The sequence below is a fragment of the Podarcis erhardii genome, assembly GCF_964252035.2.
Source record: "Podarcis erhardii genome assembly, chromosome: W".
In the NCBI taxonomy this organism is placed as follows: Eukaryota; Metazoa; Chordata; class Lepidosauria; order Squamata; family Lacertidae; genus Podarcis; species Podarcis erhardii.
The window spans coordinates 26,303,723-26,375,509 of record NC_138506.1 but is presented as its reverse complement, the minus strand read 5'-3'; the positions used below and the strand labels follow the sequence as shown (position 1 = coordinate 26,375,509).

The 71,787-nt window shown below is 49.7% G+C and overlaps 1 long non-coding RNA gene across 1 annotated transcript; it reads left to right on the top strand.

The window, feature by feature from the left end:
* Positions 1-49,968: 49,968 nt before the first annotated feature.
* Positions 49,969-52,959, top strand: LOC309333297. The gene is made up of 4 exons (XR_014152455.1): positions 49,969-50,021; positions 51,138-51,222; positions 51,919-52,046; positions 52,862-52,959. It is a non-coding gene; the product is annotated as an uncharacterized lncRNA (long non-coding RNA).
* Positions 52,960-71,787: the final 18,828 nt, after the last annotated feature.

The window sequence follows — 71,787 nt, the reverse complement described above, 5'->3', positions numbered from 1 at the left end:
AACCCCAGGAAGATATCAGATGTCGAGGGATATTGGGAACGCAACCGGGAAAGGGGGGAGGGAAATCTGGAATCCAAAGGGTGCAAAATTATTTTTTATCTTGTTTATTTTTATCTGCATTATTCTTGAAGGGGGGGAACTCGTGGAAGGGAATTAGGTCGATCTTAGGGGATGGGAATTTTCGAAAAATTGGGTTATTGATGATAAGTGTAATTTGGGGATAAGAATTTGTTGAATTGATTTGTTAAACTGGAAGACAAGAGGGGGAGGGGAGGGGAAGTCCTGGTTATTGGAAAAAGATTATAAATTGGATTTAATTTGTTTTAAATTGGAAAACTTTAATAAAAATTATTTTTTTAAAAAAAAAAAAGTATCAATGCGTGCTGCGAGCAAAGCGTCATCCAGAGAAGAAAACAAACAGTTGTTATATGTATAACACTCCCCTGTTGTTTCAGTTCCACCCTTGGAACTACCCGCCATTGGTTTCACCAATGTACCTCTCTGGTTGTGTGACTTCCAAGGAATGAGTGCATCTGCATTACCTTGGTTAACAACTTTCTTTTGTGCCTTTGTCTCTGACTCAGACACAGCTTCAATTTGACCTTGGTCGTTTACAACAGCAACACATGCAATAGCTTGGTTGGCAAACTCTTTTGAATACCTCTTGGGTGGTACACCCTTCGTTGCTCTCTCAGACCTACGTAAGAGGTGCTGCTCTTCTCTGCTTTCTGGTTCAGCCTCTGAACTCTCTGGAGAACCAGTACTAAGCTTAATCAGTGGTTCATCCTCCTCTTCTGAGGGTCTAGTCATCATGTGAGATTTCCTCTCAATGACTGTGACAACGGAGCTGTCTGAGCTATCGCTGTCATCATCAGTACTACTGAACTCAATAAAATCAACATCACCATCATCATCATCAGAATCATCATCATCACCTGTGGGAAATGTGTGAACAATCACTCTCTCCTGTTCAGGAGCACTCTCTAGGAATTTTGTGAGAATCACCTGACCAGATTCAGACAAAATTACTCTGTAGAGACCCTTTTCATAACCCACAAAAATGCCTCTGGCATTCTTTACTCCACCCGGAGCTTCTGTCCTCACATGAGACCCAAAAACCTTGAAATGGGCAACAGAAGGTTTTCTATGGAACAGTTTCTCAAAAGGAGAACTTCCCAACTCTTTTGAAAACTTTCTCAACCACGTATAACAAAATGACGTTAGCGACTCAGCCCAGTACTCATGTGGCAGATGTGAACTAAGCAATTGCGCTTCCATTCCCTTTTGCAATTCTTTGTTCACCCTAACACAGACACATCTCTTCCAAGCTTCTTCGGAAGCTGCAATTTTGTGTCTTATCCCTTTCTTCTTCAGGAACCTCTGGAAATCCTGTAAGAGAAAAATTGGCTTCTCATCTGTGCAAAGACAATCTATGTCAGCATCATGCATATTTTTAACCTTGTCACAAAACTCTTTAAACCTTTCTAAGGCTTCTTTCGGTCTCTCCAAAAGATAAATCCAGACAAAACCTGTGAAAGAATCAACACATATTAGGTAATACTTTGCATTGCCTCTAGATGGTGCTAAAGGACCAATCACATCAGCATACACCCGCTGAAATGCCCTGTCGACCCTCGAGGTGACCTGGCTGGCGTTCTTCTTGGCTACACCTGCAAAAGAGATCATGTTAGAATCACAAGAATTACATTCCATGTAATCACTTTGATCAAAAGTCAACAAATACAGTCCATCTTTCTCCTTGGCAGAAAGATACAACTCTCCATCTTTGTAGATCTCGCAGTGTTGATCATCATAGGACAGTTTTAGTCCCTTCTTGGCAATCTGCGAAACGCTGAGCAGATTGTACTTCAACTCTGGAACCAAATAAACATTGTTTATAGTCAAGTTCAGACTTTTAAGATACACAGTCCCAATTCCGGTGGCTTCCAGCTCTTGACCGTTGGCTTGTTGTACAACGAAGCTTTGCTTCTTAAACGACGAAAATAGCTGTCTGCGATGGGTCATGTGAACCGTCGCTCCCTTGTCCAAAACGAAAGAATTCCCCACTTCTGGTGTGGCTTTTAGGGACATCAAAGCCTTTGCGGGCTTCGTCTGTGACTTGGCATGACCTTTGCCTGACGCCTCAGACTTCGTGGAGCTTGCCTTGGCTCCTTTGTTCTGACGTGGCTTCTTGCAGTTCCGCTGAAGATGCCCAGTTTGTCCACAATTGTAGCATTGGACAACGTTCAAAGCTACGGCGTCTTCTCCAGTAGCAACAGCAGTGGGGGTGTTAGAACTCCGTTCTTGACTCCCCCTGTCCTTGACCTCTAGGGCGGCAAGTCTGTCCTGTTCGTTCAGAACCACGGCAAAGACCCTGTCCGACGTTAGATCAGCTGCTGGGAGAGACCCCAGCTGACTGGCAACCGTTTTGTAAGTCCGATTCAGACTGTTGATCACCATGAAGCAAAACACTTCCTCATCCAGACGGAAATTGCGTTCCACCATCTGTTGACGCAGAAATTTCATTTCCGTCAGGTGCGCTTGAACATCTCCATCAGGCGCAAGCCTCAGGTTGGTCAGCTTCTCAAAATACAGCAACGCTGAAGAACCTGCATCTCTCTGATGTGTCCTTCTCAGCGTGTCCCAAACATCTTTCGCGTGCTGTAAATCGTGTATATGGATAAGCTGAGAGTCTGACACGCACAGAATTATAGCAGTTCTGGCCTTCACATCCTGTGACTCCCAAGCACGTGTTGGTGCTGCAGGGATGGGGTTCTCAATCACCTCAAACAGTCTCTGATTCTGCAGCAAGGCCTTCATCTTAATAGACCAAGATGCATAATTGTCACTGGTCAGGAGGGATGGAGAAGGCAGGCCTCCCCCCTTCTTGACATCCATTTTGAGTCCTTGCATTAACTCTCAAACACAAGCCTCTAAAATCCAATAGCTGGCTTGTTTACACTCTTTGCACCTGGCAGCTATAACACTGGCCGCTTGCAAAGTCCCTTTCAAGAGTTCCTTTGGGCCTAAGTCAAAACAAAAACTTTGTTTGTGCCTCTCTGAGGCATAGCCTGACTGTACAGCCCTTATCTTGAAACTGGCCTGCGTTGCTAAGCAACAGCATTCCTTTCCTTGGACAGGAAAAACCACAAGAATGTCTGGAATGCAGAGCTCTTCTCTCTCGGAGCTGTTTTTCCCAAACGTTGCTCCCATGAAGCAGAGAATGAATCAATCTGCATTCACACTTTTAAGCCCGAAAATCTCATACCTGGGCTCCGTAGCTTGGCTTTCAGCTTCTTCTGGTCAGCTTCTGGCTGCAGAGAAATAGCCTCTCACTTCAGGCTTCCATGGAGCGATGAATACAGTAGCTCTGCCACTCTTTCTGCAGACTTCCATGGATCGTAGAAACCATCAGCTCTGGTACCACTGTTAGAATTCAGGCTCGGTCAGAGGTATGTGCCTATCTCTCCAGGCACCGGCTGAATTCTTTCGACCTCCCTCTGGCGACTCCCGGCAGGAAAAACACACGAGGTCCGTTCCGGCGATTTTCCTCAGGCTGTGAGAAAAACACACCAACTGCTTCTCCTCCTCCCTGCTCTCCAGCATATCCCCAGGGAGGGGAATCAGACTCAGACAGAAATGTATCTACATTGCTTTTATTCCTGTCTTTAGCAGGCATACAGTAAAAGATGTCTGCTGTCCATAGGCGCCGACTCCATGGGGCCTGAGGGGGCCCGAGCCCCCTCAAAAATTCGTTTGGGGGGGCTCAGCCCCCCCAATAATTTAAAAAAATTATTACCTTAAATTTCGCTCTATAACACGCAGATTTTTTCTCCTAAAAAGTAAGGGGAAATGTCTGTGCGTGTTATTGAGCGAATGTGTGGTCCCTGGAGCTGACTCCGGAGCGCAGGGGCAAAAATAGGCAAAAATCAGGCAAAAATAAGATCGGGCAGTCGGGCGGAGGGAAGGCGGAAGCTGCTGCTTTCCTGCATTCTGCCTCAGGGTCTTACTGCCCACCCGCTTCTGTTGCTGCGTTTGCTCAAACTCAACAAAGAGCAGGGAATCCCCTGCCCTCCTGGCAAGCAGAGGGTTAAGGAAAGGATCGAGTCCTTCCTTCTAATTCTTTCCTAGTCACACTGCGTGCAGACTCCAGCCCACCACCTCCTCCTCTCCGTGCTCTAGGGACTCGCAGGTGGGAGAGAGAGAGAGAGGGCTGGCTTGGGGGGACCGGGACTTTTGCCTTCCTTTCCTCCCCCCCACCCCGTTAAACTCCTTCCCTGCATTCTTAGCCAGCTGCTTCTCCGCACACCCCTCTTGTGCTTCTTGTCCCTTCTGTGTTTTTCCTTCCCTCCCCATTTAAAACGTGGTGACAAAGCACGGATCCACATGGATCCTCAGGATTTTTGCACTGGGTCACCCCAAATTCACCATCAGATCACATTACATGTCCATGGCTACAGTCTGTACCAAAAAAATCACGCACCCACTGTTGCCTGGAGCTGCAATGGTGCAAAAACGTGGTTACAAAGCATGGATCCACAGGATCTTTGCACTGGGTCACCCCAAATTCACCATCAGATCACATAGCATGTCCATGGCTACAGCCTGCACCAAAAAAATCACGCACCCACTGTGGCCTGGGGCCACAATGGTGCAAAAACGTGGTTACAAAGCACGGATCCACATGGATCCTCAGGATTTTTGCATTGGGTCACCCCAAATTCACCATCAGATCACATAGCATGTCCATGGCTACATCTTGCACCAAAAAAATCACGCACCCACTGTGGCCTGGGGCCACAATGGTGCAAAAACGTGGTTACAAAGCATGGATCCACATGGATCCTCAGGATTTTTGCATTGGGCTACTCCAAACTCACTGTCAGATATTAAAAATCTTTATAAAATAGAGAATTAAATACATACAGAATGTTAAATTTTCAGTTTCGAAATATTAGTACTAGTTTAGTACTGTATTTCTATATTACTATAGTACTGTAATTGTTATTTTCAAATACTTAAATATTTTTAGGATGTAAGACCCAATTAAAGCCCGTTATTTACATACAGTATTACAGTATTTACATACAGTATTAGGCATACTGTATTAACTTTATTAACTGTATTAAAGCATTAACTTTGAGATATTATTTTTATTTAATGAACCCTCAGCCTTATTCAAAGTAAGCTTAAATTAGCTATTTCACTTATTAATCAAAGTGCTATTACTGTGCGACAGCAATATTTTATGTTTTATTCTTTTAATGATAGTTTAGGATTTATTTAAATATCATTTCAATCTTTTCAGAGCTATATATTCACTGCTCTGTAATAGTCTATAAGCATAATTGTTACTGTAAATTAAATTAGCTTTTTACGAAAATACCGTGCGTGTTTATGTTTTGTTTCTTTTTTCAAAGCCAAAAAGTGTTTCAGGCTTGTCGAGTTTCCCGGAGTGTGGAGTTATAGAGAGTCGAGTTTTCGGGGTTCTAATGTTGATCATATGACTCTAAAATACTTTTAAAAAACTTTAAAACTCACTAATTTTCATCTAAAATTTAGAAAACTTCCCGGGGCAGGACCCCGGTATGGGCCCCCCCAATATTTTTAATAAGTCGGCGCCCCTGCTGCTCTCTTCAACAAACAGAGAGAAACTTCAAACTCCACCCATGTACATCCTGTACAGGTCATATGACACACACTGAGCTCACATCCTGTGCTCAATAAGGAGAATGGACTGCCCCTTTCTTGCCATGGCAACAGTCACAGACTTCCTGTTTGGCTTTCCAGCCACAAGCAGCTGACTGAGCTGCTAGAGCCTTTGCTTGCTGCAGCATTGCTGCTTTAGAATAACAACGAATACAGAGTTATGCCGTTTGGCTTGCAAAATGGCTCCCACTGTTTCCAAGCCTTCATGCATCACGTGTTGGCGGGGCTCCTCTACAAGAAGTGCGTCTGCTTCCTGGACGACATTCTGATCTTCTCGGAATCGCAGGAGGCTCACGAGAGAGATGTCAAGGAAGTCCTGCAGAGGCTACGGGAGCACAGACTTTACGCCAAACTGGAGAAGTGCCAGTTCGACATGAAGGAGGTGGATTTCCTGGGCTACAAGCTGTCCGACAAGGGACTCGCCATGGACAGCGCCAAGGTCCGCTCGGTGCTGGACTGGAAGAGCCCGCGCAATCGGAAGGAGGTCCAGAAGTTTGTCGGCTTCGCCAACTTTTATCGCAAGTTCATCAAGGGTTTCGCGATGCAAATGGCGGCCATCACAGACACCCTCAGCTCCAAGAAGAAGAAGTTCATCTGGACGGAGCAGGCGGAGAAGTCCTTTCAGGAGCTCAAGCGACTCTTCGCATCCGAAGAACAACTGCTACATGTGAACCCCAGCAAACCCATGAGGGTTGAAATGGACGCCTCCGACAGAGCCGTGGGGGCAGTCCTGTTGCAGCAAGACCCGCAAGGGGACTGGAGGCCGTGCGCTTTCTACTCCAGGAAACTCAGCAAGTCGGAGCAGAACTACACCATCTGGGACAGGGAACTGCTGGCCATTCATGCAGCCTTCAAGGTGTGGCGGCACTTCCTCATAGGAGCCAAACACACAGTGCAAGTTCGCACGGACCACAAGAACCTGGAGTACTGGCGTACGACGTGGTTCCTGAACCAGAGACACATCCGCTGGGCGGAGTTCTTTGCAGATTTCGACTTCAGGATAGAATACATCCCGGGAGACAGCAACATCATGGCGGATGCGCTGTCCAGGAAGCCGCAGTATCTCGAGGCAGAGGCACCGGCGGCAGCCAAGCACATTTTCACACCGAAAGCGTGGGCATGCGCCGCAGCCACGGTGGACCTGGACGCAGTACGTCGCGCGCTGCAGACAGACTCCTTCGCACGATCCAAGATGGAGGAGGTGCGAAGCGGCACAGCGAAGGACGCCGAGTTTCAGATACGCGACGGACTGCTCATCCGCAAAGGGGCCCTCTACGTGCCGGGAGACGACCTCCGCGCGAAGGTACTGCAGCAATTACACGACGCACCCAGCGCTGGGCACTTCGGCAAAGAGAAGACGGTGGAATTAGTAGCCAGAGACTTTTGGTGGCCCAAGATGAGGGGAGAAGTCGCGGATTACGTCACGAGGTGCGACACATGCCAAAGAGCCAAACCAGTACACAGGCCGCCGGGGGGATTGCTGGAACCGCTACAGACGCCCCTTGAGCCGTGGGAGAAAGTGGCCCTGGACTTCGTCACAGATCTGCCCAGCTCGCGAGGCAAGACAGCGGTACTCGTGGTAGTGGACTTGTTTTTTTTTTTTTATAAATATTTATTGAGATTTTTAAATATAAATGCACACATAATAAACAATCTTACTTCTATCACAACAATTTCATCACTTCTTTGGACTTCCTCACGTCCCCCGCTCCCATTTACATCGTTAAAATTTTTTTCCAACCAAATTATCAACTTGTTTACAATCTCATGTCCACTCATTCAAATATAATCTAGCACTTCTTCCAAAAAATTTTATATTTTCTTTAGTCTCACTTATCATCAAATTTAAATCTAGTTTAGTGGTGGCCAGTTTTTTATAATCTAGCATCCTTCTTAACATTCAACCAAATTACAATGTTTTTGTAGATACATCTTGAATTTCTCCCAGTCTTCCTCCATCTTCTCTTCTCCCAGATCACGGATTCTGCCGGTCATCTCGGCCAGTTGCATATAGTCCATCAGCTGCATCTGCCACTCTTCCAGTGTGGGTAGATCTTGAGTTTTCCAGTTTTTTGCGATGAGAATCCTTGCTGCCGTTGTTGCATACATAAAAAATGTTCGATCCTTCTTTAACACCTTCTGGCCGACAATACTCAGAAGGAAGGCCTCTGGTTTCTTTGTGAAGGTATACTTAAATACCTTTTTCAGCTCATTATATATCATATCCCAGAAGGCCTTCACCTTAGGGCATGTCCACCAGAGGTGAAAGAATGTTCCTTCATTTTCTTTGCATTTCCAACATTTATTATCAGACGAATGGTATATTTTGGCAAGTTTAACTGGGGTCATGTACCATCTATATATCATTTTCATTACATTTTCCTTCAGAGCATTACATGCGGTGAAGTTCAGCCCAGTGGTCCACAACCTTTCCCAGTCCTCAAACATAATGTTATGCCCAATGTCCTGTGCCCATTTTATCATAGCCGATTTAACCATTTCGTCTTGTGTATTCCATTTTAGCAGCAAGTTATACATTCTAGATAGTACCTTGGTCTTTGGTTCTAACAATTCTGTTTCTAACTTCGATTTCTCCACCTGGAACCCTAACTTTTTGTCATTTTTAAAAACTTCTCGCGAGGCAAGACAGCGGTACTCGTGGTAGTGGACTTGTTCACCAAGATGGCCCACTTCATTCCTTGCGCGAAGGTGGCCACAGCGGAACAGACAGCCAAGATGTTCATAGACCACGTGTTCAAGGTGCACGGCCTACCACGGTCTATCCTGTCCGACCGGGGGCGCCAGTTCATCTCGAGTTTCTGGCAGAAGCTGATGGGCATCCTGAACGTCAAGGTCAACCTAGCGTCGGCGAGACACCCGCAGACCAACGGACAAGCGGAGAGGGTCAACGCCATCATGCAGCAGTACCTGAGATGCTACGCGAACCAGCAGCCCTCGACCTGGGTGGACTACCTACCGCTGGCCGAGTTTGCCTACAACAACACGAAGCACGTGTCCACGGGGGTGACACCGTTTTTCGCCAACAATGGGCGGCATCCCAGAACCTTCCCGGGGTTAGAGAAAGTGGGGGAGGGGGAGCCGCAGGGAGCTGAGGACTGGGCGGCGGAGTTACAGGAGGTCCACGAACAACTCCGAAGGCAGTTGGAGCTAGCTAAACACGCTTACAAAATGCAGGCAGACCGACACAGGAGAGTTGGTGAGGACATACGGGTGGGGGACTGGGTCTGGTTAGCAGCCCAGGCAGTGCCGGCCAGATCGTTAGCTAAGAAGAAGCAGCTAGGGCCTTACCAAGTCGAGGCACAGATCAACCCAGTGGCCTTCCGGTTGACACTCCCGGAAGGATCCAGAATGCACCCGGTCTTTCATAGATTGGTGCTCACGCCTTATAAGGCACCTCACAGGTTCCAAGCACCAGGGACAGCTCCCAGTCCGCTCAGAGGCGCACCCACAAAGGGGGGGCCGCCGAGGGAGGAGCCGCTCAACGAGGTCACGGAGATCTTGGACTCGAGATGGGGGAAGAGGGGATTGAATATCTACTAGCCAGGGAAGGTACCCCGGCCAGCGCCAACAACTGGGTACCGTACTATGCGGTGGAGGAGCACTACCTCAAAGACGAGTTCCACGCACTGTACCCACACAGGCCCATGCCGGCGGATTATTTCGACGAATATCTTTTCACACCCACACTCTCAACCAGCACATTCCAGGGTTTCTCTTCAGCTGAAGAGGCGTCACAGGAGACCAGCTCCCCAGAGGGATCCCTCTCAGGGTTTGGTACAGGCGGATCTTATTGGTGGGAGGATCAACCTGAGGTGGGCTGGCGCAGAGAACTGCCGAGGGGACCATGGCACGCAGTGTCACCCCAGACAACAGAGGAAGGGGGGGCACCGGGCGAGTTGGGGGTAGATCCAGGTTTCGAACACACCTCCCAAGAGATGGAAGCAGAGGAGATCGCCGTCGACGGGACCATGGAGGACTTCCCGGACTTATCCGGCTGGCTGCACGCCACGGGGGAAGAACTGTACCCTGCACTCACCCCCACAACACTGGAGCACCCAGAACCCACACTGGAAGAAGGGGAGGGGGAAAGGGGGGGCTTCGAGGGGGGGATGGATGTCAGGGGCTCAGGAGCTGAGGCACAGGGAAGATGGGAGATGGAGAGCGAGGGGGAGGAATCCGAAGGGAGCGTAGGAGGGGACAGTGGTCCGAGGGATTCCTGTTGGTTTCTGCTCTCTTCACTGTGCAGCGGAATGCTTGTCACAAGACAATGTTTACATTCCACAGTCTGTGCTGTTGGGTTTTCCCACGGGAAAGGAGACTGGATGTGACGTACACTGGTTTCCTGTTTTTCACTGTTCTTTGCAGTTCAGTGTGTTTTGTTCTCTCCGTGCTTTAGAGGAGAGAGGATGTTTTCTCTGCTCCGGCAGAGGCAAGATGTTTTTCTGTAATCTACCAGCTTTGAAAGGTAAATAAAGCAACTTAGAGTATGTGCACATATTCCTCATTATTCCGCTGTGCACGGGACACTGCTATATCAACAACATGAGCCTCTCCAGCGAATCGGAAGATTCACAGAGGGGAGCGCCAGTGGCCAGGGGCAGGGGGGTCCCAAGGGGAACGCCCCAGGAGCAAGGGGGCAGCAGGGACTCCCAGAGTAGTAGTTGGAGATCAGGACCAGCTTCCCCACCAGAGCAGAGTGGGGGGGGGGGAAGAGTCCCAGGCATCGGGGCCAGTGCTTTCCCCACCAGGGAGAGGAGACGAGGCAGAGTCTACCACGCCTCCCTCGGAGAGTCGGACAACGGAAGGGAGGTCAGATCCGGCCAGTGTCACGGAAGAGGGAAGCAGTGATAGAAGTAGTGTAACGGTTAGGAGAAAGGTCACTGGGTTGGCGCGAGAAGCAAGTTCAAATGTACAGGAGCGCGGGACAGCAGAGAGTGAGGATTGGGAACCGGGTCCTAAAGCACGCCGGAGGCAGGGGGAGGAGCTAAGCGACTCAGCGTCGGAAGAGTCCAGAAAGGGCAATGCCCCAGAGGGCAGGAGGACCCAGAGGAGAAGAGAGCAGCGCAGGAGGTGGAGCAGGGCTAGGATCTTAAACTGGTGTGGAAGGGGCGGAGACTCAGACGGGACTTCGCCGATCTAGAGTTTAGACGTAGGGCTGCACGCTCTGGCTTTGAAATGGAAATTAAACTTCAATAAAGACTTTTGTACATAACATCAGCCTGGCGTTGGTCCTCTGTGAGCTGGGACCTAAAGGCAGCTCTGACAGCATCCAAAGTGCCTTTGAACATTGAAAATGTGCGTATGAATATAAATCCTCCGTCCAGTCACGCTTCCTCTGGGCAGCTCTGCTTGGAAGCGCTGACCTGGCAGGATAGCAGCAGAGTAAATGCAGCGGTCCTGAGTCCATGTGAGAAAGGGATAAATTAAGTCCAAAGACAGATCGGTTCTTATCTCTAGAAGCGTTTATTTACAAGCCATAAATCAGTCTCTTTCCATCGGAAACCTCCGCCATTCCAAAGGCACTCTCGCGCACACAGCTTGCAGCCTCGGAGCTGTGTCTCTCAGTGAGAAGCGAAAGCAACTCTCACAGACAAAGCCTGTGACGTACGGCCCTGCTTCAGGCTCCTCCCAGATACAGGACACCACGGAGTTTTAACCCTGTCTGTTCCAAACTCCACAGAAAAGCCCCTAGTCAATGCTTTGAACTACTGTCGCTTTAAAAAGGAAACTCTGATTAGTAAGAGTTTGGGGATTTAAAAATGGGTTTGTCCTGGGGGCGCTGAAGCTGTGTTCTGGCTTGAAAAGCCAGTGAGACCACTGGGCCATCCAGTTCTGTATGGTCTGCCACAGCCAGCAGCTGCTCTCCAGGATTTCAGAGCTCTCTTTCCCATGAGGATGAGAGTGTTGGAGATACGTGCAAATGTGTATGTGAATCCGGTCTTGGGTGTTTGATTTTCGTTGTTGTGTATACTGTGTATATACGGACAATGACAATAAATTTATCTAATCTAATCTAATAAGAATGGGTTGGAACTGCCGCTTTTTGCATCATGTGCCTCTCCCAGTGGGCCACCCCGAGCCATTTCCTGTATAGCGTTCTACATCCCATGTAGTCCTGCTTCTTCCAGCTCAATTCAGTTCATTCTGCAACTGTGCAAGTTAGGCCGCATCTGCTTTATGCATTCAAAGCACCATCATGCCCCTTGGCATTCTAACAGTTGCATCTTTGTATTCAGCACCTTGGACAGCAGTCTCTCAAGGCTCAGCCACAGTTACCTGGTGCCCCATGCTTCCTAGGCCCAGGTCCGTGCTTTAAAGGCACTGTGTCCGAGTGTTTTGTTGTCCCAGGGCTGTCTAATTGTGACTCATTTTCAGCATCCCTTTCCAGGGCAGCTTTATTTATTTCATGTCTTTAAGGAGTCCTCTGTGCGTGGCAAAGGCTTGTTGCTGGGACAATAGGAGGCTGCCTTATACTGAGTCCCACTATGGCTCTATCTAGCTCAGTCTTGTCCACAATGGATGGCAAAAACTCTCCAGGGTTTCAGACAGAGGACATTCTAGCTGGAGATACAACAGATTGAACCTGAGAGCTTCTGCATGTAAGCAGCTGCTTTACCACTAAGCTATGGCCCTTCTCCCATTGCTTCTGCCCTGAATGAACTGCAAGCCTGTCCTACAGTCCTCCCAAAACTCTCTTTGGTGGCTACACTCTGCAGGAGGTCATTGGTTGCAGAAGTTGAGCTGTCTGCACAAGTGACTGAATCCGTGAGAAGGCTGATCTGGAATGAAATGCTGACTTTCAAGCATCTCTTGAAGACCTTTTCTATGCCAACAGGTCTGTGCTACCATTTAAACATTTCTTGAGCACCCAGACATTTGAGTTCTTTGGACTGATTTTAATGTCCACCCTCCACCCGCTTTTGTACATTGCTGTATTTTATGACATGCCCTAGCTTCTGAGAAGCCTTTCGCTCAAACCAGTTAGACATGACATGAATTAGTCATTTTATCCACCCGGCATGTATGGAACAGACCCTGACGAATCAAATGACAAGGCATAATTAATCCCCCAGCTGAACTGAACAGGGAGCAGCAGCTGGGGTAGAACATGCAAACAAGAAATTATTAGTTCAAGGTACAGAAGCCCCAGAATACCCCAGCCACATGGAGGTCTTGCTCAGCTGGAGATGTCTTATTTCCTTTGAAGATATAAGCTGATGAGAATTTTAGGCTGCCAGGGGTGGGGCAAAATCTGAGGATGGGAAAAAGGATATCACTGGCAGTCACATGGGAGGCTGCTGAAAATGCACATGGAGAAACAATGGGTCCTTGAACTGAGGGGACTGTCTGACCTGCAGGAGGAAGCCAGTGTTGGTACTAAAGGGTTAAGAGGTAACAAGTCGCTCTAATCACTGAGCAGCTGGAAGTCATTAAGCATCCAGGAATGTGAGTTGGTTTGTATAAATAGTCAGTTCACCCGTGTTTCTCTCTCTTCCTCCCTTGACCTGACTCGCAGACTCAGTTTGTGGCCATGGGCGTGTTTGCTGATATGAGTTAAGTTTAGACTAAAGTTTTCTTTATGCCGGAGATAAAAGCATGTGTGCTTTATCGTCAGGGTTGGGTTTTTTTTGCTTTTGTGAATAAAGTTTTTCCCTGAGTTCCAAAGTGCTTGCTCCAGGATTTTTCATTTATAAAAGGTACTGACTCTCCTGCCTCCTTCAGCCGCTGCACGAAATTCTCTGCTGAGATAAGATTTATGGCGTTGGAAGCACACTGGACGTTTACTTAATAAGAAACTAATCAAAGTTTAATGGACAGCCAGTTGTTGAAAGGGAACATGGATCTGAGAAGGAGCTTCGAGGGAGATTTCAACATCCAGCTGGAGCCATCAATGGCAGTTCGTCACTAGTTTGGAGTTGGGGACTCTTTTTCAGTCTTAAGGGCCATATTCTCCTCTGGGAAGCCTTCCAGGGGCCAAGTGCCTGTGGTGGGAGGGGCCACAGGTGAAAGTGGGTGGAGTGATGAATGTAAACTTTGTTTTCCTAAGGGAGGCTGGTTTCTACACACATTCAACTCTCCACTCTCTGTCCTTCATGACTCAAGGGTGCGAGGGGAGGGCTAGTACCTCTGGTGGGGGCACGTTGTGCTCCTTCTGGGGTAGTTTGTCCACCTTTGGTCACTACAGCTCTCACCTGCGGCTCTTAGAAACTGTCAGCCTGCAGCAGCAGCCACACCCCAGGAATGGCTTCAACTGGCGGGCTAACCAGGTGAGGGATGTTGATGGGTCTCAAACCCTCAGTGAGTTAGGGGCTTCCCCTGCACGCAAAGCTAGTGTTGGGTACTGGCTAGAGGAGGAAGAATGGTGGGAGGCTACAGCCAGGGACCCCCCCCCCCCGGGGAGCATCAAAGTGGGAAGGCCCCAAGCCAGGAGACTGCTGGTGGGATGCAGGAGACAGGTCAGAAGAAGAAGAAGAAGGGGGAGCAGATGGCTTGGAGGCTAAACAAGCAACAGGTTTAAGGGAGACTGAGGCAGCTGAGGAGGAGGAGGAGGAGGAGGAGGAGGAGGCGGAGGCTGAGGCTGCAAGAGATCCCCAGGCACCTGCCATGTCCACTGTTCCCTTCTCCCCTCCTCCTCTGTCCCCAGGAACAAGGGAGGCATTACATGGAGCAGAACAAAAGGCACAGAGAGCCCCTCCACGACTGTTGGGAAGTCAGCCGACTGGGGAGGAGCCTTAGGCTAGGGATGCCATATTTCTAAAAGTAGAAACCAAGACACCCCGAAAGCTGTGGAGCTATTTTTAGGAAGACCCCCAAATTGTTGAGCTTCTTAAAGGAAGACCCAGAAGCTGTTGATCTCTGATAGCCCTACCTTAGGAGGAGGCTAAGATCCTCCGTTCTGGCAACTGGGGCTAGTCCTGCCTGTCACGTTCTGTTCACAATATGATCCCAGAAGGCAGACAGGCTTACAAAGGTAACATACATTCAGAATCTATCTTATAGGAAGATAGTCCTTTCCTCCTCTCTTGGCTGAGAGCCAAGAGGGCATCCTGCTTCTTCGAAAGATGAAGATGAGAGAGGCAAGAGGCAAGAGAGAGAGATGGCTGCCTGCCCTGTGCTTTTATCATTTACCTGCACAGGTGAGGCCACACCCACCTCTGGTCACATGCGGAGGAAGTCCGTCCCCAGGAAGTTTACCTGCTTGCTGGACAGACATCCCTCCCCATGTTCTAACATGTACACTCTAGGAATGTTGTCATTGACTGCTCCTGTGTTTACATCCCACATACCCCTTCTCAGGCAATACAACATACACAAAACATAAACAACTTTATTCAACCACCCAGCGTCCCAGCTTGACACGTAGATTCTGGAAACTCTCTCTTGGTAGGGGTCTCGTCAGGATGTCAGCAGTCATCTCTTGGGTGCTGCAGTAGGATAGTTCCACAAGTCCATCCTGGATCATCTGGCGTATGTAGTGGTATCTAACTCAAATGTGTTTTGTTCTGGCTAGGAACTTCTCACTCTGCGTCAGCTTCAGGCAACTTTGATTGTCCTCTAGCAAGCTGACAGGCCCTTTTCTCACCAACCCAAAGTCCTTTATGAGTTGATCAAGCCAGGCGATCTCTCTGCAGGCTTCTGTTGCTGCAACGTATTCTGATTCTGTGGAAGATAATGCTACACAGCTCTGTTTATAGCTGCCCCATGCGACAGGTCCATCCCCAAACATAAAAACATGACCACTTGTTGATTTATAATCAGCATTATCCCCAGCCCAATCTGTTGGTTTGCATGCCCCCTCCACAGAGGCTGGCCCCTCTCACTGTCCTCGGAGCTTGCTTACCGGTAACCTCCTCTGGCTGACTTCTCGGACAGACCAGGGAGATATTGATAGGCGACATTTTCCCAAGAGTGGGTAAAAATGCACAGCCCCTCCTCCTGCTTCTTCCCTAGTAGGGAAAAGGAGACAGACAGAAACGTCTATTTACATTCCTTTATTTCTGTCTACAGCACTAGAGAAAAACACGACCTTTCAGTTCAGTTCTTCTAGCAAGTCTGACAAACTTCCTGTACATGCGCACACGGAAGGTTTCAAATTACACTCTTCACAGAGACTTTTCCAGCCTGTGAACTTCCTGGGAAATTCTTCTTTCCCACAGATAGGTGCATCATGTGATGTCAACAATCTGGCTGTCTGCAGCTGTGATGTTTCCATATACTGACACAATCTGCATAAGTATACCCAACCAACTTAGGGTCTCTGACTGCTGGTAACCTTAATTTACAATTCATGGTACCCTTCAAATATCGCACCACCCTCTTTACACCTGCCCAGTCATGCTCAGTGGGAGAATTCACTTTTCTGCTAAGAATCCCCACAGCATTAGCTAAGTCAGGTCTACATGTGGTAACTAAATACAAAAGTTTACCAATCGCCAACCTGTAGTCATTGTTGTCTGGCAACTGCTTCGAATCCTGCTGATTCTTCAGGAAGTCAGTAGCCATCGGTGTAGCAACTGGATGTGCGTCTTGCATCTGCAAGTGCTCAATTAGCTCGTGGATCTTCTGTCTTTGGCTGAGAAGAAATGAGCCGTCCTCTTCTCTTTCCACCTGGATCCCGAGGTAGTACTGGACATCTCCTAGCTCCTTGACCTCCACCTCTTTGCTAAGGTGTTTTACTATCTGTGTATAGTCTTTCTCACTTGCTGTGGCAATAATCAGGTCATCAACAAATGCTAAGATATATGAGAATTGTCCATTATTTGACTTACTGTACAAGCACTTGTCAGCCTCACCTTGCTTGTACCCACGTTGCGTCAGCATTTTATGCAACTTCTGGTTCCAGGCTCTAGCAGCCTGTTTAAGTCCATAAAGTCCTTTCTGCAGTTTGCACACTAAATGTGCCTCATGTGGTTTCACAAAACCTTTGGGCTGTTTCATATAAATTTCCTCAGAAATCTGCCCATGTAGAAAAGCGGTAGCAATGTCTATGTGTTTCACTCTCATTTTCTTGGAGGCTGCAGTGCTTAAAAGCATTCTTACGCTGCTGTACCTCACGGTTGGTGCAAAAACTTCACCATAGTCTTCACCAAAACGCTGTGAAAATCCCTGTGCTACAAGTCTAGCTTTGTAGCGCTGCACTTCTGATCTTCTCGGAATCGCAGGAGGCTCACGAGAGAGATGTCGAGGAAGTCCTGCAGAGGCTACGGGAGCACAGACTTTACGCCAAACTGGAGAAGTGCCAGTTTGACATGAAGGAGGTGGATTTCCTGGGCTACAAGCTGTCCGACAGGGGTCTCGCCATGGACAGCGCCAAGGTCCGCTCGGTGCTGGACTGGAAGAGCCCGCGCAATCGGAAGGAGGTCCAGAAGTTTGTCGGCTTCGCCAACTTTTATCGCAAGTTTATCAAGGGTTTCGCGATGCAAACGGCGGCCATCACAGACACCCTCAGCTCCAAGAAGAAGAAGTTCATCTGGACAGAGCAGGCGGAGTAGTCCTTTCAGGAGCTCAAGCGACTCTTCGCATCCGAAGAACAACTGCTACATGTGAACCCCAGCAAACCCATGAGGGTTGAAACGGACGCCTCCGACAGAGCCGTGGGGGCAGTCCTGTTGCAGCAAGATCCGCAAGGGGACTGGAGGCCATGCGCTTTCTACTCCAGGAAACTCAGCAAGTCGGAGCAGAACTACACCATCTGGGACAGGGAACTGCTGGCCATTCATGCAGCCTTCAAGGCGTGGCGGCACTTCCTCATAGGAGCCAAACACACAGTGCAAGTTCGCACGGACCACAAGAACCTGGAGTACTGGCGTACGACGCGGTTCCTGAACCAGAGACACATCCGATGGGCGGAGTTCTTTGCAGATTTCGACTTCAGAATAGAATACATCCCAGGAGACAGCAACATCATGGCGGATGCGCTATCCAGGAAGCCGCAGTATCTCGAGGCAGAGGCACCGGCGGCGGCCAAGCACATTTTCGCACCGAAAGCGTGGGCATGCCCCGCAGCCACGGTGGACCTGGACGCAGTACGTCGCGCGCTGCAGACAGACTCCTTCGCACGATCCAAGATGGAGGCGGTGCGAAGCGGCACAGCGAAGGACGCCGAGTTTCAGATACGCGACGGACTGCTCATCCGCAAAGGGGCCCTCTACGTGCCGGGAGACGACCTCCGCGCGAAGGTACTGCAGCAGTTACACGACGCACCCAGCGCTGGGCACTTCGGCAAAGAGAAGACGGTGGAATTAGTAGCCAGAGACTTTTGGTGGCCCAAGATGAGGGGAGAAGTCGAGGATTACGTCAAGAGGTGCGACACGTGCCAAAGAGCCAAACCAGTACACAGGCCGCCGGGGGGATTGCTGGAACCGCTACAGACGCCCCTTGAGCCGTGGGTGAAAGTGGCCCTGGACTTCGTCACAGATCTGCCCAGCTCGCAAGGCAAGACAGCGGTACTCGTGGTAGTGGACTTGTTCACCAAGATGGCCCACTTCATTCCTTGCGCGAAGGTGGCCACAGCGGAACAGACAGCCAAGATGTTCATAGACCACGTGTTCAAGGTGCACGGCCTACCACGGTCTATCCTGTCCGACCGGGGGCGCCAGTTCATCTCGAGTTTCTGGCAGAAGCTGATGGGCATCCTGAACGTCAAGGTCAACCTAGCGTCGGCGAGACACCCGCAGACCAACGGACAAGCGGAGAGGGTCAACGCCATCATGCAGCAGTACCTGAGATGCTACGCGAACCAGCAGCCCTCGACCTGGGTGGACTATCTACCGCTGGCCGAGTTTGCCTACAACAACACGAAGCACGTGTCCACGGGGGTGACACCGTTTTTCGCCAACAATGGGCGGCATCCCAGAACCTTCCCGGGGTTAGAGAAAGTGGGGGAGGGGGAGCCGCAGGGAGCTGAGGACTGGGCGGCGGAGTTACAGGAGGTCCACGAACAGCTCCGAAGGCAGTTGGAGCTAGCTAAACACGCTTACAAAATGCAGGCAGACCGACACAGGAGAGTTGGTGAGGACATACGGGTGGGGGACTGGGTCTGGTTAGCAGCCCAGGCAGTGCCGGCCAGATCGTTAGCTAAGAAGAAGCTCAGACACAGGCAGCTAGGGCCTTACCAAGTCGAGGCACAGATCAACCCAGTGGCCTTCCGGTTGACACTCCCGGAAGGATCCAGAATGCACCCGGTCTTTCATAGATCGGTGCTCACGCCTTATAAGGCACCTCACAGGTTCCAAGCACCAGGGACAGCTCCTAGCCCGCTCAGAGGCGCACCCACAAAGGGGGGGGGCGCCGAGGGAGGAGCCGCTCAACGAGGTCACGGAGATCTTGGACTCAAGATGGGGGGAAGAGGGGGTTGAATATCTACTAGCCAGGGAAGGTACCCCGGCCAGCGCCAACAACTGGGTACCGTACTATGCGGTTGAGGAGCACTACCTCAAAGACGAGTTCCACGCACTGTACCCACACAGGCCCATGCCAGCGGATTATTTCGACGAATATCTTTTCACACCCACACTCTCAACCAGCACATTCCAGGGTTTCTCTTCAGCTGAAGAGGCGTCACAGGAGACCAGCTCCCCAGAGGGATCCCTCTCAGGGTTTGGTACAGGCGGATCTTATTGGTGGGAGGATCAACCTGAGGTGGGCTGGCGCAGAGAACTGCCGAGGGGACCATGGCACGCAGTGTCACCCCAGACAACAGAGGAAGGGGGGGCACTGGGCGAGTTGGGGGTAGATCCAGGTTTCGAACACACCTCCCAAGAGATGGAAGCAGAGGAGATCGCCGTCGACGGGACCATGGAGGACTTCCCGGACTTATCCGGCTGGCTGCACGCCACGGGGGAAGAACTGTACCCTGCACTCACCCCCACAACACTGGAGCACCCAGAACCCACACCGGAAGAAGGGGAGGGGGAAAGGGGGGGCTTCGAGGGGGGGATGGATGTCAGGGGCTCAGGAGCTGAGGCACAGGGAAGATGGGAGATGGAGAGCGAGGGGGAGGAATCCGAAGGGAGCGTAGGAGGGGACAGTGGTCCGAGGGATTCCATGAGCCTCTCCAGCGAATCGGAAGATTCACAGAAGGGAGTTCCAGTGGCCAGGGGCAGGGGGGTCCCAAGGGGAACGCCCCAGGAGCAAGGGGGCAGCAGGGACTCCCAGAGCAGTAGTTGGAAATCAGGACCAGCTTCCCCACCAGAGCAGAGTGGGGGGGGGGAAGAGTCCCAGGCATCGGGGCCAGTGCTTTCCCCACCAGGGAGAGGAGACGAGGCAGAGTCTACCACGCCTCCCTCGGAGAGTCGGACAACGGAAGGGAGGTCAGATCCGGCCAGTGTCACGGAAGAGGGAAGCAGTGATAGAAGTAGTGTAACGGTTAGGAGAAAGGTCACTGGGTTGGCGCGAGAAGCAAGTTCAAATGTACAGGAGCGCGGGACAGCAGAGAGTGAGGATTGGGAACCGGGTCCTAAAGCACGCCGGAGGCAGGGGGAGGAGCTAAGCGACTCAGCGTCGGAAGAGTCCAGAAAGGGCAATGCCCCAGAGGGCAGGAGGACCCAGAGGAGAAGAGAGCAGCGCAGGAGGTGGAGCAGGGCTAGGATCTTAAACTGGTGTGGAAGGGGCGGAGACTCAGACGGGACTTCGCCGATCTAGAGTTTAGACGTAGGGCTGCACGCTCTGGCTTTGAAATGGAAATTAAACTTCAATAAAGACTTTTGTACATAACATCAGCCTGGCGTTGGTCCTCTGTGAGCTGGGACCTAGAGGCAGCTCTGACAGAAGGCATGTCCCCATCTGAGTCCTCCTCTTCGTCTCTGGTGCCGCCAGGGGTCTGGTCCTCTGCGTCTTCTGGTGCGTCGCCTGTAGGGGGCGCTGTAACACTCGAAGGCAGATTATTACTTTGTGGGGTCTCAAAAGGGAAATATACAAACTCTTGAGTCCTTTCTGACTCATCGGAAGAATCCACAACAGTGTTCTTAGTGTCTACTTTTCCACATTCATCAACATAAACCGCATGGTGTGCATCTGTCTTACCTGTTTGTAAGTCCATAATTCTGTATCCTTTGCCTCCAGAGGCGTATCCCACCAGGATACCTGCTTTTGCCCTGGAGTCAAGCTTGTGTCTGTGTTCCTTGGGCACGTGGAAGTAACACGGACTTCCAAACACACGTATGTGCGACAGATTGGGAGCTTTCCCATGCCAAAGTTCAAATGGTGTGCGCTCTGCACCTTTTGTTGGCAGTCTATTCTGCAAATAGACCGACGTGTATACTCCTTCGGCCCACAGCTTCTGTGGCAAACATGCATCCTTTAGCATGCACCTTGTCATGTCCATAATGGACCTAAACTTTCTCTCAGCTATGGCATTCTGCTGTGGTGTGTAAGGAATTGTGGTTACGTGTGCAATTCCTTCCTTGGCCAGACTGCTCCAGTGTTTTACATCCCACAGATGGTACCTGCAGGAAGCTGTCATCTGCAGAGCAGGGCCATCCATTGGGTATCTAAGGGGTGATATGATTTTTCAGGTGCCTTAGCCTCAACCAATACCTCAAACTATCAATCAACCTCCTCAGTCTCCTTTATGCTTCTGATGAAATAGGCTATGCCTGCATAAGTTTTTGTTATGTTGTCCTAAAATGCCACTACTCTTTTGTCTCTTCCTTCTGAAGGATCCCGGTGAACAAGCAAAAAGCCTTTGAAACACACACACACTCACGAGGACAAGACAAGACAGGGCTGTGCACCACAAACCATCCCCAAATAAGCCTCCATTCCCCATCAATCAATATTGGGCTAAAAGCTATAGAACACAAAGCTAAATGCACCTAAAAACTGGTTTGAAACATTCTTGGTCTTGCCTAGTCCCTCAGCCTTGTGAGTTTGGGAGCTAGTCTGCAAGGGTGAAAATCTAATGGAGGATTCCATTGTTGAATTAACCAAGCAAGGGTCATAGTTGCCACCTATGTACCTTGTGGTTGCTCTGTGCCAGAGGGCAAATGAGGGTGGGCCTCCTCCCTCGCCTGGCTGGGAATGAGAAAGGAAAAGGTCAGAGTTGTGTGAGAGAGCTGGGCTGGAAGTTGGCAGAAGTCACAGAGAGAGAGCCATGCCTGCTTTCTTTTTGATTCAAAGGCTGTAACTGGAAGAAGCAAGACCTTCTGGGGCGTTAATGCTGTGAGCCTCTCCATCTTCGGCTCAGGTTGTATATGTGTGTGAATAAACCATATATCATAAAGACACCACAGTCTCTGCTGAGCCTCATTCCAAGGAAACTTGCTCTAACAACCTCACTAATGCAGCCCCTTCAGTCCTTTATTCTAGTTCCCCTTTCCATGCCGTACCATACAAGGCTTTGCCAGTATTTTCAGGGTCATCTTCCACCACAATTTAGGGTTGCCATATGTCTGGGGAAACCCGGACATGTCCTCTTTTGGGGGACCAACATGCCTATCTGGGCGATTTTTGACATTTTAAAGGAAATGTCCAGGTTGAGGGGGAGTTGTTGGGGTCTCGGGCTCAGGTGGCTCGGGAGTGGGCTGCTCTGCCCGTCATGGCCCCTGCCAGCCCGAGCCAGCACACCTCTTTTCCCAGCTCGGGTTGGCAGTGCCTCAGGCTGTCCTCTTTTTTTGCTCCTGTACCTTCGTTTTCAAACAGCTTAGTTCTTGAACGTTTTGGCTCCCGGAGCTGATTCCATTCAACTTCCAAGGTACGGCTGTAATCAAAATAAAAACAACAACCACCCAGTAACCCACAATTGGATGGCCCCACTGGGTTCTGGAATTATGGAGGGATGAAAAACTGATCGCATTCCACTTTCTCTACACTATGCGTGTACCCCTGACCGTGTCCTCCCTTATTCATTTCCCCCCTAAACTAGAAAGCCCCAAATGTTTTAGCTTCTCATCTGGGAGTTGCTCCAGCCCCTTGATAATTTTGGTTGCCCTCTGCTGAACATTCCTGCCCCCCCCCCCAAGCTCTGCCTTCAACTGCAAACGTGGCAGACAATGCCTTCCCCAAAAAGTTCAGTTTTACTTTTAAGGACAGGAAATTCTCCTGCAGGCCATCTGTGCTAAAGAGAGGGTGCAGATATAAGTCTCCTTCTTTTGGACCACCCAATTTGCATAAAAATAAGACAAGATTAAAAGTGTTGAGTATTCCCCGAGCTGTGGCTCCTACTTCCTGAGCATTTTGAGATGAAAAGGGCCTGTATGGATTTGGCAAAGTCAGCATTCAGAGTTCGAGAATCACACTTGGCTCATGACCAAGGGTGTCAAAAAATAGCAAAAGCCAAACTTTTGGCTCAGAGTTGATCTGTGTCCCTCCAGATTTTGCTGGTCTCCAATGCCCATCACCATCATGACCAATGGTCTGGGGTTATAGGATCTGGAGTCCAGAAACACCTGGAGGGCCTGAGCTTGAAATTAGGAGTGTCAGTTTTTCACTCTGGGCCTGTGACCTTCTGAACAAAGGGACAGTCTCTGCAAGAGTGCTCCAATGCTGAAACGAAAAATATGGCATGTCAAACAATAGCTTGGGATCACACATCCGCTCTGGAAGTCCCAAGGCCAGATGTGTGTGAGCTGTTTGGGCTTACTCACTGATCAGAGAAAGGAGTTCTGGGCACATCGTTTTTTAAAAAAGCATTCCCTTCTTTTCCTTTTTTAATTTAAGCAAGTGGGTTCTGAAAGAAAACATTGCAACTTGGCGAGTACTTATGCCCAAGGCAAGCCTAAGACATTTTGCTGCCTGAGGGAAAGGACAAAATGCACTGAGGTCAGCTGGGTTGTTAAAAAAGTAGCGGGCAAGGCACGTGACAGCTCTCTTCTCCCACAGAAGCCGCCTAGTCAGGAGGAGGAGCTGAGGGGAATACTTTGCTGATAAATCTCATGGTAGTAATGTGCCTAGATAATTAACATTTTCTGTACAAGTATGAAATTGGTATTGTTTAAACAGCTGAACAAATATATATATTTCCTAATAACATCAACTCTGATTTGGACCTATTTATAGTATATCCTGAGATTTTACCAAGACATCTATATTTTGCATTATTCTCCAGACATGCCTGGAGTTGTTCAGTGACCATCCGTTCAATCACCTTGCCCAGGAATGGAAAGTTTGAGACTGGACAATAATTGGACATAATGGCCAGGTCCAAATATGTCTTTTTAATAAGCAGTTGAACAATCACTTCTTCAGCTGGTAGGTTTCACTCGTTTAAGTCTGTCCACATCCTCAGAGGCAACAGGTTGTAATGGATCGCATCCAACTTGACTAGACCCAGTGGCGTAGTGGGCTGCAGGGGCACAGGGGCAGTCGCCCCAGGCACAAAATAGTTAGTGCTGCCTCAATACAGCTGCACGCTTCCATCACTGGGGTCCGATGACAACGGCTTGTCCATGCGATCAGGTAAGTGACCTCTCCAGACAATGGGATGGCTCTTCTTTTCTTATCTCTGTGGCTGTGATCCCCTGGGTGATGTGGATGCCATTAGGCAGTCGAATGCGCATGCACACTCTGTCTGTTTCCCTCCCTCCTACCCCCTCCTCCACGTGGGAATTGGCAAGCCATCCTATGTCTCTGCCTAGGCAGAGCTCTGGCACCCTCCTACCTTGGTGGAGTCTACCTCGTTTTATCTGCAAAAAAACTCATGACAGGAGTCATGACAGGAGATCTTGGACTCTGTATCAGACCCTGATGGCAAAGGTGGTTCTGTTAGACTATGAACCACCTGAAAGAGTCTCCTGGTACTGTTTTCACCAACAGATCACAGCGCCAGGTTTAGACCAGAGCGCCACCCGCGTCCCTCCTGCACATCCATACCCTGGGGCAAGTCTGGGGATGGGCTCTTGGTTTCTTTGGCCAACTAACTGCTCAGTAAGTGTCACCTTTGGGCACTTCCCTGGGTGTACACGTGTCCTCACGCTTGAGGGATTATGGCGGGAGATAGAGGGGGAAAGAGTCCTTTCCTTAAGGGCAAGAATGGCGTTGGAATGGAGGAAATTGATGCAGGGGGTTGATTTTCTGAAGTGAGGGGCTTTTCCTAAGCCGGCAGTCTATAAGGGAAGTGGCTTGACAGATTTCTTGCAACAAAGGATCACTTTTGGCAATAGAAACCCGTTAATGGGCTTTTGATGGACTGAGTCCATTGTTCTCTCAGCAGGCGGCCACTCAGGAGCTCAGTCAAGCTGGCGAAGCTCCGCTGCTCCGCAGAACGGAAACAGGCAGCGGCACAAGACAGATTCTGTCCACTAGAGGCCGCTATCCGCTATTGGCTAGCTGTCCAAATCCGATGCTTTTGATTGGGCTATACGCAGCAGTATGTAAATACAGAGTTCATGCCCAAGTCCCCGTTCATATTGATACGGTTTCATACCAGAAAGAGGGAAGCAGGGTCTTTTATTCATAAAAAAAGATGTGGTGCTTGGTGCGACAGCGGAAGGAAAGGGCTTTCTCGAGCTCATTGTCTCGCGCCCTAGCTATGTGGAGGGGTTTCTGGGGAAGGCGAGATCCCTAGCGAATTCCCCCCTCGGAAATACCGTATAGCATATTCTTAAAAAAGGGAAAAAAGGAAAAAGGAGGGGGGGAGGAGAAAAGACTGAAAGGGAAGAAAGGTTTCCTCTGTTGCCCTCCACTCTTCCAAATTAATTCCGAGCTGAGGTGCAGAGCTCTTTCCTCCCTTGTGACCTGCCCACCCTCCTCCTCCTCCTCCTCCTCCTCCTCCTCCCTTCCACATAACTGGCTGTGTCACCTTGCCTGCCAATCATACCTCCCTTTGAACTGAAGCAGATTTCCATCCCTGTTTGTGCCAGTTCTGGAGTCTCAAAGCCGAGGACCTAAATCAGCCCAAGGAAAAGGACACCCTTCCTACCCACGCAAAAATGCAACTTTCATTGGTCTGTTTGCTACTGGACGTGGTCGCCAAGCTTGGCAAAAGGGGTTTGTTTTTTCTTTTCTTTTAAGAAGCGAAGCAATAGCTCATTTGCTTGCGAGTGTGGGAGTCTGCAATTCTTGGTGTTCCAGGGCTTTTTGCAAGTTGGAGTTGCCTCCAGTCCAGCCCGGATGTAAGAACAGTCCTTCTGGATTAGACCAGTGGATGATCTAGTCCAGCACCTTGTTCCCCATAGTTGCCCAGCAGAGGCTCACAGCAAGCCCATCAGCAGGACCTGAGTGCAATGGCCCTCTCCCACTCATATTCCCAAGCAGGGCCGGACCTCTGATGAGCCAGAGTGAGGCAGCTGCCTCAGGCGGCCGATGCTGAGGTGAGGGGATTGAGCTGGGAGTGCCCTGTGGCCTGGCCTGTACCCCTACGTTAGCTGACTGCTCTCAAGTGCAGGGAAAGCTCCTGTCCTTTCCAAAGTACTTGGAAGAAGATTCAACAGTCAATCCAATTGGCTTCGGTACAGGAAAGATTTTGGGGTGTGTTACTGTTTTGGATGTTTCAATTTGCTGGCAGCGCCCAGAATGGCTGGGGCAACCCAGTCCGATGGACAACATAGAAATCTCAAGGTTGAATTTGTCTGATTTCCTTTCAGAGCCATTCAAGTTGGTACTTTTCAGCACCTAGGGGTGTAGTGGCATCTGGACCATGGACCTCTCAGCTGGTGACTTGTGGGAGTCAGTCTGCAGCTCACCACCCCTCAACCAGTGGGATGTCGAGTCTTCAGAGATGTCCTGCTCTCAGCAGAGCAGCTTCTTCCAGAGCAGTGGCGGAGCAAGGTGGGTTTCATCCTGCGGGGGGGGGGGGCATTCACTGTACACTTGGGAAGCTGGGGGTCGTGGGTGGGCGCTCCCGGCTGGAGGAGGCAGGCAGGGGAGAGGACGGGAAGGAGGCAGGTGAGCAAAGAACGGAGGGGGGCAGGAAGGGGAGAGGAAGGAAGCGGGATCGGTGGGGGAGCCTTTCATTCTGCCTGGAAGACCAGCGCCTACAGCTGGACTATCAAGTGGATTGAAAGGGTCACTTTGGGGGCAGCGCTGCAAATGCAGAAGGGATCTTGGCCGGTTTCTAAACAGGGAAAGTGAGTTTCCCTCTAACAAACACTTTCTGCCTCCCCTCTGCAAAGCTCCACGTGTTTCCGCCCCACCCTGTCCTCAGCCAACCCCCCACTTCGAAGCCACTCTTGGGCTATTGACTTCTGTGTGCTTGTGTATCTGTGTCTCCCGTGTGGGGTTCCTCTCTGCGTAAAGTCTTCAAGCTGTGCCTGTGTGCGCCTGACAAATCGGCCCCATTGCCTTTCCCTCGTCAAAATTTATCTTTCCCCCCACCTCCAGTCTCCGTTGTTGTGTGTCCTGGCTGAGAGGAAAAACAGAAGACGGGGGGCCATCGGTCAGGGATAGTCTACTTGAGATTCCTGCATTGCCCCAGGGGGTTGGCTTGATGACCCTCAGGGGTCCCTTCCAGCTCCACTCTTCTCTGGTGCAGGCTTGTGCAGAGTTTTAGGTACAAGTTGGGTGCAAGGGGTGCAGCCCATCTTATGCACCGCCGGCTCGGGAAGAAGTCCCACTGATCATGATGAGACTCGCAGGCGAGTAGATTGCTGCTGTGCAGGCCTGCTGTTGAAATCAATGTTTTCCTTTTCAGAGCATGGTGAAATCCCCATGACTAAAACCTCCCCTTCCGTAGTTTCTGTCAGGAGTTCAGCCTGCAAGAAGATGGGGACTATAACATAGGACTTCCTAACTTGTGAGTTCTGATGAGCCGCCGCTGCTTCCCCAGTTTAAAGGATGGCGGCTCAGGTGAGCCATTAAGCTAGAAGGAGGAAAAGGACCGACCCCGGGATGGGCTGTCTGCCTTCCTTTTGCCTTCCACCTCACGACATCCTTCCCCAGCCTGGTGCACTCTAGGTGTTCTGGGGCTCCATCTCTCACCAGGCCCAGGCGGTATGGCCAGGGGTCAGGGATGGGGGCAGTTGTCCAAAGCAGCTGGAGAGACTCAAGGAGGGCATTACAGCCTCAAAGCCCTTTCCCTACCTCTCAATCTGGACTTACCTGGCCTTGCCCCTGGCCGCCTTTAGCCAGATCAGCTGTGCTCGGAGCTGGGAAAGACCCCTCTGGAGACTTAGAGGTAGAGGAAACAGCCTGGGTCCCCGCAAAGGTGATCACACTTTTCCTACTCCCAGACTGCAGGCTAGAGATCGTCGCTGCACGCTGGTGACCCGTTCCCTGGGTGGTGCACTGGGAAGAAGAAACCTCATCCAGAGATGGGAGGGAAGCACTTTGGCCAGTGCCATGGGGCCTTTCTTCGGAAAGCTGCTCGGGGACCTGCAATGGAGCACTGCCCAAGGAGGAGGAAATGTGGGAGGCCTGCTGGGAAGGCTGCTGGGACCCCGACTCTTCCTGGCTAAGGGAAGCAGCTCTTCCAGTGGTATCTCTGGGAACAGAGGGCATCCAAGTGAGCTGGCAATGAGAAGGCTCAGCCAGGTGGGAGCCGGAGGTCTCTGTGGTCGCACCCAGGGATTCGATGGGCAAACTTTTCTTCTCCATTCTGTGGACACGAAGGCAAGTCTTCTGACCACTGTACCAGCTGGTTTCAAAGGCTATTTTTTATGAAAGCTTGAAAAACAAAGAAAACACAATATACAGAAATCAGTGTCAGATATCAAGCATTTTGAAAACATAAAAATGAAAAGAAACAGAAGACGAAAAGCTTTCTTCTTTGTTGCAAAGTAATTCCCAAGAATAAGCCCAGAGTAGGTAGGCCTTTTGACTCCTGGGGAAATCACCGGCAATTTCATGCCAAATGCAGCAGAGGGAAGGGGCACAGGAGCTGCTATGAAACAGACGATCCTCAAATCACAGCTGTTTGATACAGGGATGGAATCAATCCTTTTGCTTCAGTAAAAACCTCAAGGGTCGTAGGTTGTGGTTAAATGAAGTGGATGGTGTTACAAAGGATCTCAAAATGAAACACCGTTTTTCAATTTGAAAACTGTTGAATGATCTTTACCTATCCTGGGAACAGCACATGAAGAACTACATGAAGATGATGTACAGATGGTATACAACACCAGTGCAGTTAGGGAAAATGTACAAAACTAGTTCAAATATATGTTGGAAGTGTAAGGAAAAGGAGGGAACATTTTATCATATGTGGTGGGAGTGTAAGGTAATTAAAACATTTTGAGAAATGATATACAATGAATTGAAGAAAATGTCCCATTTATCATTTGTTTAAAAACCCGAGGCATTCTTGTTGGGGTTTGTAGGGAAAGATCTGCCAAAAAAGTTGAAAAACATCTTCATGTATGCGACAACGGCCGCGAGAGTTCTGGTTGCGCAAGGATGGAAGACTGAAGAAACCCCAACTAAAGAATCATGGCAAGAAAAGTTGATGGACTATGCAGAAGTGGCAAAACTGACATATAAGCTATGGGACAAGGATAATTGTGACTTTAAGGATGAATGGGAACCCTTCACAAAGTCTCTGAAGACGCAACAAAGTGAATTGGACTCCTTGGCAGGTTTTGAATAAACATCCACAATTATTATTTTTTTTCTGATAATAATCAGCTATACAGTTTGAGGATCTATACAACTTTGTAACATGCAGAAAATAGCAATATTAGAGAAACCAAAGACTGGAACTGAGGGAAGTTGGGAGGTGAGGTGGGGGGGTGGGTTCTGGGGGGGAGGGGGAAGGGAGGAAAAATGGGGGGGGGATAAGGATATGTTTTTGGACAATATGTCTTGTTATAACTTTGAATATATTTTTTTAAAAAAAATATTCTGGGAACAGTACACCGCAGTGGTGGGCAGTTCCACAGACCCTCCTCCTCTGCTCAAAATGCATACAGACCCATCTTTGCGCGGGGAAGATCCAGACAAAAGGAGTCTGTTTTCAAAGTACCCGCGGAGGGGTTTAGACGGCTCCATCCTCTTGCCTCCCCCGCCCCCCGATCACTGTTTCACTCCGGAAGGTGTCTCAGACCTGGGTGGAGCAGCCACAAATGACAGGCAAAGAGACAAGGTCCTGCCCAGATTCAGGCGTCCTCATGATCGTGTGGAATCTGTACACGTTTCTGTTGGCGCTTCCACTAGTGATTTATCTGTACAGGATCGGACTTCATTTCAGCCAACCACATCCTTCCTCTTCCCCCGACAGCATACTAGAGTTCATATGGATTTCAAAGCATGCTTTGAGAACTTGTATGCTTAGCTTTAAACTCCACAAAATTAGCCTGTGGCTAGGATGCTATTTATCAAAGTCTGTGTCCGTTAAGATATGGTCAGATACAAGTATGCTTTCCCCCTTGTTATACAATTATTATTTTTAAAATTGCATTCAAACAGCTTATACACCACTTGACTATAATCATCTCTGAAGTGACACACGAGAAATACATTGCAGAAAAAGTTAACATGGATGACATCAGACTTCCGTTAAAAAGACCTGCTGGAATAAAAAAAGGATTCGGTAGGTGCTGGGTGCTCTGCCTGATGCTCTCAACTGACAAGATGTAGGTGTGGTTGAATGAAATGGGAACAGTGACCACAGTGCTATCAAATTCAACATACACAGTATGGAAGTGGACAATTGCTAAGGAAATCCAGAACAGTCACATTTGACTTCAAAAGAGGAGACTTCCTCAAAATGAGGGATTGGGTACAAAGGCAGTTGAAGGGGGAAAGTCAAGGATGGTGAGCCCTTCTGTGCTCCAGAGGGCCTGGGTGGCCTCATTCCCCTCTTGTTCTGAGCACTGCAGAGGGAGGCAAACATGTCCTTCCTGGGGGCTGGTCCCTCCCCGCCCTGTTCCTGGAGGGCAGCAGGAGGAGGGGGCTGCTGCAGCTGCCTCCTTTGGGGGCATGGCTCACCTTGCCTGCTCCTGCCCTCCTCCAACACACACAACCTTACCTGCCTCAGCCATCCATGGGGGCTTGAGAGTGTGTGAGCAGACTTTGTCATGGGAGGAGGCAGGCCTTGCAGAGGAGGAATGCTGGGGGCAGGCATTCCAACTCAGCCCTGAAGCTCACTGGGTGACCCTGGGCCAGGCACTCACGCTCAGCCTAACCTACCTCAAAGGGTTGTTGTGAGGATCAAATGGGGGTGGGGTGGGGGAGAACTGTGCACACCAACTGGACCTCCTTGCAGGAAATGGGGGCTATAAGCGTAATTGTGTTATTTGTACCCCACCCACCTCACTGGGTTTCCCCAGCCTCTCTGGGCGGCTTCCAACACATATTAAAACAACAGACATTCAAAGCCTCCCTATAAAGGGCTGCCTTCCAGAGGTTTGATAGTTGCTCATCTCCTTGTCACCTGTAGGGAGGGCGTTCCACAGAGAGGCTGCCACCACCGAGAAGGCCCTCCCTCTGCCTGGTTCCCTGCAACCTCACTTCTCGCGGGGAGGGAACCACCAGAAGACCCTCGGAGGAGGACCTCCGGGCTGAAGGATGGGGGTGGAGATGCTCCTTCAGGTATACTGCGCTGAGCTTCCTGACCTAACATTTGCCTCGCTTAAGATAATTAATTAGTAAGTGAAGTTTTCCTCTTCCATTCAAGCAGTACAGGAAGTAAGAACTTGCAAAAAGGCAGGCAGGCAGGCAGGCAGCTATCCGATGTCGATCCTGCCCGTTTCTCCCTCCACCCCCCTCAAAGACAGCCGCGCAGGCAGCTATCCGATCGAGGAAGGTGGGGAAATCCTGTTCTGCATAGCTATGAATTCAGGTGTGATAGTCTTAAGTTTGCATACTTATGGGAAAATAAAACTAATTTATTTTAGAGCTTGTATTTGTGTGTATTCATGGTATCATTTGTGGACCCAGTAGATGGCAGTGTGGTGTGGAGAGTGTTTTTGGCAGCTCCTGAAAGGATAGAGGGTGGAACGTTGACCGTTCAAAGGCACTATAAGCAAGAGATATATATATATATATATATCCACATTGTCCTAGCTACGTTTTCCCATAAAAGTATACACTCGAATACATTTGTATCAAATACATTTGGAACAAGAGATTGTTACATTTAAGGAACATTCTCTAGGCGATGAGATTGGGGGGAAATACAAAAACCCATTCGGATACATTTGGATACGTTTAGAAAAGTACAGCATTTTGAGGAAAAATACATTTGAGTCGAAAAATACATTCAGATCCATTCTTAAAGTCAATGAGAAAGATACAGCAAAAACGATACAATTCGATACAGCGAAAAAGGATCCATTCCCCAAGGCAAATACGATCTATTTGATCCATTTGATTGGTAGGGTCCTTCTCCTTCATTCCCCTCTCTGACCCTGACTCTCTTACGACACAGGGACCATCCCAGAGTGTGGGCACAACTTCTGCCGGTCCGGCCTGATCCAGTGCAGCGGGGCAAAAAGGAGGCTGGCTTCCTGTCCTCAAGGCCGAGTTGGAGTCCAGAGAAGGAGCCTCGTCCGCAATCGGCAATTGGCTACCTTTGTCGAAGTAGCCAAGACTCTCAGTCTTCCAGAGGGGAAGGAGGAGTCTGTGAGAAGCACCAGGAGCCCCTGAAACTCTTTTGCAAGGAGGGTGAAGCCCCCATCTGTGTGGTTTGGGGCAGATCCAAGAAGCACCGACACCACGAGGTGATTCCTCTGGAAGAGGCTGTCGAGGAATACAAGGTACCTTGAGGGGGAGAAATAGCTGTGTATTCTTCTTGGCAGGTGATCTTCTTAATTCTCAGATCCAAAGTAGGCATGGTATTACTTGGTGGTTGTTTATTACCTTAGGAGCAGCCAAGGGGAAGCCTGAGGGCTGCTGGGATGGCTGGGAGGAGGGAGTCAAAGTCTTTCTCTCTGCCAGGGGGGCCAAGGGATCTTCCCTTGAAATACAGCAGCTTCAAAGATTTGGGTTGGGACCAAGGCAGGGAGAGTCCCTTTGTAGCTTCTCTATCGGTAGGAGAAAATAACAGAGGCCAACCAGAGAATATTGAGAAGCAAAGCAGCTAGTAAGCCAGACCTTTACTACCTGTTGCAACAGGGTGCTCACCGCCCCCCCCCCCCCACGCAGGAGGGAGGAGGAGACCCCGAACCAAGTCCTTATATAGACATTTGAAATTGCCCACCTGGAGCCCAAGACCACCCCTCCATACATCATACATACATCACAGAAGGGGCGGCCTACAGCAGACTCCTGTCGGGCAGGAAACCTGTTGATGGGTTTACCTGGCTGTTCATGGGTTTACCTGCATATTCTTTTGTGATGAGAACTACTTACGGTATTTATGTATGTGTTTATATCTTAGACCTTCTAATTCTCCTAACACCAGGAATTGACCAGATGGTGCAGGATGCCCCCCCCCCAAGTATCTGTTGGAAGCAGATTTAGGAGTGGGGGGTGGAAGCACCTACTGGTGGGGAGCACACTTCTTCTGGGGATGCTTCCTCCTCCTCCTCCTCCTCTTCCCACTTCTCGCTGGGGCCTCAAGATGAGAAGTCAGGCTGGAAGTCTCCTCGGAGAAGACAAAGGAGCAAGCATGGCTGCCTTTCCTCTTCTCCAGACCAGTTAGTTGGACTAGAAACCTTTCCCATCCCAGTTCTGCAGCTGGGGTGCCGCGGGAGACACTGGCCTCTGTCCCTCTTTCCTTCCCTCCCTCCTCGGATGCCATCTCTGCCTCCCCAAGGCTTGCCCAGCTGTTCTCCCCCAGAGAATGGTGCCTCTGGGGCTGGCCAGGGGGTGGGGGCTGCCAGGAGCTGAGGCGGCCTCAGAGGAAGCAAGCCAACTGGCGAGGGGCCCTTGCTGTTGGGAATGGACAGGCAAGTCCCAGGCCCCTGGGGGGCAGCGGGGGCAGCTCAGAGACCAAGAGGAGGACTCCTAAGGAGAGGGGAGAGGAGAGGAGGCTGAGAGAGCACTCCGCCAGGGAGGCTGTTCGAGAAAGGGGGAGGGGAGGCAAGCAAGGGGGGACCTAACTGGTCTCCTGAGCCCCACAGGGGTGCCGCAGAAAGAAGGGAGTTGGTCCAGGGAGCCGTGGACCCAAACAGGTTGAAAACCTCTGTACTTTTCTTTCCTCCAGTCAATTACTTTGCTATTATAGCAAGGCCACTGGACCCAAGAAGCCAGTAGAATATTCATCGCCTCTCTTTGTCGCCGCCTGGAGATTCGGAGGAAAGAGAGAGGGGAAATTCTGGCCTATCAAGCAGACCTGGACAAGGAAAGCAAAGACCTCCTTGGAAGTGTCCCTATTCTTACTAGTGAGGGAACAAGCACTTCAAGAAGCAAGTCCGGACTGAGGAGGGAGGGGGAAATCTGCCCATTTCAACTTCTCCCCATTTCTCCTTTCTCCATATCGGTTTGCTATTTATTTATTATTCTGAAAATGAATCAAATGCTAGGGTGGCTACCTTCTCGTATAAATATGTTGATACGTGCTTTGCCCTCATAAATACATTTTTTGTGAACACTACCTGGCTGGGTCAACCTTGAGAAATTCAGAGGTGTGAATTTCAAAAGATTGCTGTTTTGGTCTCCATATTTTCCCAATAATAATAATAATAATTTATTATTTGTACCCCGCCCATCTGGCTGGGTTTCCCCAGCCACTCTGGGCGGCTTCCATAAAAACCAGAAATACACTAAAATATTAAGATGTCTTCTGAATGTCAGGTAGTTATTTATCGCTTTGACATCTGATGGGAGGGCGTTCCACAGGGCGGGCGCCACTAACGAGAAGACCCTCTGCCTGGTTCCCTGTAGCTTTGCTTCTCGTAATGAGGGAACCGCCAGAAGGCCCTCGGCGCTGGACCTCAGCGTCCGGGAAAAACGATGGGGGTGGAGACGCTCCTTCAGGTAGACTGGGCCAAGGCCGTTTAGGGCTTTAAAGGTCAACACCAGCACTTTGAATTGTGCTCGGAAACGTACTGGGAGCCAATGTAGGTCTTTCAAGACCGGTGTTATGTGGTCTCGGCGGCCGCCCCCAGTCACCAGTCTAGCTGCCGCATTCTGGATTAGTTGTAGTTTCCGAGTCACCTTCAAAGGTAGCCCCACGTAGAGCGCATTGCAGTAGTCCAAGCGGGAGATAACTAGAGCATGCACCACTCTGGCGAGACAGTCCGCGGGCAGGTAGGGTCTCAGCCTGCGTACCAGGTGGAGTTGGTAGACAGCTGCCCTGGATACAGAATTGACCTGTGCCTCCATGGACAGCTGTGAGTCCAAAATGACTCCCAGGCTGCGCACCTGGTCCTTCAGGGGCACAGTTACCCTATTCAGGACCAGGGAGTCCTCCACACCAGCCCGCCCCCTGTCCCCCAAAAAACAGTACTTCTGTCTTGTCAGGATTCAACCTCAATCCATTAGCCGCCATCCATCCTCCAACTGCCTCCAGGCACTCACACAGGACCTTCACCGCCTTCACTGGTTCTGATTTAAAAGAGAGGTAGAGCTGGGTATCATCTGCATATTGATGGACACCCAGTGCAAACCCCCTGATGATCTCTCCCAGCGGCTTCATATAGATGTTAAAAAGCATGGGGGAGAGGACGGAACCCTGAGGCACCCCACAAGTGAGGGCCCAGGGGTCTGAACACTCATCCCCCACCACCACTTTCTGAACACGGCCCAGGAGGAAGGAGCGAAACCACTGTATAACAGTGCCCCCAGCTCCCAGCCCCTCTAGACGGTCCAGAAGGATGTTATGGTCGATGGTATCAAAGGCCGCTGAGAGATCCAGCAGAACTAGGAAAGAACTCTCACCTTTGTCCCTAGCTCGCCGGAGATCATCAACCAGCGCGACCAAGGCAGTTTCAGTCCCATGATGAGGCCTGAATCCCGATTGGAAGGGATCCAAATGGTCCGCATCCTCCAGGCATGCCTGGAGTTGTTCAGCAACCACGCGCTCAATCACCTTGCCCAAGAATGGAAGATTTGAGACTGGGCGATAGTTGGCCATACTGGCCGGGTCTAAAGATGTTTTTTTAAGAAGCGGTTTAATGACCGCCTCTTTCAGCGGATCTGGGAATGTTCCCTCACAGAGGGAAGCATTCACCACCCCGCAGAGCCCATCGCCCAGCCCTTCCCGGCTTGCTTTTATTAGCCAGGATGGGCAAGGATCCAGGAGACAGGTGGTTGGTTTCACGCGTCCAAGCAGCCTGTCCACATCCTTGGGGGTAATGGATTGAAATCGATTCCATGCAACTTGACCAGACAGAGCTCTAGCACTCTCCCGCCCCAGCCCTGCTCCCACGGTGGTGTCTAGCTCCTTCCGAATATGAGTGATTTTATCTGCAAAAAACTTTGCAAAATCGTTGCAGGAGATCTTGGGGTCTTTACAAAGCCCCGGTGGTAAAGGTGGTTCCGTTAAATTCCGAACCACCTGAAAAAGTCTCCTGCTACTATTTTCTGCAGATGCAATAGAGGCGGTGAAGAAAGTCTTCTTCGCCGTCGCTATCGCCACTTGGTAGGCTCGCCGTTGAGCTCTAACCTGTGTCCGGTCAGATTTGGAGTGAGTTTTTTGCCACCGACGCTCTAGCCGTCTCAGCGATTGTTTCATCGCCCTCAGCTCCGAAGAAAACCACAGGGCTGCCCGGGCTCCATGCAATCGGAGAGGGCGTTTCGGAGCCAGACAGTCGATAGCCCTAGTTAACTCCGCATTCCAGCGGGCCACCAGGGAATCAGCTGAAAGGCCATCAACATGGGATAAAGCATCCCCTACCACTCTCTGGAAACCATTTGGATCCATTAAGTGGCGGGGGCGGACCATCCGAATTGGTCCCACCTCCCTGCAGAGGGGAAGGGTCGCGGAGAAGTCCAGTTGCACCAGGAAGTGATCTGACCATGGCACTTCTTTTGTTTCACTTTTACTTAGCGTCAGATCACCCACGTCACTAGAGGTGAACACCAGGTCTAAGGCATGTCCATGACTATGAGTTGGGCCAAACTTATTCAGGGACAGCCCCATGGAGGCCATGCTTTCCACGAAGTCCCGAGCAGCCCCTTGTAAGGCCGTGTCGGCATGGATGTTAAAATCCCCTAGGACAACCAAACTAGGTGTCTCCAGGAGAAAATCCGCCACGACCTGAAGCAGCTCAGACAGGGAATCCTTGGTGCAGCGGGGAGGTCGGTACACCAAAAGGAATCCTGTACTGCCCCTATTGCCCAACTTCCAGAACATGCACTCAGAAAACTGGATCTTCCCAGTAGGACGCCTGGTGCAAGCTAGTGACTTCCTAAAAATCACTGCAACCCCCCCTCCCCGCCCACATGACCTGGGTTGCTGTGCGTAAGAGAAACCTGGTGGGCAAGCAGCGGCAAGGACAGGCCCATCTGCTTCCTCCAACCAGGTCTCTGTCACACATGCCAGGTCAAGTCCTCCATCCACAATCAGGTCGTGGATGGCAGTGGTTTTATTCATCATTGACCTGGCATTACACAGCAACACCTTCAGGTCATGTGGGTTTCCCCTGTTGATTCCAGTATCCATCCGGTCAAGGCCAGACCCGGAGGCAGGGATAGTCTTCAAACAACGACTAAACCTGCCTCCTCGGTAATGACATGGTCTGGTCTTAGCGTAACTCCGCCTCCTGCCCATGATCACCGAGATCGGGTGTCCCAGTGCTTCCCCCCCCCGTGGAACTTGTCCCAGCCATCGTGTTGGCTGGGGCCCCACTCCCAGGCAGCCCTGATCTCGCCCCTTCAAAACAAAACACAAACTATACAGAACCAATAGAACAACAACAACAACAAAAAGGAACAGAACAATTATATTAAAATTAATCCCCAACCAAATATCCATCCCACCCACCCCCGACAATGGAAATAAAGAAATAAAGAAATAAAAATTTAAATTGCCACCGACTGCTTGAGGACATTTTAAAGCACATTAACCCCCTGGAACAGGGAAGCAATGGCAGAACACTTCCCACCCTTCCCCAAGAGTTTGTTCCAAAAGTTTGTTCCTGGGCCAGTTGGAAAAGGCCCTGGAAGGGAGCAGGCCCTGCAGTTCTCACCCAGCCGATGGTCCCAAGAATTGCGAGTTAGGTAAGTTCTCCTTTGAATGCAGCTAAATGGAGTTGATTTCCCATTGTTGTTTATTATGTGAAAAGCAGTCAAGGAGAAGCCTGAGGACTTGTGAGCTGAGAGGGTGGGAGCAGTTCAATTCAAATCCTAATTCTCTTGCTGATGTTTTGAAGGCTGACCCTCTTCCTCACTCCGACCTCCTCAGAAACGGAGAGGCTGAAGACTGTGGAGGAGTTGAGACAACTGCGCCAGTTCCTGGAAGAAGAAGAAGAAGAAAAGCGCCTGCTGAATCATGTGGAAGAGGTGGAGAAGGAGATTGCAGGGAGAAGGGATGAGCAGCTGGCCAGACTCTGCAGGAAACTCTCCTCTCTTGAGAGGATCATCCAGGTGATGGAGGAAAAGGGTCAGCAGCCTGCGAGTGAACTGCTGCAGGTAAGACGGTAGCAGGAGCAGCCCAAGGCTCCAGGAAAAGGCTGCCTCCCATCCTTTCTGTGCCCCTTTCATGTACGCAAGGAGTGTAGGGGCTCAGTTGACGGAGTGTGATGGCCTGGGAATCCGATTCAGAGGCTGAACCGGAGGAATCCCAGCCTGCACAGGAGTCCCCGCCTCCAGGGCCGGCTGAACTGGGGCAGGGCCTTGATTCTGAAGCGCCTGCACCTGTGCCGGATCCTCAGGAGCAGGCACCAGGTGAATCCACTCTGGCTCCAGAGGTGGTTGAGGACTCAGTGCCTGCAGGTGAGTCTCCCCCTGGGCCCAGTAACCCTTCAGCCTCTCCTGAACTGCAGAGGCTCAGGGCAGAGAGGCGAAGGGAACTGGTTTCTCCCAGGAGGAGTGCTCGCCTTAAGGCCAGGAGAGGCGGGTCTCCTGGGGGCCGGGACCGCCCCTGGCCTCAGAGAAGATAAAGGCCAGTCAGCCCGGTCCCAGGTTGCGGGAGCAACGTCGTTGATGAGCTGTTTCGGCCAGCATCCAGTCCTGTTTCCCCCAGAGTTCCTGTCCTTGCCCGGCTTCCCTCTGTGGACCCCGCTTCGCCCGAGGAGGACTGTCTGCCGACCCTCAACTCAGGTCCTGGACCTCGCCCCACGGTAACCTCCTCCCCCCCCCTCTACCAGCTCAGTTTGCTCCCGCCCCACCCGCACTCCCCCTTCGTTGGGGTGCGTTCGGGAAAAGCCAGAAGCCATGGCCGACCAGGCAGCCACGCTGGTGGCATTGGCCCAGGAGAACCAGGCCTTGACTCACACCGTGCAGCAGCTCAGCGATGCGGTTACGGCACTTCAGCAGCGGTTGGACACCCTACCGGCTCCTGTGGCCGACGCCCCAGCTCCAGGCAAGTACCCAGTGGCCTTGCCAGAGAAATTTGATGGGGCCCCGGCCAGCTTTCCCATGTTCCTCGCCCAGGCCAAGTTGTATATTCAGGGGCGAGCCCGGAACTTCCCTGACGACCGCACCAAGGTGCACTTTTTGATCAGTTTGTTAAAGGACCAGGCGGCCAAGTGGGCATTGCCGCTGCTCAGGCAAGACTCCCCCTTGCTGACAGACTATATGGGGTTTTGCAGCCATTTGGAGGCCGCATTCGGCAACCCCCAGAAGGAGAGTTAAGCCAACCGGGCAATTAGGCGTTTGAAACAGGGCAAGTCCACTGCGGCCGCCTACACCATGGAATTTTGGCTGCTGGCGCAAGACTTGTCTTGGAATGACTCTGCACTTCGGGACCAGTATCTTGAGGGACTGTCGGACGAGATACTGGACCAGTTGGCCATGATGGATCGTCCCACCACGCTGGACGCCCTTATTCAGCGGAGCCTGCAGATAGACGATCGGTTGGAGGACCGTCGCCAGGCCCGGGACCGCCAGCACCCCCGGCTCCTGGCTCCAGTCCTTCCCAGCAGTTCCACGCCCACAGCCGAGTTGCCGGACGAGCCAACGCAGCTCGGGGCTGCGCGACCTCGCCTCTCCCCCTCGGAGAAGACGCGGCGTCGGGAGGGGAACCTGTGTCTTTACTGTGGTGGGAGTGCACATTACGCCCGATCCTGTCCCGAGAAGATGCCAGTCGCAGGAAGACCGCCAACCTCGGTAGCCGAAGGCCCTAGCAACCTGGGGTCCCAAACCATGCAAGAGGGGCCCTCACCAGTGGAATTGCGACATCTCTGTTGGAATCCTGCCTCGGTCAGAGGAATGTGCCAGGCTGCAGGCACCGGCTGAATTCCTTGTTGACCTTCCCCCTACGACTCCCGGCAGGAAAACAGGCGAGGTCTGTGATCGGCGATCCTTCCCAGATGTGAGAAGAACACACCACTCCTTCTCTCTCCCCTTTGCTATCCCCAGGGAGGGGAAAGAAACAGACAGAAATGTATCTACATGCTTTTATTTCTGTCTTTTGCAGCCATACAGATAAACATGTCTGCACACTCTTACAACAGCAGAGAGAACAACTAAACTCCACCCATGTACTTCCAGTACAGGTCACATGACACACACTGAGCTCACGTCCGGTGCTCAGTACAGTGAATGGACTGCCCCTTTCTTCCCATGGTAACAGTCACAAACATCCTGTCTGGCTTTCCAGCCACCTGCAGCTGAAGAGGCTGCTGCTGCTCGCTGCTGCATTGCTCCTTTTTGGTAACATCCTCATGGTTCCAGTGCGTCTCTACCCTCCAGGTGGGCCCTGGATTCTTACCCACGCTCTGGTGGATTCAGGGGCAACCCGCTCCTATATGGACGCTGCCTTTGCCACTCATCATCAGGTGCCACTTCAGAACAAGCCAGAAGCGGTACAGGTGGAGGCAATTGACGGACGGCTCCTGCGTTCGGGTGCTGTCACTCGGGAGACCCAGCTCTTGGTCCTGTGTCTCCAGCAGCACCGGGAGGTGCGAACTTTTGACATTGCCTCCATGCCCCGGTTCCCCCTGGTGCTCGGGATGGACTGGCTGGAGGCTCACAATGTTCAGATTGACTGGGTCAATCGGACTGTGCACTTCCCAGACCCATGTCCCCATGCTCAGTCCGAGATGCTAGCAGCCGCACCCACTGAGGAGGCTGCATCCACGCTCCCCGCCGAGTACCGGGACTACCAAAACGTGTTCGAGGAACGGGGGGCAGACCAGCTGCCGCCGCATCGGTCTTTTGACTGCGGCATAGACCTCCAGCCCGGAGCACCCCTGCCGGTGAGTCGCTTATACTCTCTAACAGAGCCAGAGCGCGAGGCTTTGCAGGACTTCTTGCGCAAGAACCTGGAGCGTGGGTTCATTAGGCCTTCTACCTCGCCCACCACTGCGCCAGTGCTCTTTGTTAAGAAGAAATGTGGGGAGCTCCGCCTTTGCCATGATTACCGGGCCCTGAACAAAATTACCATCCCGGACCGGTACCCCTTGCCCCTTATTTCGGAGTTGCTGGAGCGGGTGCAAGGGGCGCAGGTGTTCACCAAGCTAGACCTCCGGGGGGCCTACAATTTAATTCAGATCCGAGCCGGGGATGAGTGGAAGACAGCATTCGGGACCCGGTACGGGCAGTTCAAATACCTGGTTATGCCCTTCGGATTGTGCAACGCGCCCGCTGTGTTCCAACGGTACATCAACCACGTGTTCCAGGACTTCTGGTTTACTCCCGTGACCCAGCTCGCCACAAGGGTCATGTCCGGACCGTACTGCAGCGCTTGCGGGAGCACCGCCTGCATGCGAAGCTCAGCAAGTGCGAGTTCCATCAGCGGTCAGTGGACTTCCTTGGTCACCGACTCTCTCCAGATGGGGTGCAGATGGATCCTGGGAAGGTGGCAGCGGTTCGGGAATGGGCGGCATCTCGGAACCGCAAGGACCTACAGCGATTCCTGGGGTTCGCCAACTATTACCGGACCTTCATTGCAGATTATGCTCATCGCACCACCCCGTTGACCCGGCTACTGCGCCCCAAGACGCCGTTTTCCTGGGACAAGGAGGCAGAGGAGGCGTTTCAGGGGTTGAAGGCCTGTTTCCAGAGAGCGCCGATCTTGCAACATCCTGATCCCTCTCGACCCTTTGTGGTAGAGACCGACGCCTCCAGTACGGCTCTCGGTGCCGTTTTGTCCCAGCAGCACGGACCTGATGCGCCACTCTTACCCTGCGCCTTCTATTCCTGCCAGCTCCTTCCAGCGGAGCGTAACTATACCGTGTGGGAGCAGGAACTACTGGCCATCAAGGTGGCCTTTGAGGTCTGGCGCCACCATCTTGAGGGGGCACGACACCCGGTGGAGGTGAGAACTGACCACCGGAACCTGGAGTACCTCCAGACCACCCGCAAGCTGAACCAAAGGCAGATCCGGTGGGCGTTGTTCTTTTCCTGGTTCCAGTTCCGGATCCACTACATCCCTAGCTCCCAAAACCAGAAGGCGGATGCCCTGTCCCGGAAACCTGAAGACAACGCAGACACGGTACAGCAAGCAGTACCCACCACGATTCTACCACCGGCTGCGTTTCTGGCAACTCAGGAGGCTGAGCCACTGCAGGCTCGGGTGCGGGAACAGCAGCGTGTCGACACTTGGGCCCAGGAACGACTCCGGGAACTGGCCGAAGGGTCATGCCCTCAGTATCCGGGGCTGGTCTTGCATCAGGGCCTTCTGCTGCACCACGGTCGCCTATACATCCCGCCAGGGCCACTGCGGGCTGAGGTTCTCCAGATGACCCATGATGCCCCAGCAGCGGGACACTTTGGGCGGTATCGGACCACCCATCTGGTAAGCTGTGAGTTTCGGTGGCCCCGCCTGAAGGCTGACGTGGCTCGCTACGTCGCTGGTTGTGATGTCTGCCGGCGGGCCAAGGGCCCTACCGGGCAACCCCCCGGCCTACTTCAGCCATTGCCAGTCCCACCACGTCCTTGGCACACGGTTTCGCTGGACTTTGTAGTGGACTTACCCCCGTCTCATGGCTGTACCTGCCTTCTAGTTTTCTCTGACCATTTCACTAAGATGGTGCACTGTGCCCCCTGCCCATCCGTACCCACAGCTAAGGAAACCGCTCAGCTGTACCTTCAGCATGTCTTCCGCCTGCATGGCCTACCTGAGTGTGTGGTGTCCGACCGGGGCGTTCAGTTCACATCCCGGTTCTGGCGAGCATTGCACCAGACCCTCGGGACAGAGGTCTGTCTCTCGTCAGCCTACCACCCACAGACCGATGGCCAGACGGAACGGGCGAACGCGGTGCTGGAGCAGTACCTCCGGTGTTACTGCAGCTACCAGCAGGATGACTGGGTTGACCACCTAGCATTGGCGGAGTTCGCCTAGAACAATGCGGTGAATGCGTCCACCCAGCAGACCCCGTTCCAGGCCAGTTACGGTTTTCATCCACGGCGGTTTCTGGATGTGCTGCCGGCATCCGCAGTCCCTGCGGTGACGGAGTGGCTTCAGGAGCTCCAGTCCCAGCAACAGCTATTGATGGAGCAACTGCACCAGGCCAAGGAGGCGTACAAGGCCCAGGCCGACCGCCACCGCCAGGCGGGGCCGGAACTCCATGTCGGTGACCTGGTATGGCTCTCCACTCGCCACCTCCACCCTTCTCGACCTTCGCGGAAGCTGGACGCCCGTTTCACCGGCCCATTTCCTATCGTGGACCAGGTCTCGCCTGTGGCATTCCGTCTCCGGTTGCCCGCAACCCTGAAGGTTCACCCGGTATTCCACAGGTCCCTTCTGAGTCCGGTGGCCCCACCCGACGAGTTCCACCCGAACCGTCCCCGACCGCAGCCAGTTTTGGTTCAGGGGGAGCCTGAGTACGAGGTGGAACGCATTCTGGACTCCCGATACCGCAGGGGAAAGCTGCAGTATCTCATAGACTGGAAGGGGTATGGATCGGAGAACCGTTCCTGGGAACCAGCAGCCAACGTCCATGCGCCTACCTGCCTCCGAGATTTCCATGCGGCGTACCCCAGCAAGCCGGGTCCAGACCCTCGATTGAGGGGGGGGGGCCTGGGAGGGGGGATGGTGTGATGGCCTGGGAATCCGACTCAGAGGCTGAACCGGAGGAATCCCAGCCTGCACAGGAGTCCCCGCCTCCAGGGCCAGCTGAACTGGGGCAGGGCCTTGATTCTGAAGCGCCTGCACCTGTGCCGGATCCTCAGGAGCAGGAACCAGGTGAATCCTCGCCCCACGGTAACCTCCCCCCCCCCCGGACCAGCACACAGAGCCTCAAGTCAGCTTTGTAATGGACAGGAACACCCCAGAGACCTGGGATGCTGAACTCACCTGAATGCCGACTAGAGATTCTTCAGTCTTCTTGAGGGAAGGGGAGGGGATTTTCTGCTCCTTGCTGATGATTTGCCTCCAAATGCCTTCCCGCTGGGCAATGCTGCCTTCCTGCCCTGCCCTGGGCTTCGCCAAGGATGCAGTCAGGCCTCCTTCTGACATGAGCCAGTCTCTTGACCAAGCTTCTCTTCCCGTTCCCTCCAAAACTTCTGGGTGGATCCCCTTCCCCATAGATCCTGATCGGCCCAAAATGGTGCTCGGTCACAGTGACCAAAGAGCAAGACAGAGGGACTCATTCAGATTGCGCCACCTTCTCCACTCACAATCCCATATGGCCAGACGTACAAGAGCTTCTGAACGCCCTCTTTGAGGAGGCTGAGAAGGCTGACATACTGGCAAAGGCAGGAGAAGCCCTATTACAGAATGATTACCAGATGTCCCCGTCTCCCGGGGACAGTCTCCCGATTTACAAATCTTTCCCCAACAGATTGTAGATTTGTAGATTTACTAGTAGGGAAGGAATGTTGCGTGATTGGTTCAACGGCACAAGACACATCATATGGGGACTTCCGGCGAGGCAAAATGGCAGGTGCCACGGCAATGAGCAGCTCCTGAAGCCAGCCAGAGCCAAGTGCACTACCAGGCTGGCTCCGGGCTGCTGAGACTGCCGCCTGCGCTGCCACTGCCGAGGGGGAACCAGGGATGCCCGGCGCGTCAACTGGGGGAACCGCTGACACCCCCCCAGGACCCAAATCGAGGCGGGAGCGAGAGCGCCCGGCCACGTGGCCGACTGCCCAGCGGCGCTCCAGGGCCAGTAAAAACCCCGGAGCCAACCCAGGGAGAAGGAGAAGGAAGAGAGAGAAAGAGGAAGGAGAAAAAAGAGGGGAGCCCCGACCTTGCCGGGCTGCTGCCGCTGAGGAAGAGAGGTAGGAGAGCACCAGGAGGGCAAGGACACGGGGCCGAGCCCAGGCCCGACCCGAGCCTACTCCAGGGCAGATAGCACTCCAAGAGATCAGGCTGGGGCCCAGAGGAAGGCCATGCGACAGAGGAGACCCAGAAGAGAAGGTATTACTTCTATTTTTTTTTTTAAAAAAAAGATTTTTAAAAAATAACATTTGTTTCTCTTTTGAAAAAGTGTCCCCGGATTCTTTGAAAAAAAATCTGGTAACCTTACCTTAAATCCTAACCTTCTAATTCCAAGTCTCTTCTTTCTCAATATCCCCATTCCGTTAACTGCACCAAGCAACAAGCTGTAAAATACAAGTTTAAAACGCAAGCTTTCCTTTGCATCTCGCAGAACTTTAAATGTAATTCCTGGGTTTTTTCACCTGTCCTCCAAACTTAGGTCTTTTGCCATCCTGTGTGAAGAAGAAGAAGAACGAGGAGAGTCTGGAAAGGAGGGTGGGGAGCGCTCCCACCCCAGCCGCTCCAGGATGGGAAGTGCGTCCCGGGGGAAGCGGGATTCAGGCGGAGGAGGATCTCGGGTTGGGTGGGGGTTGCCAGGAGCAGCACGATGTCCCTCCAACCCCCGACTTCCACTCTCCAGGCAGGCGCCCAATGTGGCCAGCTGGCAAGGGCTCTTTCTTACTCCAGCCTTGGCGTGCAGATCCCGGGTTCAGCCCCAGATCTCTGGAGCGGAAAGGCTCTTGGGCGTGAATATGAAAGGCAGCACCTGTCAGAATAGGTCATACAGAGCCAGTACAGGTGACCGTGACTATTGGTTCGCTTCCTCGGCATCCCAGAACTGTGAAGGTTGCCTCAACTGTTGAGCAGCACAGCTAAGGAAGAAGGAGTGGCGTGTCTCCGGGGGGAGCATAGCTCCCATTCCCTTCCAAACACACAGACAGGACAGTGTGGTGGCACCCAGGGAATAGTTGCAGCAGCCAGATGGCTGGCTGAAACACACACCATTGCACTCTTTTTGCATGGGATTCACTCTGAATCAGCCAGTTAGTGAACTTGGTGCTCCTGTGCAACAAAGCCACTACAAAACTGCTCTTCCCCGCACACTTCCAGGTCCCTCCAGCTGGGCTTTTTGAGTGTGATGGGTTTTTCTCACTCTAGAGCAGTTTGTGTTTAAGCTGAAGGTCACCAGGAAAGCTAGGGAGACTAAAAAAAATGCATTTGTTAATATAAGAAGGTTTTAATAACTCTAATAATGACTAACTGTGTGGAAATGACTGGAAAAAGAAAAAAAGGAAAATCAAGGCTTTTGTCTCTTGGTTTCCTGGAAGAAGATCAAAAGACTCCCCTGGACTAGAAGAGACATCTCATTAACAACTGGAGAAATGCCAAAGAACTTTGGATATCTGCTTGGGGGGTTTCTGATGCAGTATTAATTTCACAAGGAGCCAGGAGTGAAACCGAAAGTAGACTGACCAGCTAGCTGAATCCAATTATATTGCTATGGGGTGGGGGGAACCTCTAACATTTTACTTTTCGATATTTGTACTTCCAGGGTGAATTGAATGGGTGGAGGGGGGGTGGAGGAGAGGCAGAAAGAAGAGCTAACTTGTCCGTGGCTGGGGGCGAGTTCTGCCGGGCCGCAAGATCACCTAACTACTGCTCTGCACCTCTGGACCAGGGGTGGATGGTGCTCATTGGGACTGGGAGGGTGGAAGGCAAGGAGGCCAACAGTAGGTGGCGCCAGAGCCAAGGAGTGGCAGAGCCAATGCGTTCTGTATCTGAGATGGAGTGGGAAGGGGCTGGCGGCCACCGCAGCCATCCCCTGTCTGCCCTCACGGACTGACCAGAATCCACTGGGCAAATGCTCATCTTGCCAGAGTCTGGGTCTTCTGCTGTTGCTCTCTCAGAAACCGTGCCCAGGTGGGATGTTTCGTTTTTCATAGCTGCTTCATCCCTGAGGAAGTTGGAGGTGACGCAACTCCTGCATCTCTGACATGGGAAGGTTTGGAGGTATTTCAAATTCTCCCTTGGCTCCCTGGAAAGAAGGCATCTTGACATTTTGAGCGCATTTCACAGGCCAGGAGCCAAGCACCCCTTCCTGAGGGGGAGAAGAGGCCCAGAAAAGATGAGCCCTTCCCAGCCCAAAGGCGTTCCCCTGAGATTCAGCTTCCGGGCTATGGCTATCCAGGTTAGGAGCAGGAATATTGGGAGCGGGAAGGAACTGATGTCATCTGCCAGAGCAGCTGGCTAATTGAAGGGAATGAGGTGATAACAAGGCTTTCAAATCTGAACTCTTGTTTGCGGCTGGTTAGGATAGAGGGAGGTGGAGAACAAGGGCAATCGGAAGCAGACTCTGGGTAGTTGGTTCCTTCTCTTTGTTTGGGTTCCTACGTCACACCAGCAGTTTAAATGGCAACACTCCTTTGCAAGATTGGCCGCCTTTTTAATTCTTTGTTATGGAAAATCAATAAAATGATAAGTTGCCCCTGCCAAAGGGTTGCATGACATCTGGCTGAAGACTTTTTGTGCTAAAAGTTGAAGCTATGCTGGGGTGTGTGGGTGTGGGTGTCCGTCCGTCCATGTGGCCGCTGTGTATTCACTCTCAATAGATTAACCATTTCTCTTTATGCGTCACCCTTTTGTCTATAAAAAGTGTCTTCTGGTGAAACCCAAAATAGAGTCTTTGTGTATAAACTAACTTTATATCTATTTTCAGATTCTTAATACGCCACCCACGTCTAATACAGTGGTTCTCAAGGTGCGCATTTACTCTGACTTGATCTACCACAAATATCCAAGCCATCTAACCCTGAAGTCCTAACCTTCTAATTCCAAGTCTCTTCTTTCTCAATATCCCCATTCCGTTAACCGCACCAAGCAACAAGCTGCAAAATGCAAGTTTAAAACGCAAGCTTTCCTTTGCATCTCGCAGAACTTTAAATGTAATTTGTGGGTTTTTTCACCTGTCCTCCAAACTTGTCCCCGTGTCCCTATGGACTCCCAAGGGTATGTGGTTGGCCATTGTGGGAACAAAATGCTGATCTAACCCAGCAAGGCTCCTGTGTTCTTTAGCATGCACCAGCTACTCTTGCACTAAGACTCTGATACAGTATGTGTCATTCCCCACACCAATACACTCTCTCTCTCTCTCTCTCTCTCTCTCTCCCTCCCTCCCCCTGGGGGAGGGGGGGAGGGGGGATGAACTGGGTCCTAATCAACAGCTGCCCTGGGGATGAGGGGGTCAAATTCTCCATCCTTGCCAGCTCCTTTTAGTGATGGGCTGCTTGCCATTGCTGTGCTCCTAAAGCTCTCTTGCTCCCCCCTCCTCTCTTTCTCTTTCTCTTGAATGTGGTAGCTTGAGATAGAACTAACCACCCTGAACATTTCTGGAGAGGAAGATGGGAAGGAGGCTGGAGGCATGGTTCACCAGCTGCTGTGTGCTGCATTGCCCAGACAAAGTCGTGGGCTGGGGCTCCAGCTGTTGCTCAGTTTCTACCACTGCCTCTGCAACGTGCTCTAGACAAGGGGTGGTGAACATGTGACCCCATCATCTCATCATGCTGGCTGGGGCTGCAGCCCATCAACCTATGAAGGCCCATCCATGTTCTGTTGCTGTTGTTCTTACTTATTTCCTGCCCTTCACCCTAAGGTCCCAGGGCAGGTTCCAGCAATGTAAATAAAATGTTAGCTGTCAGAGCTGCCCAAGGTCCCAGCTCACAAAGGACCAACGCCAGTTCTTGTTATATACAACAGTCTTTATTAAGGTTCAGTTTCGATTTCAAAGCCGTGGCGCGCAGCTCTACGTCTCAACTCTAGACCGCTGAAGCTCCGTCTGAATCTCCTCCCCCTAGACACCAGTTTAAGACTCTAGCCTTGCTCCACCTCCTCCTCTGCTCTTTCCTCCTCTGGGTCCGTCTGCCCGCTGGGGTGTTGCCCTTTCTGGACTCTTCTGACGCTGAGTCCCCGGATTCTTCCCCCTGCCTCCGGCGGGCTTTAGGACCTGGTTCCCAATCCGGGTTTTCTGCCGTCCCGCGCGCCTGTACCTTTGAACTTGGCGCGCGCGCCCAGCCGGCAACCTTTCTCCTGACCGTTACACTGCTCCTGTCACTGCTTCCCTCTTCGGGGGGGCTAGCTGGACCTGACTTCCCCTCCGTTCCCTCACTCTCCGATAGAGGCGTGGTCAGCCCTGACTCATCTTCTCTCCCTACTGGGGGAGACGCTGGCCCTGATTCATGGGACTCTTCCCCCCCACTCCGCTCTGGTGGGGGAACTGGTCCTGATCTCCCGCTGCTGCTTTGGGAGTCCCCGCTGGCCCCTTGTTTCTGGTGTGTCCCCCCTGGGACCCCCCTTGCCCTGGCCACCGGCGCCCCCCTCTGGGAATCTTCTGAATCGCTGGAGAAGCTCATGGAATCTCTCGGGCCACTGTCATACTCCCCTACTCTGCCCTCAGATTCCTCCCCTTCGCTCTCCGTTTCCTCTCTCCCCTGTGTCTCTGCTCCTGAGCCCCTGACATTAGCCAAACCTCATGTCCACAGCTGCATATTCAGTAAGCTTTGGGGTGAACTGCAGATCCGGAGTGGGAGGATTACTAGCTGCATATTAATAGGGGGAGGGGGAGCTTGGATTTGGGGTGCGAGCAATTTGTTTTTTGTTTTCCCACTTGAGATGCTTGCTGTGGCTAGGGCCGGGCGATACGTCAATATAGATATATTTTCAAATCAGCTTCAAGTCTAGATAGTGAGACTGGTTTCATAATTTCTGACCTGGCAATTTATTGCGAATCATGATGTGTGTGTGTACTATGCAAAAAACACCAGATGGGGGGGAAACTGTGAAGCCAGACAATGCTTCTCGAGATTCCTGCAGCCCCTGTGGACTCTGCCGGTTCAGCTTTCCCCTGCCCTCCTGCAGGGGGCAGCAGAAATCACAATGCGGGGGAAACCGTGAAGCCAGCCAATGCCTCTACATAGCTCCATCTTATTTCAGACATCATGATATATTGGTGTATTGCAGTGTTTAGCTAGTGATATATCACCGTGTTGAAAGCCAGCTATCGCCCAGCCCTAGTTGTGGCCTCAGAGGGCAAGACTTGTCCACCCAGCTGGAGCAAGGAAAGAATGCACACAGGCACACATTCTGTCAGGCTCTCAGGCCAGTCCCGCTTGTCATTGGACCTCCAGGAGAAGCAGTTTCTGGATATCGTACCCCAGGATGGTGATGACTCCACTGAGCGGCCAAGGAGATCTGGCTTTTGGTGGACCACCTCTTCAAGAATGCCTGCCACCAGGTGAGCTGAGGGGGACGGTACCATTGAAAGGATGGGTGTGGGCTGGAATCCAGTACCAGTTTTGGGGTGTGCAGGTTCCAAACGCCACAATGGATTTATATCTTAGCTACCGATTCGCTCTTACAAACTCCTGCTGTGAGAATAGTGGCACCTTGGTGGAGGAAGACACAAGATTTACCCACCCGGGAAGAATGGCAGATGAAGTTGATGGACTATATGGAATAGGCAGAAATGACTGGCAGAATCCGAGACCAGGGAGAAGAGTTGGTGGAAGAAGATTGGAAAAAAATTAACGATTATTTACAGAAATATTGTAAAACTAATGAGCTATAGAAAAATGGTGGAGTGAAGTTATATGGCTTTGGCAGAAATGTTATAAGGAACTAGGTGCAGTTAGATTGTTAATGTATTAAAGGGGGAAAAAAGGTTAGAATATGGAGTCTATTAACAGAGGAAGATGGAAAGGAATTGCTGAAACAGTTAATTGAAGTGGAATACAAAAAGGGAGGCGTGAGGAAGTCAATGAAACAAGTGAATGAAAGTTCAGATTGAAAATATTGGAAGTGTTTTTAATTGTTTTTGTTTTGTTTTGTTAATTCAATGTTTCATGTAGTGTTTTTGTCTTTGTTTTTTGTATTTTATTATATTGTCATGTTTAATTCTTTTTCTTTCTTTTTGTAATCTTTAAACTCTTAATAATTTATTTATTTTTTAATTTTTTTTAAAAAAAGAGAATAGTGGCACCTTGGTGGAGCGGCAGCGGGTGGGACATCCAGCATACGGTCTTCCTTAGAGCGGCTCAGAAGAACCCAAGTGTTCCCAACCATTGTCTGTCTCTCCCTAGCAAAGCGGCTCTCTGAGACTCGCCACTAGAAGAAGCGGGGAATGATTTCACTCTCCCATTGCCCCAAATCAGGAGAAGAGTAGTAGGAATGCTACTGTGGAAAGCAGGCGGGATACAATTCTCAGCCCTTGTGCCAGCTCTCTTGGTGATGGGCTTCTCTCCATTGTGCCATTCCTCGACCTCACATTATGCACCCCAAGGCTGGATTGTTCTTCATGCTATCCAGGATGTACCTCATCCCTTCCTAACGCATGGGTGATACTCTGCTTCAGGAGGACCTCTTCCAGACGCCGGGGACGCAGGACGAGCTGCAGGAGATAACTGAGTGCCTGGACACCAGCATTCCCGAGACGATCCGTATCCTCTTTGGGGGGCATTGTTGGGGAGCAGGGCTGCTTGGTGGTTTTCTTTTGCCCTTGGCTGGAGTGGACCTCACTTTTATATACCTGGTGGCTTAGGTTCCTAGGCCACCCCACCCTTAAGGCTCTGGGACACAGCACAATGAAATGCCCACAGTCAAGTCCAGTCATGCATCCAAACATCTTCACAGCTTTAACCCCCATTTGAAAACATCAGCCTGGCTAGATAGAGCAGAGGTGGGGAACCTTGACAGGCCCGCAAGCCCCACTTCTAGCATCATACGTGGTGTCAGGTGTGGAGACAGGTAAAGGCATGGCTGCAAAGGAGCTTCAAGGGCGCGTTCAATTGTTCTTTGGCAAGCAGGGTTTCTTGACCGCACTTTTGGAGTTGACCACCAGTATTTGTTGTTTGGATTGAAACCATGCCTGCAGAAGGACATTTCCTCGGCAGATCAGCTTTGCAGGCAGCTTCGTCAAGAGGGGAGGTGTGGGATAATTACAGTGGGATGGCTCAGCTGGTAGAGCGTGACACTCTTAATCTCAGGGCTGCGGGTTCAAGGTCCACCTTGAAAGGGGGAACTTGCAAGGTGGGCCCAGATGTATAAGGACCAAGCTTCTTGCTTTGGACCAGCCTGGGAAGGAGGCAGGCTGCAGGTAACAGGACAGAACACTTCCCTTGCCAGGCTGTCAATAGCTGGCAGTGACCACTCGGTGGCCGAAGCTCTGCTCATCTTCCTGGAGGCAGTGCCAGAACCAGTCCTTTGCTATGAACTGTATCAGCGCTGCCTTGAGTGCTCACATGACAGCCACCTCTGTCGCCAGGTCGGCCCCAGAGCCCCATCTCTTCCTGGCTGGTCTGTGGTGTGTACAGAAGCATAGAATCAGAAGGGATTTCCAAAGTCATCTAGTCGAAATGTTGCCGCAAGTAACAGGAAATCCACTAAAACATCCCTGAAAGCCAGTAAACCGGCACACTGGCAGGAGGGCTAGTCTGGTCTGGGAAGCCTTGTTAACTGCAGAGGTTGCTGATGTCTCCTTCGATAACCATCCCTCTCGGTTGTGGAGGGGGGTGGGGTGCGCACATGTTGCCTTTTTGCTTTCTGACCAGGACTTGTAACAATAGCCCACCTGTTTCAGTGAACCTCGCTTGAATTTCCAACCCAGGAAGCGGCCATATACTGGGCCATCTAGCTCAGTATTGTCGAAATTGACAAGCAGTGGCTCTCCAGGATTTCAGACAAGGGATGTTCCCTACCCTCCTGGGAGATGCTGGGGGTGGAGCCTGAGACTTTCTGCATGAAAAGCAGGTGGTTTACTGCAGAGCTATGGCCCTTCCCCCAAGATATCTCAGTTGGTAGAGCATAAGACTCTTCATCTCAGTGTCCTGAGTTCAAGCCCCACCTTAGGCATTGCAGGGGGTTCGATTAGTTAACCCTTGTGGTCCCTTCCGACTCTACAGTTGTATTATTCCCCAAAGTTCCCAGCAGAGTTCTAGTCCGGTTACCATTTTAAACATTCTTTTTTTTATGCCAGGTCTAAACCTGCAAACATAACAAGTACACCGTGCTAGTGATCCATGCCCCTCCTCTAGCAAAGCTCTGCACTGAAACTCCAAACCGCCCCTCCCTGTCTTGCAGGTGATCTGCCAGTTGCCGCGGTCGCACCAGAACGTGTTCCGCTTCGTGGTGGCTTTCCTGCGGGAGCTGCTGAAATACTCTGAGAGCAACAACGTCAGTGGCAACATGAAGAAGAAGAAGAAGAAGAAGAAGAAGAAGAAGAAGAAGAAGAAGAAGAAGAGGAGGAGTTTGGATTTGATATCCCGCCTTTCACTCCCTTTAAGGAGTCTCAAAGCGGCTAACATTCTCCTTTCCCTTCCTCCCCCACAACAAACACTCTGTGAGGTGAGTGGGGCTGAGAGACTTCAGAGAAGTGTGACTGGCCCAAGGTCACCCAGCAGCTGCATGTGGAGGAGCGGAGACGCGAACCCGGTTCCCCAGATTAGGAGACTACCGCTCTTAACCACTACACCACACTGCCTGTCCTGGCTGGGAGCTGGCCTTCCTCCTGCTCCCGCCTCCTCTCATGCAAATGTTTTCGCTTCCCTGCAGCCACCCTCTTCGCCAGCCTCCTGCTACGGCCTCTGCCCAACGTTCTGCCGAGTGCCATCGGCTTCCTCCTGGGCTTCCTGCTGGGGGCGGATGACTACGAAAGGTGCCAAGCGTGACTGGAGACGAAGTGGGGAGGGAAGAGGCCTGCCCTTCCCCTTGTGCCATCTTGCCATGTGCCAGCTCCCTTCCCTGTGCTTCGCCCTTTCCACCTTTTCCTCTTGACTCCTGACACGGTTGCACACTTGGCTTTCCACATGGTTCCAGGGCATTGGCAGCAGGTTCAGGGTGCTTGGGGAGGGACCCTGTTGGAGGACAGTCATTCCCCTGCCCATCCTACTACCACCACTGCTGCTCTCAGTCCCTGCGCAGTAGTCCACGCTCTCCCCTTCTGCTGCAGCTGAGCATGTGCTACTCTTGGTGGGTACCAGGCATAAGGATTCCTGGCCTGTCCTGGGATTGCAGGACCTCTTTCTCTGTCCCCCCAGCCTTGATGCTCATCAAGAAGGGGCAGGGCAGCCACTGTGGCCCACGTACGCCTTAGCCTGCTCTCTATAGTTCAGCTATCTGTCCCCATTCAAGTAGAGTTCTAGGGTGTTCATTCTTCATGAAACACTAAGCACTGCCTAAAGGGACCAGGGAGGAGGAGGGGGCACAGGCTGGGCAGCAGGAGGGGAGCTGAGGCAGTGGGTACAGCTGGGTTGGGTTGGGCTCCCCACCCGACCCCAAGTTCTGCAACTTTGTCTTTCTGCTTTTCTGTCCTGGGTTCCTGTACTTGGTGCACACACACTCTTAATTTATTGGGAAACGGTTGTTTCAAAATGAAAGATCCGTTGTGCAGAGATTGTTCTGGTGTTTGGAGGGGAGCTACACTTGCCTTTGCTGGTTTCTCCACTGCTCTGAAGCTCAGCCAGACTTTCCAAATGTAGCCGCCTTGGGCCCTCGCAGCACACATGAGGGAGAGGCTGTGGGGCATCAGGTCGTGCAGATACCATGGAATCTGACTTGGCTCTTCACAACAAGGCTTGCAGGTGCAGAAAGAGGGCTACCTTGCTTCCCCAAGGTGTTTCTCAATTGCTCTCCTTCCTCATACTGCTTGCAGCTTGCAAGTTTCAGCCCAGCAGCAGCTGGCTGCGAATTCTTGCATAGACTCTTGAGGGGAGGTCTGCCCTCCCCTCTCCCCATTAAGCTTTGTCTCCAGGGCTCAGTGGTAGGAGGGAGAGCAGAGGAAGAAAAAGAACTGGGCTTGGCTTGAGGGGGCTATGAGAGCATATGTGCACCTGGTGCCAAGGGATAAGGCTGCAGAACTGAGCAGAACACACTTAAGAGCAGGAGGAGCTGAGCCCTGCTCCCGCCGCCGCCACCACCAACAGCAACTCCTAGATGTCCACTTGCTCTTCTCAAGGGAGTCCCCAAAATGACCAAAGGAGACTGGAGCTCTGAGAGCAGCTATGGAGACTGCAGAGTCTGGATGGGAGCTCTTTTATTATTTATTTTCATTTGAAGTGGGATGGAGTGGAGGCTAGATGGGTCACTTTGAGGGGGGGGGAGCAGGCGGAGAGCAGTGGAACGGGATTGGGAACTTCCCCCTTCCCCACTGAAATAATCCAACTGGGCACCCTAGGAATTGGCAGGGCCAACCTGCGCATGAGGCGTTGCGAGGCCATTGGCTCGGGCGGGGGGGGGGGGCAGATCAAGGTCCATAGAGCACCATGCTTGCAGCCATGCCACTATTGTGACCACGGTCAGGCCCTTGTGAGGGTTTTGCCAACACAACCTGCTCCTCTCCAGCCTCCTTTCCTAAAGGAGAAGCAGAGGCAGGGCTCAGGGTGTTTCTGCCGCAAGCAAAAACATCCTCAGCTGGTCCTGGCAGTGGACATTAGAAATTGCTTTTGATATGGAAAAGAGTGGAATGAAGGAAAGTGGGGGGAGGGGAGTGTGTTAAAGGAAAAGGGAGGAGTTTTCCAAACTAAAATTGGGGTTAAAGACAGAGCTCTATTGAGTCACAAAAGGGGCTTCTGCCCGCCCAGTGGAATTTCCGGCTCCCCACATCCCAGCGTCTTAAAACACAAGAAGAGCTTGGGGTCTGTCCTTGATGTGAAAAGAGGATCCTTTCAATATTTACTTTGGTGAACTACAGCTCCCACAACAACAACAACTCTGAAGGTGACGCAGATGTTCAGAGCGGGGTGCTGATAATGCCAAGGTCATAAGTTTGATCCCTGTATAGGCCAACTGCATTATTCCTGCATTGTACGGGATGGAACTAGATCAGTGGTTCCTAACTGGCTGATTACTGAGGACCCCTTATTTTTCAAAAGCCAAGCCGCAGACCCCCTACTTTTGAAAAAATTGATAACTCTATGGTAGTTACCTCTGCAAAGCAATTTTTTGAACAAAATGTGGGGTAATAAGCAAAGGATTTTAGGTATACTAAAAACAACAAGACCGCCCATAAAATGTATGCTATTGCCATGCCAAAATGAGAGAAAATTAGTTGGAGGGAGGCAAGGAATGGGGCCACGGACCCCTGATTGGGAATAAGGGAACTAGATGGTCCTCGGTGTCCCTTCCAACTCCACAATTCTATGATCCTGTGTCTTAAACACAAATCTTGAGGACTAGTGTGTGTGTGGGGGGGTTCTGTTTGAACTTTCCCAGCCTTTGCTTTATTCTGATTTGCGCTTGCGTCCCTACTCCCCACGTGTAGAATTGCTATACCTTTGGATTTTCCTGGACATTCAAGCGTTTCCCGCATGGACACTTGTTTCCAACGGCCAAATCCCGGTGGATGGCAACCCTACCCACTTGTGCCAGATTGCCTGGCATACATTACAAGCATCTAGTCACATAGATTCTCCAGAATCCCGGGGCTAGCCGACCTGACGGGAAGAGTCCGCGACCAGAAGGAGGAGGAGTACCAGGAAGAATGGACAAAATTCAAAGATTATTTAGCTAAATATGTCAAGATAACCTAATTGGAAAAGCTTGCAAATATGAGATAGGCTTAGAATTTAAATATGTAAGGATAGGAATTAAGATGTTTCAAGCTAGATTAGAAAGAATGAAAGATGTGAAGTGATCAAGTTAATTTATTTTTTTTGAGAAGATTGATTTTGGAAAACTGTTAAAATGAAATACAATGAAATTCAACCAGGGGGATTTGAGGAAGTCACTTAACAATGTTATCAAGATTGGTTTAATTACAATTAGGATGTTTGTTTGTTTGTTTGTTTGTTTGTCTAATTTTTTTTTGGAAAATTAATTTAAAAAACTGAAAAGAAAAACACCATAGATTATCCAGAATCCCAAGCAGCGACATTGTGAAACTACTAGATCTAGGTTTCAAACGGAAGTGATTGAAGGGAAAGTGAAACTAATGAAGGCCGCATATAGCATACTATTAGAATGGGAGACGAAAGATGAAGAGGTAAAATCAGTTATGATTAAATGGGCAAAAGATGTAGGTCACAACATCATGATGGAGGATTGGGTTAAATTATGGAAAACTGACTTAAATTTTACAGACTGTTCCCTATTGAAGGAGAATTACATGAAGATGAGGTACAGATGGTACACAACACCAGTGCAGTTAGGGAAAATGTACAAAACTAGTTGAAACATATGTTGGAAGTGTAAGGAAAAGGAGGGAACATTTTATCATATGTGGTGGGAGTGTAAGGTAATTAAAAAAAAATGGGAAATGATATACAATGAACTGAAGAAAATGTTCCATCTAACATTTGTTAAAAAACCCGAGGCATTTTTGTTGGGGATCGTAGGGAAAGACCTGCCAAAAAATTTGAAAAACATCTTCATGTATGCGACAACGGCCGCGAGAGTTCTGGTTGCGCAAGGATGGAAGACTGAAGAAACCCCAACTAAAGAATCATGGCAAGAAAAATTGATGGATTATGCAGAAGTGGCAAAACTGACATATAAGCTACGGGACAAGGATAACTGTGACTTTCAGGATGAATGGGAACCCTTCACAAAGTCTCTGAAGACGCAACAAAGCGAGCTGGACTCCTTGGCAGGTTTTGAATAGACATCCACATATTTTTTTTTTTTTTACTGATAACAATTAGCTAAACAGTTGGAGGATCTATACAACTCTGTAACATGCAGAAAATAGCATTACTGGAGAAACCAAAGACTGGAACTGAGGGAAGTCGGGGGGTGGGGTGGGGGGATGGGTTTTGTGGGGGGAGGGGGGAGGAAAAATGGGGAGGGAATAAGGATATGTTTTTGGAAAATATGTTTTCTTATAACTTTGAATAAATTTTTTTTTTAAAAAAAATTGGAAAATTAATTTAAAAAACTGAAAAGAAAGACACCATAGATTATCCAGAATCCCAAGCAGCGACACTGTGAAACTTTCATAGGAATAAAAGGTAGGAGGAAAGGAGGCACAATGTCAAGCAGGCAACAGAATAAACCCGAGCACTGTGGGTCTAAAACCGGCCCCTGAATCTCTTGCTCCCCACTCTGCCCTTCTCACAAGAACATTTTTTTGCTTGCTGGATGGCTGTGTGCAATGAGCTCAGTCACTGAGGAAGGGTGCTGGCCCAGTGGGAGAAGCATGTGCTTGGCATGCAGGCGATCCAAAAATCCATTCAAGAGCAAAATTCCAGTTCTCATGTTTTCTGTATGCATGGCTAATTTAAAGGGGAATAGCATGGTGTCTTCCACAGAGTCAGACCATTGAGCCGCCTAACTCCTTAAGGGAGGACCAGAGCTCGCTGGTGATGCAGGTCCCAGAACAGTCTCCAGCCTCTCCAGGTGAAACTGAAAACATCACCTGCCTGGAACCTTGTAGAGCCACTGCCAATCAGTACAGACAGTGCTGAGTTAGGTAGCTATGATCCATCCACCATCACCCTTTGCCCGAAGCAAAGGCACATCGCTGGTCCAAATCTTTGAAAGAAGTTCCCTGCTCACCAAGCCACCTGCCCTCCTTTATGCATTGCCGATGGCTTATCAAAGGGATCCTCACTGCAAGTCTCATCAAGGCAGACAGCTTGATGAAATCTTGGTGCCCTTTCTTACAAAATGCTAACAGGGACAATGGCACCAGTTGCCCTCTGGACTCACAGGGTGCAGCTGATTTTGGAGCCATCAATTGTACACATTTGGAATGGCCCTTGAGAAATGATGGTCTGCCTATATTCAGCAGCTTACCACCTTGTTGTTTGTTAAAAACTTGAATAAAAAGCATGCTTAAAATAAAACAGGAAAAATGAAATTTTGCTGGCTTCTTGAGAAAAGAATAATGCCTCATTATTTGTATCTGCTTTTAAATGTTGTTTCTCTTCTCTTTGTAATGAGTTTTACTGGGTCTGTGGTCATTTTAAGTTGCTTACCTTCACTAAAATATATAAATCTACTCGACTGGAAACTTTTATTATCCAAATTCAAACCCACTTTGGATAGCAAAATTCCTGGAGTGGGGAGGAGGGTTCAATGTTCTAATAGATTAGATATGGACAGTCCTTCAGTACAGCAAAACGTGACACTTAGAGACCTTTGAGTCCTTTCCAAAAGGACTCCACCCACTATTTAGGGGGGAAGTATGTCAGACCTGACCTTCTGCAGTACTGATTCCACATTCTTGGACTCCTAATCTTACACGTAAATTAGAGCTGGAAGCATCTCAGGCCCTATGGCTCTTGAAATGACCACGACCTATTGAGCAAAACCACAGAACCCACCTCTCTGGTGACTAAACCCCACTTGCGTTTACAAAATAAATTAACAACAGAGGAAAATCATGGAAGAAATAAAATGGCTTTTGAAATTAACAAAGGCAATTCCTTTTATCCACATGTATTACGGGACATGTTCAAAGTGCCCCTCAGGAGAAATTCTGTAAGCAAAGGTAGCAGGCTTTGAAAAGCTTATGCAGATACACAAGGACACATTGCTAAAAGAAACAAAGGGATTTGGAGGGACCATGAGTGAACAGGTAGTACCAGAATGTACAGAATTGTACCTAGAAAAAGGTTACAACTGGATTACCTTTTTGTAAACAACAACAACAACAACCCCCAAAATAAAACTCGGAAGCAGCAGGACTCCTTAGGAACTCTTCAAAAGACAAAACACAAAACTGCATATCCCTACCTAGTCACCAAATGGGAGGGGAAACGTAAACCAGCATCTTACACTGTTTTAAATGATAGCCAGATTCTGCAATTTTTTACCACACCAGAAGTAAAAGCACGGGGCATTAATAAGTTTTTGAAAAATCATGCACTTCATTTGTAGGCAAGGGAAAGCTTTCTGAAATGTACAAAATCTTACTAAGACACACAATCTGTTGAAATGACCAAGCAGCGGACGAGATTCGGGGCAGTGGTGTGCCGCCTGGGGAAATGTTCCTTTCCATTCACCTCAAGCAAAGATGTGGTGACCTTGTGCATCCATAAATAACTTTCAGAAATGTATTTCATTACTTCCCAAAGCTTCTCAATGGGCTACCAAATGGCATTTCTTTCTATTTGGGATGAAACTGGGGAAGCAGCTTTAGAAGAAGGGGTTGCTGACATTCACTGGCCTGGAAAACACCTGATGCCAATATGATGGCAAATTGTGGGAGGTGCATTGATGGAGAAACTAAGGCAACAAATGGGGACATGACGCCATCGGTGTTCTAAAGATACATTTCATGTAAAGATTATGATGGGCTTCTTCAAATGCCCATAGCCTCTTACAAGCAGAGGTTTTAGATCAGTTTTCTGTAAACCTCTGTCATAAACAGTTGTCACTGGAAATACGACCAAAACAATGCAATGCTGGACTCATCCCTCCCATCAGCGTGCCTGGAAAGCACGGGTCCCAGTAGGTTCCGCCTTACTCTGCTCCTTTCTCTGTGAAAGCCTGCTCTTTAGCCTTCACATCGGAGCAAACCTCAACCCACCCCCTCCCAAAGAAACCTTTTTTATGAGCCCCCCTACTCTGCGTGTGCTTTCTTTGGCTCCTGTCTCAATGTGCAGAATTTGAGCACATGAATTTTCCAGCATCGGGAGTTTCCCCCAAGACAGTGTCGAGATCAGGCGTGTTTGTGTGGCTCCACGCTTGCAGTTATTGGGGCTTTGGCTAAGAGGAGTGCATGCACTTTCAGCAAGACATAGCTAGCTAGCTAGCTAGCTAGACAGTTTACCTCCCTTTGCTACAGTTTAAATTTCTGCATGCCATCTGCTGTTGTGGAACAAGTCATCCCCATGATCCCTCTAGCCCAGTGTTCTCTAGGGCAGCCCACAGAAGCTCTCAAGGGTTTCAGACAAAACATTTGTTCACTTCAGCATATAGCAGTCCCAGGAAATGTATGCTCTAGAAGGTCACAGGCTCCCCCGTCTTTGGGGTAGAGGTTTGACGTCTGAGACTAGATCTGCAGGACTCATAAACATTTCACTCTGTAGAGATGAGTAGTCGGCACCGTCCGAGTATAGGAGGAGGGGGGTGGGGGTGGAATACAGGGCTGAGAAATAGAAGAATGCGTTCAATCTCCTACACGAAGCCAGAGCCAATTATGAAGATTGACCAGTTGCTTATAGATCAAATGCATGGATCATGCAGCTGCAAAGAGGTCTACCCAGCCGCTCCCACAGGCAACATGGAATTCTTCTGTGCAATTTACTGTGTTGTTGTTGTTGTTAAAGATGTAAGACAAGCCTATATTGCACTTCATTAAAAATGCCAGGTCACTTCACAACAATATACTGATGGACTCAGTAGAATCAGCAATCAATACTGGGGCACGGGCCTTGGCTGGCCTTCGGTTGCCTACCCCTGCTCAAGGCAATCACTTCCTGCACTTCACGTTAACGCAGAAGACGGCCCAGTTGTGCTCAGATGCTCAAAATTCCCTTTTCACCTTTGAATCTTTGGAGGGTCTGTTTCAGTTGGCATCGGGACAGCTCACCTAGCAGTGCAGCTGCCTTTATTGCAGAGGCAGGAAGTTTCCTTCCTTTCATATTCAGGATTTCTGTACTCACATAGAAATAATAAAATGGTTTCTGCTGTTTGTTAAAAGTCATGAATGAACTCTCACAACTCGTTGATAAGGTAGCTTGCTTGTGTTTCGAGAAATCGCATAAGAGGAGCATTCATAGGAAGTGGCACTTGACAGAGTCAATCTAGCCTAGCACTGCCTACACTGACTGGCAGCAGCGCTGCAGGGTTTTCAAACAGGGGGCAGTCCCAGCCCTGTCTGGTGGAGATCCTGGGCTGAACCTGGGATCTCCTGCATGCAAAGCAAGGCCTCCCTCAACTCGGGAGGCGTGAGTTCTCTACTGTATTTCAGCAAATGCTTTCACTTTATCATTTCATTTTCATCTGTATATTTTGTGCACATATTTTCCTGTATATTTTAGACAGAGAGGAGTAGCAAGAGGGTTAGAGGCAAGGTTCAGAGTTAGTGTTGTGTGAGCATTTTAAAGCAGTTGAGTTTAAACCGGAGGGGATTTCACCTGAAGAGATGGCCAGCATTGTGAATCTGTAAGTAGGATTTCTTCTGCTTCGTTTTTGTAATCTCCTGGGGCGAGGGCTTGGGGTCCCCCACACGGCCAGCATCCCCATGGAATTTAACCCCTTCCTGAACAGCTTAACTTCTCTTCCCACCCGCCTTCCCATTCTCCCTCAAATCTCATTGCAGCTCAGCTGGTTAGAGGGAGCTGCAGATAGCACCAAGGTTGCAGGTTCGATTCCCATAAGGTACAGCTGCATATTCCTGCATTGCAGGGGGTTGGACTAGATGATCCCCAGGGTACCTTCCATGATCATTATTTGGGGATGCTTTTTATTACATTCGTAGCCCACTTTTCATCCAAGCAGTTCAAGGTGGCATTGATGGCTTGCCTTTCCCCCCGTTTTCCCCCTCACAACAAACCTGTTAGGCAGGCTAGGATGAGAGTGACTGGACCCAACATCAAACAGTGCACTTCATGACTGAGTGGGGATTTGCACTCGGATCTCCCAGGTCCTCCTAGTCCAGAATTCTAGCCACTATACACCCCCCTCTCTCTACCCCTTCTCCCTTTCTCAACTCTTCAGCCATCAACTGCAACAGACAGGCGTTCTGTCAGTCTTCCTGTCAGTCACTCTGGCTCTAAGAGAGTATTCATTGCATTCTTTGGCTCATCTATGCCTTGATGCTTTGATGACCTTCCTAGCAGCCCCCTTCCCTCTCCAGGCAGGGCTGCTGTCCTAAAAGCATTATGCTGAGGGCTCTTTTAAATGCTGGAAATGCTTCCCTTATCTTTGCTTTGCTGGGGGTGGGGGTGGGGGGAGTGTTGGAATCCCCCCCCCCATACATGAGATGCACCACTGTGTTCCTGTGGAGAGCCGTTTGGGGTCTGTGGGTGCATAAAAAAAACAAAAAGAGCCCTGTTGCGTGGCGAGTTCCCGCCCCCCCCCAAGTGGAAATAAAGACACATGACACAATTATTTAAGGTTAATGGGCTAAATATGGCCACAACTTTATTGGTTACAGGTGATGAGTGGTATTGGCTTAGGCATTGGTCCTAACCGACTATCCGGCTTCAGCCCGTCCGCTTGAAGTCCGGGAAGGGTTAACCACCAGTAGGGGGAGTCCTGCTGATGCACATCAACTCGCAACCCGCCCCCCCCCCCAGGTAGGCGCAAAACCAAGTCCGGCAAAAGAGGGAGATCCCCGGCCGCGCCAGCGATCAATAGGGCTGGTCACGCCCCCTGAGCCAGCCGATTCCCTCAGTCGCACTTTCCAGACTAAGGAGAGCCCACTCAGTAGCTGCAGCATCCTTGCTTGATGCAGACCTCCTGGGTCATGTGGCTGTGAAATCCTGCCACAGCACAAAGATGGCCAAACTGCAGGCTTGGAAGGAGTCGTTGCCACCAAAGACAGGATCCATAAAGCCTCCTTGTAAATAGGGTGGAAGGGGGGCCAGGTCAATTTGGTGAATCAGTAAATGTGGCAGAAATTCATCTCTCTTCTCCTTCATTCTCTTCCAGATGACATAAGACTTGATGTCAGTTTCGATTATGGGGAGAAGACACAAGTTTCAAGGCTCAGCGATGATGGAGTGGCAAGTTTTGCTTGCTGTTTCATTGTGTGTTGTTGCTAATTGTGATCATTGCTGTTGTTTTAGAATTCTTTCCTATGCAATATTACTTTTTTATTGCTTTTAAACTGTCCTTGTAAAGGAAAGTGTTCTGCTGATGTTGATTGTATTCTGAATTGCTTCAAGAAGCCTCATAGCAATGAATACTATTAAGAGTAATAATTATTTTACCTGCCTTAATTATAATAAAGCATTGACATGCATATTTTAAATTAGCGGTTAAGGTCTTAAACTACACATTTTAATAGTTTCACATCTGTATTCTTTTCTGTGTTCTAGCTTATAGATTTTGATTTTAACCTACATATATATGAGAGCCAGTGTGGTGTAGTGGTTAAGAGCGGTAGTCTCGTAATCTGGGGAACCGGGTTCGCGTCTCCGCTCCTCCACCTGCAGCTGCTGGGTGACCTTGGGCCAGTCACACTTCTCTGAAGTCTCTCAGCCCCACTCACCCCACAGAGTGTTTGGGGGGGGGAGGGAAAGGGGAATGTTAGCCGCTTTGAGACTCCTTAGGGTAGTGATAAAGCGGGATATCAAATCCAAACTCTTCTTCTTCTTCTTCTTCTTCTTCTTCTACATTTTCTCTATCTCTGTAGAAGTCCATATTCTGGTTTGTGACTGTAATAAATTGATTCGTTCATTCAATAAAGCTTCGGTGGTTTTGAAATTCAGTAAATTGTCTCTGCCTCCATTTTTTGGTATTGAGGGAAACGCTCGATAAAATAATCAGAAAACATCAGGGTTGTAGTCAACATCAGTCCTTTCCACAGCAGACCTATTTAAATTGATGGGCACAAATTACGTGGCTGTGTTGATTTTGACGCATCTCTTCTGAGTAAAACTCAGTTGACTACTGTAGGGATAATCGCGGAGTGGGCAGTGGGGTCTGGAGGGAGCACACTCCCCACCAGCAGGCAGCCACAGTCTGCCTGCACGCGTGACCCTGGGGTGCGTAGCATACTCCCCCTCACAGACAAAGTCATGGCTGTCTGGAACATTGTTCCCTCTGCCTGACCTTTTGCGGTCTCAGCAGTCTGCGGTGTCCTGTCTGTAACCTTTGTCCCTGAGACCTTTTGTCTCCTTCGTCATACACTGTGCAAGGGGAAAATGACGCGGTGGAAACAGGTGCCAAAATAACTTTGTACCACCCCACAATCTCGGGACCAAAGGTGTGTAAAGGTCACAGCCCAAAATGTATCTGCCTAGCTTGCATATTTGTCTCGCTAAAAGGAGGCTCCACAGGACTGGTCAGCAGCTCGCTTCAGCCCACCTGTGCGCAGCTCACATGATGATCAACTCCTGTCTTGGGCCTTCACTGCAGACTACTCCTCACAGGATATCATGGAATTGTAGAGTTGGAAGGGACCACAAGAGTCATCTAGTCCACCCCCTGCAATGCCCAACGTGGGGCTCCAACCCACGACCCTGAGATGAAGAGTCTCACACTCTACTGACTGAGCTATGGGCAGATATCTTGTTTGATAAATGTGTCCCTTGGAAACATTTTGGTTTTATCCTCTCTGCCTGCAGGAGTTGCTATGCCTGATCATTCCATCTAGTTCTGTCGAAAGAGAGGTGGGGGTTGTTTTCTGATTTCTTAATTGTGAATATTTGGGGGGGAGGGGAGGCATAGGTGGAAAGGAGATACTCAGATGGACCAGAGTGAAATGGGGGCTTCGGGATGGCTTGGGGAAGTCTAAAAGTGTCACATCCAAACCAAAACTCTGGCTTGTTGGATGCCCCTGCCTTCTGTCATCATTTGAGTTTTCCTCTGCTTCCCTTTCAAGCTGCTGTCTGGAAGGAGGCCAAAGCCCACTTAAACATAAGAATGATTATAAGAAAGCATTCATTCAACAGCCAGAGTTGAATGAAGACAATGTGCTAGGAGGAGAATGAGCTAATTAAACCATTCTGCAACACACACACACACACACACACACACACACACACACTGCAATCCGAACCCCAGTGCTGTTATGAGGACAATGGTCACAACCACACATTTCAAGAAGCATTGCACTAAGAGTCACAGATTCACCCAACACATCCTGGGAACCTCGGTTTGCTACAGTCTAACATCTCTCAGCACCCTTGGCAGACTACAGTTCCCAGGATTCTTGAGGGAAAGCCTGGACTCTTTCAAGTGGTGTAAGAGCTTTAAATGTGGGGTGTGGAATTCCTCCAAAATAATCGGGGAACTGTGCAACCCTCTCTCTCTCAGGCTATGGTCCTGCCCCAGGCTCAGGAGGAGGAGGAGGAGGAGGAGGAGGAGGAGGAGGAGGAGGAGGGCTCTTTATTAGATTAGGTTTGTATCCTGCCTTTCTATTTTCATGCTCAAGGCAGCTAAACCGTCAGAACTACATAAATCAATTATAATAATCAATACAATAAGAATAGCAAGAAGAATTATTTACCAAATCTAAATAATCTGATAGAAAATTGAGGGAGGGGTGATCTCTCCATCGGCTGCAGTCTTTGGACACAACATTTCAATGAACATTATTGTTGTTGTTATTATTATTATTATTATTATTATTTATTTATTTATTTCATTTCTATAGCGCTTTATATTTTCAAGAAAAAATTAAAAGCAGTTTACAGCATATTACAACATAAATAAAACAATCTGAAGAATGTCAAATATAGAGTATACAGTTAAAGCAACATAGTTAACCAAAAACTGAAATATTAAAGATTTCAAAATAAAACATTACAAAGGAAGTCAACTACAGAATACATATTTAACACAAAGTTAACAAAAACAAAACAAAAAACTTAAGCATTCCCCCCCCCCAAAAAAAACCCCCAACATTGCTAAGTAAAGTCAAATATAAAATGCACATTTAAAACAGCAGAATTCCCAAGAGAATAAAATATTATCATAAGCATGACACGGCTGTTTAGCAGGCACAAAAGGATGGGGCAAAAGAATCCAATAGTTTGGGTTTCTTGTCAGGCCGAGCGATGTCCCTCTGGTCTCACCAGGAGCCTCTTTAGTAGAGCTGGTGTCTGGGCCCTGCCCCCCAGGCCAGGTGGAAAGGGCCTTGCAGGAAGCGGCCTTCACAACTCACAACCGGCCAAGGCCATCATGATGACACACAGTTCCATAGGGCAAGGTTTCTGGCAGGTGGGCATCTAAAGCCTACCAGACTGTCCACGCAGACCTTGTTGGTCCACTTGCAACCTCTCTAGGTGGAGCAAAGTACTTCATGGTATTGATTGATGCTTTTTCCAGGTACATTCATGTGTTCATGCTCAAGCAGAAATCAGAAGCGTTTCCGAGGTTCAAGGAATTCTGTGCTTGGTTGCAAAATGTCCATGGAAAGCAACTGCAAAACCATTGGTTGGCTTTGTGGGAATGTTCAGGGATGCGGGAGAGGATATATTGTGAGATTATATCCTAGTCCAACTTGTGCTAACAAGTTCCCAAAATATCAGCAGAGTTTATAACATCCCCCCTTTTAAGTTCGCAACGGTAACATCTGCACAGGTTCGCTAGAACCTCTATAATAATTACTCTGGTAATTTCCCCCTTTTGATCCCTCTTAAAATACAAGACACCACACAGTCTTTATAAAAGTATAAAAGAGTTTACTCACGTTCTGTTCACAATGTGATCCCAGAAGGCAGACAGGCTTAAAAAGGTAAAATACAGTTAGAATCTATCTTATAGGAAGATAGTCCTTTCCTCCTCTCTTGGCTGAGAGCCAAGAGGGCATCCTGCTACTTCGAAAGATGAAGATGAGAGAGGCAAGAGGCAAGAGAGAGAGATGGCTGCCTGCCCTGTGCTTTTATCATTTACCTGCACAGGTGAGGCCACACCCACCTCTGGTCACATGCGGAGGAAGTCCGTCCCCAGGAAGTTTACCTGCTTGCTGGACAGACATCCCTCCCCATGTTCTAATATGTACACTCTAGGAATGTTGTCATTGACTGCTCCTGTGTTTACATCCCACAGGCTTTCATTGAATTCTGTGGACACAGTAAAAAAAAGCTGCCATCTGGTTTCTCTCGGGATGTTCGGATTGTGGAACACAGATTTGCTCTCCACCGTAACCATGTCTCTCAGCATACCACTTTATTTCCCCCCAGATAGGTGGCCACTATTCACTTGTAGGAAGATGTGCTTATTTAGATTACAACATTGCAGTGGGAGCAAAAGCCACCTTTCTTCTCTCAAGAGGGTTAGTCGGGTTTCTGTTGTTACGGAAAAATCCAGGTGGGAGGATGCTCAGAGCCCGTGGGTCCCTGCGGAACAAAGAAGGAGTCCAGCCACCAACCGGAGCAAATAGCGCAACAGGTTCAGAGAGGAATTGAACCCCGAGAACGGGGTGACAAGGACTTTTTAAAGTTCCTATCTTATCCCAGCAGACAGTTCGCTAAACATCACCACTCCATCAGAAAAGGGGAGGGTTATACATGGTTAACATAGGAGGAATGTGTTGTGAGGAGAACCTGAGCTTACAGGGTTAAACAGCTCAGAGTGTACGCACTGCCCACTGTTGGGAGGAGGGAGACCCTGCGTCATTTCCGAGTGTCTCCAGTCTTTGTTCTTTCTCTCTACTTTCGCTTTTGAGGAGAGAGGACGTGTTTCCACGATGCTGTTTGCTGTGGACGATAATGGATAGTCTGCTGTAAATAAAACTGCTTTTAGCTGCTAATTGTTGGCTTTTTGCAGTATGGTAGCGCTGCAGAGAGCTTGCTGGGGAGACCATGCATTAAAAAGGGACTCAAAAATAACTTAAACAAGGTTTTAATTACAAAAACAAAAACTCCTTATACACTAAATACATTAACAACAAACCAGACCCAACCACCAACCCAACCCCCAGGGTAATGGGAGAGCTAGGTGCTGCTCCTTATATACTACATGCAAATGCTGACACACCTTAATCAATGCAACTCAGCAGCACCTGCTATGTTTCACAGCTGCAAAGCTGGGTCTCGTTATCTTGCTCTGGCCCCTTAAAGACATACACATTGGGTGGAACAATGATGAACCTTTACATTTAAAGAAACCATTCAACATTTCCCCTGCGGTTCATCATTGTGGAACAAAAACATAAAGCATACTTTGTACATGTTTTTCAGGTGTAACCTTTGGAAGTGCTTTTGTAAAAATGTCCGCAATTTGATTATCACCTGGGACATATTCAAATACAATCATTTCGTCAGCAATTAATTTCTTTACAAACTGTAAACGTAATCTTAAGACTCTAGTGCGCTGCGTATTGGTTTCTGAACATAGGATAGCGAGTCCACTCTGGGAATCAAGGTAAACTTTTACTGGTAGTGTTACTTGCATCTGTAGGTCTGCAAATACTTGCAGATACCATTCCACATCACGAGTGGCCTGAATGCATGCACATAATTCACTCTCTGTTGTGGAGAGACAAATAATGGTTTGTGTCTGGGACTTCCATTCAAATGGACAACCGTTATAACAAAACACCATACCAGACACACCCCTGCAATTATTTTGTTCCACTGCATGAGATGCATCGCAGAAAATTTCAAAACCTTTGTCAATACTTGACGTAAACTGCAACCTATAATGTTTGGTATGTTTAAGGTACATTACCACTCTCTTGAGAGCAGAGACAAATTCCTTCCAGTAGCACCTTAAAGACCAACTAAGTCAGTTCTTGGTATGAGCTTTCGTGTGCATGCACACTTCTTCAGATACTTTTTCGTGCATGCACACGAAAGCTCATACCAAGAACTGACTTAGTTGGTCTTTAAGGTGCTACTGGAAGGAATTTGTTTTGTTTTGACTATGGCAGACCAACACGGCTACCTATCTGTAATTGAGAGCAGAGAAACATTGTGTAGTGGGCTTTTCCACAAATTTTGCCAGAAAGTGAAAAGCATAAGTTATATCTGGTCTTGAGATTCTTTGAATGAAATTTAGCTTGCCTATGGCAGAACGATACAGAGTTTTGTTAGGAAATGGCTTATCTTTACCTGTAAAGGTGAAACCACACACCATAGGCGTTTCCTTCCCATTTGCATTTTCTAAATGTAGCATTTCAACAAGATCATCAATTTTTGCAGTTTGATGAACCAGAAAAGATCCATTTTTGCCTTTCTCAATTTGCATGGATAAGTAATTTTTAGCTATGCCTAATTCGACCACATCAAATTTCTTCTGTAACTGTGAAACTACCTCTTCATATTCCTGTTTAGTTTTTGTAGAAATTAACACGTCATCTACATACACACATATCTTTGTTTCAGAGTTTGCCCTTTCCTTTATAAACACACACTTGTCTGCCTTTCCTTGTGAAAAACCAATATCCAGCAATTCTTTTGCTAAAGTTTGGTGCCAATTCCTTCCACTTTGGTGCAGACCATAAAGGGATTTATTTAATTTGCATACCAAACCTTCAGCAGCGTCTATGCCTTCAGGGACACGCATAAAAATTTGTTCTTTTAAATCTGCAAACAAATATGCAGTTTTTATATCTAGGTGATAAACAGAATGTCCACGTTGTGATGCATCTTTTAACAAAAGCTTAACCGTTTCATATTTTACGCTTGGTGAATAACACAAATCATAATCTTCGCCTGGAATTTGTTGAAAACCCCTAGCAACTAATCTTGCTTTGTACCTTACAACTTCATTTTTGTCATTCATTTTAACTCTATAAACCCATTTTGAATCAATAAGTCTCATATCTGGGGTTTGTGGTACAAGAGACTAAGTGTTATGCTCTTTTAAAGAAGCTATCTCAGAGTTCATAGCTTTATACCAATTTGCAGCTTGGTGCTTAGGTAAATTCTGAACGTCACTGTAGCTTTTTGGCTCAAAAACCACCTTATTGGCATACACAGTATTAAAATGTTCATCTGCAAATCGTTGTGGCTTCTGCCTCTTTCTATCTGAACGTCTTAGTCCAGAAGGAGAGTCAGACTCCTCAGACTTAATGGGACTAAGTAAATTACTAGTTTCAGGTTGTAAATCATCACTGTCAGATTGAAGAGATGCCTGTAGGCTAAGCTCACGGTCAGAAAACTCAAGAGAATCTAACCTCCCCTCGGGTGCCTGTGACTTTAAATCATCAAACAAATTATCAGATTCAACAGGCTTTTTGTCTTTTTCCATTAATTCAGAAGCACCATTTCCTGCTGCTGCTGCTGCTTCTTCCTCTTCTTCCTCAGTACTATCTATACCATCAGTATCTTGGAAAACAGCAACTCCATTCCAATTTACAGTTTGTATCATGCTTCTGGTAATATGAAATTTGCCAGTTGCTGGTATGTAAATTCTGTACGCCCCCTGCTGGTAGCCCATTAATTTTCCCTGAACACTACACTCACCCAATTTTTGCTTAGCGGGATAATGCATAATTACATCTGAACCCCAAATGCGTAGGTATTTCAGATTAGGGCGTTTTTTAAACAGCTTCTCATAGGGGGTGACATCTAAACCAGAATGATAACTGCGATTTCTGACATAACAAAACGCATTAAGCGCTTCAGCCCAAAAGTCTTTGGGCAGATTAGCATCGTGCAGATATGTTTTAACCCCTGCCTGCAGGTCACGCTGCACAACTTCAACAAGCCCATTTTGCCAGGGACTTCGGGGGCAAGATAACTCATGAGTAGTCCCCTGCGCTTCCAGGAATTTCTCAAAATCCTCAGAAACAAATTCCCCACCCCGGTCAGAAAACAGGTTCTTAATTGGTTTGTTAAAGTGCGTTTTTACCCAGTTGCAAAAAACTTTGTACTTCTCAAATGCTTGTGACTTTTCAGCTATTGCATAAGTCCAACAGTATCTACTATACTGGTCTATCAGGGTAAGCCAGTACTTAGAACCTCCTAATGATGGTGGGAGTGGCCCAACTAAATCACAATGTACACATTCAAATGGCTCAGTTACTTTCCTATCTGAGCACCTACCCTTGCGTGCAACCTTAATCTTATTCTTGCAACAGGATAAACATTGCATAAAGAATTTACATGGTTTTAAGTTGAGGCCATTAACAATATTCTTTGTCTTAATTACATCAGCAAAATTCAGGTGTCCCAGAATTCTGTGCGCCTCATGGACACACCCAGAATGTGGCCTTACATTCCTCAACCCCTGGCTTGACTGTGCTGCTCTGCAGTTTATAGGCAATTGGGAGTAGGTGCGAAAATACAGTCTATATAAACCATCAGATTCCCGGGCATACAATAGATGTTTGTTCCCATCGAAAAACTCACACATTGACTTTAAGAAACGCACAGTTATGCCTTGACGAGCAAAACACCTTACTGACAATAAATTGTCCACTGACGGGCAGTAAATGCAGTTCGCTATTGTTATGTTTAAAGAGTCAAGTTTAACAGTACCCCTGCCAAGCGACTGCAAGA